This window comes from Pyrgilauda ruficollis, unplaced genomic scaffold, assembly GCF_017590135.1.
Source record: "Pyrgilauda ruficollis isolate IOZ18807 unplaced genomic scaffold, ASM1759013v1 scaffold6, whole genome shotgun sequence".
Taxonomy (NCBI): Eukaryota; Metazoa; Chordata; class Aves; order Passeriformes; family Passeridae; genus Pyrgilauda; species Pyrgilauda ruficollis.
Window position 1 is genome coordinate 749,031 of NW_024527710.1, and position 67,797 is coordinate 816,827.

General features: G+C 39.0%; 4 protein-coding genes across 9 annotated transcripts; 2 read left to right on the top strand and 2 right to left on the bottom strand.

The window, feature by feature from the left end:
- Nucleotides 1-18,489: 18,489 nt before the first annotated feature.
- Nucleotides 18,490-26,232, bottom strand: RTCA (RNA 3'-terminal phosphate cyclase). Its single transcript, XM_041483138.1, has 11 exons — nucleotides 26,046-26,232; nucleotides 25,849-25,949; nucleotides 24,827-24,970; nucleotides 23,963-24,086; nucleotides 23,405-23,463; nucleotides 22,745-22,886; nucleotides 21,490-21,614; nucleotides 21,298-21,356; nucleotides 20,622-20,716; nucleotides 19,423-19,527; nucleotides 18,490-19,064 (listed from the first exon to the last, which is right to left on the bottom strand). The coding sequence occupies exons 1-11, from the start codon at nucleotides 26,088-26,090 to the stop codon at nucleotides 18,960-18,962; spliced, it is 1,104 nt and encodes a 367-aa protein (XP_041339072.1). The 5' UTR covers nucleotides 26,091-26,232; the 3' UTR covers nucleotides 18,490-18,959.
- A 908-nt stretch (nucleotides 26,233-27,140) lies between these two features.
- DBT (dihydrolipoamide branched chain transacylase E2) lies at nucleotides 27,141-38,646 on the top strand. Of its 3 annotated transcripts, none has more exons than XM_041483347.1 (11): nucleotides 27,141-27,235; nucleotides 31,255-31,378; nucleotides 31,551-31,626; nucleotides 32,518-32,699; nucleotides 33,006-33,133; nucleotides 33,865-34,108; nucleotides 34,863-35,029; nucleotides 35,658-35,735; nucleotides 36,762-36,953; nucleotides 37,101-37,172; nucleotides 38,011-38,646. In XM_041483347.1, exons 1-11 carry the CDS (start codon nucleotides 27,185-27,187, stop codon nucleotides 38,176-38,178), a joined length of 1,482 nt encoding a protein of 493 aa, XP_041339281.1. In that variant the 5' UTR covers nucleotides 27,141-27,184; the 3' UTR covers nucleotides 38,179-38,646. The 3 variants fall into 3 exon arrangements, with proteins under 3 accessions (XP_041339281.1, XP_041339282.1, XP_041339283.1); XM_041483349.1 differs by lacking the exon at nucleotides 27,141-27,235 and adding an exon at nucleotides 30,271-30,290; XM_041483348.1 differs by lacking the exon at nucleotides 35,658-35,735.
- A 2,174-nt stretch (nucleotides 38,647-40,820) lies between these two features.
- On the top strand, nucleotides 40,821-50,417 carry LRRC39 (leucine rich repeat containing 39). 4 transcript variants are annotated; one of them, XR_005956454.1, is made up of 10 exons: nucleotides 40,827-40,953; nucleotides 43,004-43,251; nucleotides 44,115-44,220; nucleotides 45,425-45,581; nucleotides 46,168-46,304; nucleotides 47,093-47,238; nucleotides 47,616-47,768; nucleotides 48,796-48,935; nucleotides 49,949-50,069; nucleotides 50,296-50,417. XR_005956454.1 is itself a non-coding variant. In XM_041483375.1 (9 exons), the coding sequence occupies exons 2-9, from the start codon at nucleotides 43,127-43,129 to the stop codon at nucleotides 50,002-50,004; spliced, it is 1,020 nt and encodes a 339-aa protein (XP_041339309.1). In that variant the 5' UTR covers nucleotides 40,821-40,953; nucleotides 43,016-43,126; the 3' UTR covers nucleotides 50,005-50,172. The 4 variants fall into 4 exon arrangements, 3 of the variants coding, with proteins under 3 accessions (XP_041339309.1, XP_041339310.1, XP_041339308.1); XM_041483375.1 differs by lacking the exon at nucleotides 50,296-50,417 and having other exon boundaries at nucleotides 40,821-40,953; nucleotides 43,016-43,251; nucleotides 49,949-50,172; XM_041483376.1 differs by lacking the exon at nucleotides 50,296-50,417 and having other exon boundaries at nucleotides 40,821-40,953; nucleotides 43,065-43,251; nucleotides 49,949-50,172.
- On the bottom strand, nucleotides 50,078-55,766 carry TRMT13 (tRNA methyltransferase 13 homolog). The gene is made up of 11 exons (XM_041483373.1): nucleotides 55,521-55,766; nucleotides 55,145-55,191; nucleotides 55,000-55,066; nucleotides 54,127-54,189; nucleotides 53,935-54,004; nucleotides 53,408-53,514; nucleotides 52,947-53,114; nucleotides 52,583-52,655; nucleotides 51,851-51,925; nucleotides 50,803-51,217; nucleotides 50,078-50,483 (listed from the first exon to the last, which is right to left on the bottom strand). The coding sequence occupies exons 1-11, from the start codon at nucleotides 55,668-55,670 to the stop codon at nucleotides 50,288-50,290; spliced, it is 1,431 nt and encodes a 476-aa protein (XP_041339307.1). The 5' UTR covers nucleotides 55,671-55,766; the 3' UTR covers nucleotides 50,078-50,287.
- Between the last annotated feature and the right edge of the window lie 12,031 nt (nucleotides 55,767-67,797).

The window sequence follows — 67,797 nt, forward strand, 5'->3', positions numbered from 1 at the left end:
GAGAATGCTGAAGGAGGAGTTCTGACTGATGTTTTCCAAATTGTGAAAGCAGTTGATGGCAAACAACAGATGCAAAACTGTTTGCTAAAACATGCAATTCCAGAACAACAGGATATTCAAACTAAGGATAAAGTGTTTTAGCAAAAAAAAAAAAAAAAAAAAGAACAGTGCTTTTTCACAGGGTGAATGTTAATCTACTGGAAGCTGCTGCAGAAGGTCAGGGGAATAACAGTATCAATTGGTTCAAAAGCAGAATGGAAAAAATAATGGGCTAAAGGTCCATAAAAAAACCAAAAGGGAGTAGACAGAAATGTACTGTATAACATCCCTTGTTGAATGGCCATTGATGCTGAGCAGTCCTCAGGATACATACCAGAGAAAGTGGCCAGTGTATGACATCCTGAAATAGTGTCTTTCACTGCTCTAGACATCCTGGGGTTGGTGGGGTACTGGTAAGACCCACCAAGGTATGCCTTGCCTTCTTACTCCTGCTCTGAGCAGCCTTGGGCCAGACCTTGCAGAAAGGGCATAAAAGTTCCTGTGCTGTTTTTCCCCCTACTGTGGACTGAGAAGATGGAAGATGGGTGGGAGAGAAATAAGAGCCATCTTGCAACAGTGCTTTGTGCTTGAGTAGTCGTTACTGGAAATTCCTCCACAAGTTTCCAGTACTCTTCCAGCTGGTGGTTTTGTCAGTATTTCTGATACAGATACAGATGTTAATTTCCTCGTGGCTTGTCTGCCCTCTCAGGACCTCCATTAAGGTGTGAAGTGACTTAAGTCAGTAGTAATTGCCCCTTGATTTCAACAGGGCCAGCTTTCTCCCCAGAAATGTTAAGTGAATAGAAAGAATTTCTAGTGTCCCTTTTAGGAGAGAGTGCTCTTGTGTTGGCAGTGAGCTTCCTAGCAGTGAAATCAAAAAGTCTTGCCAGGGGATTTCCTGCCCTACTGTCTGATTCTCGGTATTTTCCAGGGAACTTAAATGATATCAGTACAAGCTTGTCCTATGAAGGTTTAAAGTTCACAGTCAAATAACTTCTCTTTTTATTTAAAACTACAGAAGGAATATTGCTTCTCCTTACACAGTTTCTCATCTCTCATCAAGCAACTTGCAGAGCCTCTGCCTTGGCAAAAAGTTGTGAACAGGAGCTCCAGCCCAGCAAGTGGTTTCAGAGCTGCCTGAAGGTCTAGGTAAGAATCTGTGCCAGAGGGCCTGTCTTTATGATCAAAAAAGTGGTCTGTAAAGCAAAGAGCTGACAGGTCCTCTCAGGTTTTCTCTATAAAGTCACTTCACACATTATAGATTTGCATTTTCCCCTGTCTGATCTTTGCTCAAGCATAGCTTTGTCTTTTCCTCTTCAGGAGTTTAGCCCAAAAATACCACTGGGCAATGCTCATATGAGTCAGGATTTTAATAGGTGATTGCAAATTCTCACTCCCTGAAGTCAGTTCAGGATGTGTTCTTTCATGAAAAGCTCAAATAGGAAAAGATACATATTTTAAATATCTCCAAGAATGCTTTCAAATAATTTTTTTAGGTATACTGAAGGGGACAGTTAATATATTCCATGAGAGAGGTGCTGTTATCTCTTGGAGATAACACTGGTGACCTTGCATTTGAAGAAGCAGGCTCCTCCTGTTTTCAGGGACTAGCAGGGCCTGATCAGGATATTTAAGGCCAAATGATGATCTGGTGTCTCTGAATGGGGCAGGCCATTCAGCTCCATGGACTTGCTGCTGTGCTGGACCACATAACTTCTTTAAGCAGAGTGTGTTCCCCTATGAGGGATCTGATCTGGAAATTCCTCACAGAGAGTTTGCAATTGTTATCAGTGGTGCCCTGCCTGTGATATATACGTGGCCTACTTCCTAATCCAATTTTTCTGTCCTTTTACACCATTCTACCCAAATGATGATTGCATGCTGTGATCAAGTAATCTCTTATTTCTTTGGTAAACTAAAGACATAGGGCTGTTGGAAGCCTACATTTAACAGGCCTTTTCTACAGCAGTAAATAATCCTTGTATTTTCTTCTAAATCCCCTCCAGCACTACACGTACCTTTTAACACGAGGCAAAAAAAAAACTTTGTCAAACCAACCAGTCTGAATTTTATCTAGACCATGCAACTTAGCAATCAAAACCTGACAGAGTTTTTGACACTGTACTCAGTTTGAAGGCCACTTCACATTTAAGGAAGTGAGAGGAGTGGTTATATCAGGGAAACTCCCTCTCTTGTTCCATTGTTGTGAAGCTCAACAGCCTTTAAGCCTCACAATCTGTTGGGATCCACATACTGTATATCCTGCCACAAAAGTGGTGCAAGTTATGTTACCAGAAATATGGAAATTCTTGTGAAAAGAGTAATGTGCTTTGCTGTTAGCTCCAGGCATCTTAGTGGTGTTTTGTTCCAAGCACCTGGGTACCTGCCAGGTACAAAAGCAGGGGATCTCCTGCCTGTCCCTCTGTCCTTCTCATCTGAGGAGTCCTTCTGGTGCTGCTGAAGTACACAGAGTGGCCAAACATGTGACTGTGAGATACAGGGCTGGGAAATTCCCCTTGTTTACGAGGTCCTTGGTTCCTCTCACTGGTTCTGCTATGTTTAAGGCTCATTGCAAATGAAACAAGAGAAACAGTTTTTTGGCAGGTTGAAAATTTACCCTTTGGGGGCACCTATTACTTTTTGCAATGCAAAGAAATTGGAACATTTAAATCTGAATATTTATTTTTTCAAAATAAAAAAATAAATTTTATAAATAGATGTGATAGGGGGGTCTGGGACTTGGTACTTATGTGACTTGAAAGAGCACAACAATTACCTTTTTTTTTAAATTGCAGTAATAAATACTATATCCATGTGTTAAAAGAGACAGGAGCATATGAGGAATGTAAGAAAGCAAGATCATTTTACTGTAATCCTCTTTGCTGTGCATAACTGTAAAAGCTAAAATGTTCTGTCCTAATGCTGCTGTTTTTTTCTCTTAAATATTTTTCCTTTCCTTTTGAATGAGAGGCAGATATGGAACATCTGCTCTCAGCAGCCGAAAGAAATGGTGGCATATGATGTTCCAACACAGATGTCATGTCTTGAACACTCCCACATATTTCCAACTGTTATATTTCATGTTGTTCTTTCGTATTTATTGGAGATTTCCAGAGATGGAAAATATCAGTTTTACAGTGATGTAACTTTGAGACACTGTTACCAGTTGAGCCACAGAGCCTCTTTGCTAGTCAAACCTGGTGGATTAAACTAGCTTTTTACATTCTCAAGCACTTGGTGTACAGGGCAGAAAACAGCACTTGACCCTTTGGCACCACTGCTAACATGCAGCTGAATAGACTTCAGAGCATAGGGCTGTAATATTTACTTGACTTTCAATGTGCTCAAACAACAAAATATTACCACCAATGGTGCATTCATTTGCTTGTTTCAATATCAGGAATGCATATAAAATAGAGTCAAAACACAACTGCACTCAGTTTTTTTAAATGACATTGAAAAACATATCTACTATTTTTTTTTTGTTTATTTCCTGTTCAACTAAAATTGAATATTTTGTCTCTTCATTTATATCCAGGCATCAAAACAGTTGAATGAAGCAAGACAGCATGATTCTTCACTGTTGAATAATCATTCAGGCACTCATATCTGAAAACCATGCAGAAATAAATATTTTAGTGAGCTAATTTAGGTTTTGTAGATAAACTCTGGGAAAAAGGAAAGAAAATTTCCTTCTTACAAACAAAATGAAGTTCCAGCACCACGTTGTTGTTGAGGCTTTTGTTCTAGTTCATAATCACAATGGTCTTGGTGCTGATAACAGAGCAGGGATGGAGCAGATAGCAAGATTTTGTTTGTATTGATTAAAGATCATTTATTTTGGGAAATTGTGACAATGTTGGCGTAAGTCACTTTTCCCAAGTTGTCTGAGGGGAAGTAAAAAGCAAGAACATGGCAGAATCAGGCTCTGCTTGCTTTGTCTGACAGCCAAAAAAGTGGTATATCAGTAGAAGCAGATAAAGAAATTAAAAGAATGCAGGAGAATGTATTTCCACATCTAAAGATAATTTCCTAGGCTAAAATTCTGTGTTCAAAACACAAATGTACTGAAATATTTTATTTATTTTATTGCTTATATAAACTTTTTGTCAGAACTTAATTCTTCCCTCTCTTGTTTTCTGTTTAGTAGTGTCTGTGATAGCAAGCAGTTGAAGATCACACTTTACCTGTAGACTGTATGTGTGATTATTTCTGTTTTCCTTCCTGTTTCTAGCTCACTGTGAATTCAGTAAAATGAGAAGCTATAAATCTCCAATTTTCCCTTCCTCAAACATGAAAATCTACTTTATGAAAGCTGTTGTGCTTTTTAATTAGCAGAGTCCTCTTGCTGTAAAAATGAGAGACAGGTGAGTAGATGTGAGTTATGATCAAGGCACTGTTCAGCCTTGGGCTTGATTTAATAGGGAAGAGCAGATAAATTCTGTGTGAGATGACTGCTGAATCACCCACAAGGTTTCTGCAGTCTTTTATGGATGCATGTGCATAATTTTTGAATGAGACCAAATTAAGAAGGTAGCAAGATAATTGTAGGAAGACTCAGTGAAAGGGAAATTATGTTCATGATGATGCAGAGTATGAGAATGACCAAGCTATGTCAAGCTGAGGTTTTTAACCAGCAGCAGGTAAAACTGAATTCCTAAAAATGCTGTAAAATCAACAAGCATGGTAATATGCTCTCTAAATGCACTTCCAGCCTCCAGCTCTTTTGAAGCTCAGGAGTTTCCTGAGTCAGAGTTTTCCTCACTGCCTTTAGTAACTTGCAAGGGGGTTGTTTTCTGTTCATTTTGTCACTTGAAGTTATGTAAATCCATAGCATGCACAACATCCTTGTTTTCAAGAGAAGAAGCACTGCTTTGCTGAGTTTGAGATCTTATGGTAGTATGTTTGTGAGCTTTTGAAATTTCTGCCTTACACTGTTTTGGTTTGTGTTCTTTTCAAAATGGAAGAAAGTGGGAGAAGGTTTGAGCCATCTTTCAACACTGAGCTATCTAGATTTCTAGATAATGTCTGGGACACAAGAGAATGTAGTGTGAAGGACTCTGCACAGCATTGCCACAAGCTGTCAACAGCAGGAGAGAGGGATTTGGCAGTGATCCCACAACCTAGCTGGAGAGCTGAATGTTCAAGACCTATTAAGAGGTAATTCTGCATACAATTTATATTGCCAGTTACTGTATTTAACATGGTACAGGTGAGTAATCAATTACTTTCATACTTGATGAACTCTCACTTAGATGTTTAATATTCAAATACAGTGAAGTAGGGGATGGCTGTGACAGTTATGTTCAGGACTAGCAGGAACAAGACCAGCCACCACACCTGCTCTCGTTCTTTGCAAACAAAATGAAAGCCTTTCCCATCTTTTCCACAAAAGCCCTGGGAAAAATTTTGAGGTTGGTTACTGGGATTATAGGAGAGACTACTGTTTTTTGGTATGTAGAAATCTGGACCAGAGAGTATTAATGAATGGCTGATGCATTGCTAAATGTCCTGTTCTTATTTTAATAAGAGTAATAATAAAACATGGTAAAGACTATAAAACAGGTAAGAGAGAAATATTTGGAATCCTACTGAATTGATAGAACATTTTTAAAAACTTCTAGAATTTTGTAAAAGAGTGTTTACATAGGTATTGTTTCCACTGTTAATGACAAAAATTTAATTTCAAGGTAGCATTTTGTATGATTTATCAAAATGAGTATGTGAAACAATAGGCCAATAGCATGAAGCAGATGAAACAAGAGATTCTTTTGTTGGAGCCTCTGAAGAGTGTGTAATCAGAGCTCAAGTCTATGACACTTGAAAAGAAAAACTGTCAGTTCTGAACCACCAGATTAACATCCTTGCCTGTACTTAAAAGATGAATACCTCTTTTCAGTTATCTTTCCTGCAGCTGAACTGTCAAGAACAGACATCTTCAAAGCATGTTTTTTGAGTGTCTTAAAAGAGCCATCCTTGGGATGGAAAGAGACAGAAGTCTGCAGTCTAAAGGAATGTAGTGCAGTGCACCTTCTAGGTCACCCTGAGATTATGGCCCAAACACAAATTGTACAAATAAGTGTTTTAAATTTCATTTAATATGCTTGGACAAACTAATTCTTGATAATTTGAATTTTTGGAATTCAAGAGGTCACAAATAGACTGAGCTAAAGCATGGCTTTTTCAAAAATATACTGATGGCAGGTTTAAGAGGCAAAGTATGAGAAATGTTGTGGTAAATGCAGTCTTACTTTTCCATGCCATTTAATCTGTTTTGCAATTTGAAGTTTTTAAGGTGCAGATATGTCAAAGTATTGATGCTAGGTAAAAAAAAAAAATGCATCTTAGAAGGAAGAAGTGTGTTTCTGGACTGATTGAAGCCTTTCAATATCCCTCCAGTCATCAGAGATTAGAGAACACAGAGCCAGTCCCTTCTCAGAGGTGAACAGTACAAAGACAAGGGGATATGGCCAAAACACGTGACAAGGGAAGTTCCAGTTGTACATGAGCAACAAATGCATGGTGGGGATGGTTCAGCATCCAGAACAGGACCTCAGCACCTGTAGGACCTCTGCCTTGGGGGTTTTTGCAATTCAGCTGGAAAAGACCATGATCAGTCTAATCTAACTGTGAAGTTTGCCATGCTTTCAGTGAAGCACTGCACTTGATGATCTCCTGTAATCATCCCTGCCTAAATTTTTCTGTAACTATGAATGGCAGAGGCTTCCATGACATATCATTGTTTTTTTGATAAGGAGCAATATAATTCCTATACAAGATCAGGTGAAAGATATTGAAACAGACACTGACCTTTGGCAATAAGCAGAAACCAAAGTTTCACAGGAGGATGTAAGAAGCACCCCTGAAGCCAGATTTAGAACCAGCTGCTTCTACAGTATTAAGGTGGTTGGTGGTTTTTTTTCCCCTACCTGATATATATTGCCTAAATGCAGGCAATAAGATAAAACTCAGTCTATCTTCCAAATCATGGCATAGTCATAAGTCTAAAAGTCCAGTCATTTCATTACTCCTTTTTAAGTGCTCTCCCAATTACTTCCTGTGGAAAAGAGTTGCACAGTTTAATAAGACACTTTGTGAAGTGTATTTCCTTTGATAGGTTTAAAATACTTCTCCTTTTTGTCCTCTTGTTTCTGAATAATCTGTCACACTCTAAAACCTCTAGTGTAGTGTCACCATTCATAAGCACATATCAGTGTGATACTTTCTATTCCAAAGGAATCTTCATCATTTACTTACCTTAAAGGATCTATAATGTTTCTTGGATTAGTCTGCATCTCATTCATTGCATTGCAATATTTTTGGGATATTGTTGCCTCTAAGCTGACGTAGCCTGGCTGATATCCATAGTTTCCAATCCCAATCACCCATAGTAAGCCAAAAAGAGAGTCTGCTCCTTGCAGAAAACTAATTTCTCATCCAGCCCTCCCTTTTTTCTTTTGGGTCAGTTTTGATTGGATCAGATCCTGAATTGAAATTGCTATATCATCTTGCATTTATTTAGGCTGGTGCAGCCAAGGCAGAGGTGGTGACCATCAGGATGAAGACAGAGCCATCTCTTCTGCTCTTGCATCAGTTTAAAGTGTCTTTGACCAGTTACTCCTGGTAGCTGACTTTTTTTTTTTAACCACAGAAGCACACTCAGCAGAAACCTTTACTGCACCTAGAACACTGATTTTTAATTGCCTACTTATTATTAACTTCATCTAAATGGTCATTGTTCAACATGTCAGCAAAAATTTCCTGTGGAAAGGAAGTGGAAAGCAGTTGGCTGCTCTCTGGAAGTCTTTGATATTTATAAAGCCTGACCTGGATTTTCCAACTAAGTTGACTGAAAAATATTTTCCATTTCCAAAGAGGAGTTTCAGTGTATTTGATAACCACATTTAGGACTTCCTTTAGAGTATCCTTGATTGAAAAGCATATGCAAATAAATCTGTATCCCCAGAAAGAGTTTAAGATTGCCTTAACCTTCTTTTAAGTGCAAAGACCTGTACTAAAGATTAATGAGACCATCAGAGATCACACAGGATACAGAATTCAGCCCCTACAAAGGAAGATGTGATGGTGGACTGTATCTCTCCTACAATTGCCCTGCAGTGCTTTGCAGCCATATCCCTTTCCAGCTTGTTGCAAATGGCATTTAGGATCAGCCATCCATAAATCACCAATATCATCAAAAGCCCATGAAAACAGATTTGCTCACCATGAAAAGTTCTAAGAAGCCTTGCTGTAAGACAGGGTCAGAATGTTCTGGTTTTAATAAATAAGCATTGAGTAAAAGAGAAGTTTTCACTTCTTGTTCAGTATTAGTTACAGAAAACACCTTTTCTTGCCCCTTTCCTGTTTGAATTCTCACTTGTACATTTGCTCTGGATTGCAGTTGTGTGACCACTTTGGTCACATCCCATAAACTCCAGTGCTTCCCTGGGTTATTGGTGTAACACCTCTTCAGTGGCTTCCCCCTCATCAACTGTATCAGCCAAGAGCCCAGCTGGGTGAAACAACAGGACACCAGCACAAAGCCAGGGCTTGTGAAGCACCCATTTTGGTGGTCCAGTGTCCACTGCCCCTGCAGGAAGCCTGCAGTCTGGAACCAGGACCTCTTGCTAAGGAACCCAGGGAGCAGATACAGTGCTGTAGATGAATGGATGCTCTGAGTTGCTTTCAGCAGTTTTGCTGCACAAGTGATACATATTGGTATGTCAGCATCTTCCCAGCATTGTTTTGAAACATCAAGTTGGTTAAGAAAACATTTTGTTCCTGTTGTCTTGTATTATCACTCACTTGCTCAACAACAAAAAAATGCCAAAACCCCCAAAACTTTATGTCAAAATCCATGAGTTGAGCACATAAATCTGCAAATAGTTGCTGTTTGTCTTCCTACTCTCTTGTCATAAAGAAATTGCTTAGGAAATAACTTTCCATGATAGTCTAGAATCAGCTGCTTTACACACATATCTGTGTAATATCAAAATTCATGTCAACCAACAGCAGGGCCTTTTTAGAGCAGCATAACTACAGTGTGATCTGTCAGCCATCATTGCAGCTATTTCGTCCCCTGACCTAAATTTGGGTGTTCGTCACCACCACAAACACTACTACTATTTGCTTCTAAGATTAAAGGGAGAAATAATGTCTTTATCTGCCTGCAGTTGTAAAGCTGTGCCATAGTAGGTTTTACTCTGTTTATTACTTCTGCTGAGGCAGAAGAGTGCCCTTTCTCATATGGGGATAATTTTAGTGCAGGCTAGATAAAGCATATATAGAAGTAAAATGCTGGGAAAGAGACTATTCTGAAATTTGAACACATTTTCTTTAATCTCTTATTTCTGGACTTTTTGTGAATATTGTGTATCTTGGTTTAACTGAAGGTCAGTCTTGCATTTCTGTGAGAAAAATCAGTCTTGTTCTTTTCCTGGATGAAGCTGGGAAACCTCAGGAATCTCATGCAAGTAATTTAGTGAAATTTCCATCCCAGCTTTCCAGCAGTTTAGATGCAGTCTTAGTCATACTCTGAAGAATATTCTGCCACTTAAACAAGGAGTACTAAAAGAAAAACACCCTTCTTCCAAAGATGTCTGTAGTCTACGGGCCAATAACTCTTTTTGCTAAGGACTGAAAGGTAATTGCAAGCCCTCACAAATGTCCGTGTATACATTGGGGATCCATTTTTGCTAGAATGGTGTTTGACTGACTTTACTTTTTAGCTTCCTTGAGCCAGAACTCTCAGATAATTCATGCTGCCTACACATTAAATCTCACTTTGTCTAAGTTGGGTGAGCCAAGAACTTGCCAGGAGGAGTGACTCAGACATGGGGATAGCCTGGTTCCCATGAAAGTCTATCCCTCTAGGCTCTGTGGGTGCAGCTGGCTCCAGGAACCGGACCATAAACATAGGCTCAGCTACAGCACTATATGCACGAGCTTAATTTGCCTCAGTTTCATGTGGTTTAACTAACAAATTGTTTGATGCAGAAAACCCCAACCCAGCTCTGTAGGAGGATGTCTCTCTTCTATTTATGCAGAAAAACCGTGAATCCCATAATCCAGTATTCCTTCTATTTCATAAGATGTCATGAACTGCCATTTCTGCAGCTGTCTCTGCAGGCAGAGGCTGGTGCTGCATTTACGGGAACTGAGCCTCTGCTCATTTACGCTGTAGGAGGGGCTTCCACAGATGTCCTTGAATGTTTTCTGCCTCTCCAATTGTGGTTCTCAGGAAGTAAAGTGGTTTTACAAGGACCAAGGTTAACTGGAGCCAGACTGTGCTTCTAATTCTGTAGTTTAACAATACTTTAATATTGTAATGCCTGTCTAAGTAGATGTGAATGTGAGAGGAAGGGGGAAAAGGGAAATGAGAGAACTGGAAAGCTGGAGAGAAGGTGAGAAATGCACATAAAACAGGAAAGAAATGTACTTGAAAGCAGAACATGAAAAATAAAAATAGAAGCAGAAAGGGAAATTAAAAAAAAAAGAAGCAAAAAAGACAATTTTTAAAAAAAACGTGATTCTATTTGTCTTAAGTACTTGGCTCAGCTGCAACTGAGTCTGCAAGATGGAGACACTGATAGACTGCAGTGCAGGAAATGGGCATTGCTCACTTCTTCACAGGCTCACATGCTGCAACAGATGAATGAATGAATGAAAGAAAGAGAAGCTTAGATAAATAGGGTAATTTAAACCTGCTAGCTGTCAGAAATTTTGTAATATGTCATGAGATCCTATGGAAAATCGTGCACATTTTGCTGAGATTTTCTTACTTTCTTCTGCTGAATTTTGTCCTTATTTCTCTTACCCATACTACACATCCAGGGAAGTAGTGGATCTCAGAAACAGCATGCTTATGATTTACTGGAAACTTGAATTTCATGCACTCACATATGGGAGAAGAAGCTTCAAGTAAAAATTGTTAGATTGTGGTGGCTGGCTCTGACACAAATTCCTGGACAGTGGCAGCCTCGGTTTGTGCTCCCAGGCTCGCTGTGCAGCCTGTGAGTAGTGGAGCAGGGAACCATCCAAACTCTTGGTGGTTGCTACTGAGCCTAAGGGTTATGTGGGCAAGTTCAAACCTCAGTTCACCCTGCAGGATGGTCATTCCTTTCATTTGTGATCTTGTATTGAGGGGGACTAACAGCCTTTTGAGCAGAACGTCACAGCAGTCATTTAACAGTCAGAACAAGAGGTGGTAGGGTTTCCTTCTTTTCACAATATGTGTATTGAAGCATCTGCCAGGGAGTGAAACACCCATGTGTTAACTTCTTCCTCTGCCAGAATGGATTTAACTACCCTCCCCTCCAAACTGCAGCAATCACTAGCTGTCCAATTGCTGTGGGACAGAGCCTCTCCTTTTATCGTGCATGATAACCAGGATAACTGGGGTCTCATATGGGAGAAAGTTTCATTGGCTCTCTTTCAGGATCATTAAATAATCATTGGATAAAACACCTACTTTCTGTCTAAATACGGGCTTGGATTTGACTCTTGACTGAATGGCAAAGCATTTGAATTGTGCTTATTTTACAGAGCACATATTAAATAATAAACAGGATACAGGAATCTGGCTTGCAGTCAGAGGACATAAATCTTGTCCTGGAGGTCACCGTCCTATGAGACGGAAGCAAACAAATCTATCTAAAAGCACAGTTTAAAAACTTTTTTTGCTGACTGACCAAACTATGTTCAAAGGAAGTTAGTTCACCATCACATTGACCTTTTCTTCTGTGAAGATGGCTATCACTGATTCTGTTACATTAATTTCTCACTGCAAGCACTAAGGGTTAATATAGAAAGTATTTTAGTTTAGTATATGGCATTTGTACTATCTTAACCCACTCTAAATAGTCTATTTCATTTTTACTAATTAAAGCTGTCTTCATCTGTGCAGGTTTTACAACTGATAAAAAAAAAGGCAAGAAAACTTAAATATATCCTCAATTTCAGAGGAGCTGAGCACACTGCAACGATTGTAAACTTCAGTGGGAATACAAAGAGCCACTTCTGGAATCAAGGCTTCATAGAGGTATGTAAATATTCTCAACTTTACCTGGCAGCAGGCTCTGTGCTATTGAAAGGGCCTGTCCTTTTGAAGGCTCTGTCCTATTGAAGGGAAACTTCTAAACAATTTAACTTTTTCTCCAGAAGTCCATCAAGTTTGAAAATATTTTTCCAATATAATTAATGTAATTCCAATGTAGTTAATTAGGTGAAAGAAATCAGCACATTTAAATGTTTCCATGTGATGGCTGCATATATATTTTCCTTTCCCTTCAACAAAATCAGCAGCTTAGACTGATTTTTTTTTGTAGCTGTTTTTTGAAATAATTCCATTTTATAACTGAAAAAGAGATAAAGAAAAAAAACCAAAGCAGAATTAAGAGATATTTTCAAATTCTTTTGAGGGCAGAGTCTTCTACATTTTGGAATGGAAAGAGGAAAAATAAACCCAGCAGAGGTAATAATAAGAATGTTTCAGCTGAGAACTCAACAGTGTGTAGCAAGATCACTGGTAAAACTGAGGAGCTGAAGTTCAAAGCCCAGAGCTGTGATGTGGGGAATATGTGGGGATAAAAAGATGAAAAGTTTGAATAGCTAGAAGGCCCAAGATTTGCTGGTCTTTACGAAATGTTATTAATTTTTAAGTCCTGTTTTGAGTTCATACAGTTCAGCTTAGCTTACAGAATCTTTCTTTATAGTTTTACATCTGTTAATTTTATTATGAAAATGAACTCTCCCACATAGCAGAGAATGCTAGCAATCCTGTTCTGATAAGAGATATTTATACAGCACCACCAAATCACTTTAACATAAGGGGGCCATGTGCTTATCCTCATTTCTGATGACGAGTCCACTGTAGCTATCTAAGATTTGTCAGCGCTTGTTGATATTCCCTGCTCAGTCAGGGTCAGTGCTTTCCAGTGTTACTTCAGAGCAACAACTTTGACTTACTTGGATATTCTGTGAATTTAATTGCTGTGAATTGAGACTCTTTCTATGTGCTTGCAGCTTAGAATAGAGAGGTGCTGATAGAGGGCCTAACTTTTAACCCATCTTTGATCAGGGGGAAAAGGAAAACCTAAGGAGTGTTGAGAAACAGAGCAGGGGAAGAAAAGACTAACTTTTGTAAAAAGCAATATAATTGGTAAATTTTCATGGCTGAAAGGTATATTGAGTGAGCATAAAACATTTGCTGTAAAGTATTTCTTAGCAAGCCATTTCAGCAAAGTAGAATTCAAAATCATAGTTGTGTTTGGAGAATCTGGGGAGATGATGGTAGAAGAAAAGTTATGGAAATTATGTTTATACTCACTTCTTACTCTTCCTTCCTTTCTTTCCAAATGATATAATTTAATAATCATTTTAATTTATGTCTATTGCCCAAGTTCCATCTTCAGTTTAAAAAATGTAAATTCCCAGTTATGGTTTCATCATATTAAAAGCAAATATTTGCTATTATATTACAATGAAGCCTTGACTGCTGTTTCTAAAACACAGTATAATGGAATTTGTCTTAGTCTGCATTACAGACATTTTCTGTAAGGCCCATTCTGTTAAAAAGTGAATGCTTTATTCATCAGTTTTTTTAATGGAATGCAATACCAATATAAGAAAGAAGTAACAGAAGCCTGACTTTGTGCTGATGCTACAAACATTAATAACTGAGAAAACATATGATCTACTAGAGCATTTCTGGATTACAAGAGTTGGATAAACTTCAAGTCAGCTGGCGTTGTATAAACTAGAAGAGTGCAATGCATGTAAAATTCTGTTTATAGAGTGGTTTCCATATGAAAAAAAATAATTAAACCCTGTCACAAATTGTCTTTTTATATAGGAATCATTTATCTGATAATGAAAGTCTAAAGTAGCTTGAAAAATATCTCTGGAAGGAGAGAAAGAAAACTAACATTAGCTATTTTCTGAGCTAATATTTGTTCTTTTAATGGATCTTTGAAAACTTGTATGGTGTGACATAAAATGTCTAAAATTCAATCCTAAAAAAGTTTCATGTGAAGAAAAAAGGTTCTGTTATTATCTGAAAGTGTGAGTTTCAAATAAGAGTTCCTTGTTCTAGTGAATGTCCTATCATTATGGGATCCCAAATTTTTTGGATATGGAAAGCATTGCACAGAAAGCCTCCTGGGCAGAGGACAGACAATTGGGTGGGACAAAAATTCAAAGTTGCACAGCTTGCACTGGGACATTCTCCAAATGCGCACTCCACAAGGGCTTTTAGCTTTTAAGTGCACTTATCAGTAGGCTTCCTAAGCCTTGAACTTTGGTCTTCAAGGCAACAGAAAATCTGGGATTAAAAGAAAAAATCTGGTTCTGCCCAAGTTTATGCAGTACTGCGTTCTCACTTGTTTTACCTGCCTTTACTGACCTTTCTGCAGTCAAATATTAGGGAAGCACTTTTCAGCTGACCTATTTTACTTGATTACTAGATACTGATATTACTTCCCATTCTCTCCAATCACCAACAGATTTGATGTCTGTGTTTGCAGTCACTTCTTTTGAATTCAAGATGTAGCTCTAATTCTAACATTTCTTAATTGTTCACATTCTAAATAATTTGTGTTGGCAATTTTTCCCTATATACACCTTTGTTTTGTGTAGTGTTTTATTTATCCTCTGGCTGATTTCAGCATTGTCACTTATAGATAACCTGTGCTAGAATATTTTAGAGAATTCTTCCACACTATGTTTGGATAATGATTAGTTGCCAGATAGGGATTTCAGAATCAATGGATGAGGTGGGAAGAGATCACAGGTGGGCTCTGGTCAAAACTGCTGCACAATGCAGGGTGAGCCCTAAGCTCAAGCTGGGTCAGTCAGGGCTCTGGCCAGCCTGAGCATCTCTCATTTCTGTTTCTTACCCTCTGCCACACACCATGGGCCTGACTCCATCTCCTCCCTCACCCTTGTGCAGGCACTGGCCATTTGCTGGTAGGTCCGAGCCCATTCCCTCCCCAGGCTGAGCGAGTCCCCTTCCCTCAGCCCCTCCTCACAGAGCTCCAGCTCCAGACCAACTTCACCACTGGTGTTCTCTTTGGATGAAGGGGCCCAAAACTGGATGCAGTGGTCTCAACATGGGCTAGAAAATGGTGAACATGCCACAACATTTCAGTGACCAGAACAAAACACCCGGGCTCAAAAGAGGAACAGTCACCAGATGATCTAAGGGCATGAAATGAGAAAAGGTTCAAAAATATCTTTTTTGGGAGGAACAGAGTTCCATCAGGACCAGAGTGCAGTATTTCCTGGAGAAAGTTTTGTAACTGGCTGCATATAATGCCCGTATTATTTGTCTTGCAACTCCCAGTCCCCACATACCTGAGTGAAGTGCCTCTGATCATTGCATTCATCCAAACACAATTGTCTTTCATGCAAGTACACCAGAGACACAGAGTTGGAGAGGATTTATCCCATTTCCTTGGTACATAGAACTTCTGAGTCATTGCCACTACTTGTTTGAGCAGTACTAAATGTAAGCATCTTAGTTGTATCTGTACACCCACACTGAAGTTTTTATATAAGATTCAAATGTGCCTGATTAACATAAGAAAACCCAGTGCATATTTGTGGAGCAGGTGCAAGCAATGTCTCATCTCTTCCTGAACAAAAGGTTAATACATTCTCTCTAAGTGACTTAATCCAACCTTATAGTTAAAAAATTTGTGATTGTAAATGGATAAAAATGGAAGTTAAAAAGCTTCCAGTAATGCCCTGTAAATATCAGTTAATATTCAAAGAGGACAGGGTGCTTAAATAAAGAAAAAAATTACACTACTAACTACCAACAACGAATTTGCACACACTGCATTAAGAATTATTTATGCTGTAAAATTTAAGCTTAAATACATACAGCATGTGCAATGTAGGAGTGTGAACTAACAAGGTCTCCAGCTCGTGTTTTGACTTGTAGTTTTAAAATCAAGTGAATTGAAAGTAAATGTAAGCCTGGAGGATTTAAGTTTTGTGGTACAGAACCCCATTGAAAAGGGAAGGTAGAAAGCTGGTAGAATATGAATGATAGCAGTAATCCCAAATTCATTTAATGGTTTTTATCATTCCAGTTAAAATTTGATCAAGTATATATGTAATGAAGAGTAATTATGATATGTAGAAAAAGAAGAGGAATTACAATAAACATTTCCTGATAAGAGGTTACCATGAGGTGACAGGATGTGAATTGGGCCTGGGTAACAAAATTCTGTGTGTGTAGCAGGTGCAGGGGGTAACAATTTTTTGGGGAATTTAATCCCATTAAGGAGTAAAACCTGTTGTGGATGACTCCCATCTAAAGCTTTTCTGATCCCGAGGAGAAAAAGTTTGCATGTAAATCCTTGTCAAATCAGCTCCAGCCTCCTCCAGTGCAGGAAGCCCAGCAGGGATGGCAGCAGGGGACAGCCTTCACAATGACAAGGCGAGCAAGGAAGGGGCAGCTCTGCAGCCTCCCCCCAGCCCACTGCTGGCCCTGAGGTCGGGTCACAAGGAGCGAGGGCTGGGTGCCTGACCAGGCCTGCCAGGAAACCAGCAAGGACTGCCAGTTAGTAATGACAGCTGCTCTGTGGAACAGACTTTCATATTTAGCTTTCATATTTTCCAGATTCTGTACTGCATTAGTGTATAACTCTAAACTTCATATGAAGTGTCAGCAAGTTCTCTTCACAGTTTAGTCAGACAAAACAATCCTTTTCCAGCCCGAGAACCAAGGACAGTGTTGGAGCTTCAGACACAAAAAGTGCAAACCACAGCGAATTGAGGAGAGCCATCTGGGGGGATGGGACTGCAAAACCTGGAGCTGTAATTGGACAATTAACCCCAGTATGTAAATGGACCAAAACTCATAAAGGTGCGAGAGCTTGTGACCTGGCATCCATCTTGGGTGGAGCCTATTGTACTGCCCAAGGTGTATCCTTTGAAAGCCTTTTTAAAAAACACCTACTTTATTCCTTTAGCTCTGTCTAGCCTCTGTTCTAGGTATCCTTTCAAGGCATCACTGGTGACCTGGATTTGTTAATATTTGTTAAATGTATTGGCTGAAAAAGCATTTACATGTTTTTCTATGTCTGGAAGACAAAAATTGCACTTCAATTTTTCAATGAGATTTTTTTTGTTCAACTGAATTTTGGTTTATTTAGTGATTTTTAAAAAATATTTTTTAAAAATATTTTTTAAAACTTTCATTGGTAACAAAGTCTGTACATTCAAATACCAAGTCAAGCATATTAACCTTTTGAATAATGAAAACAGGTAAAGATCCATTCAAATGTGGTTTTAAGATCTTGTTTTCTTAAGCACAGACAGAAATTTCCTTGGGATTTTCTTTCAAGGTTTTTTTTTTTTTTTAAATACATTCAGAATTCTTTAAAAAAGGAAAAACAGATAATCATTACCAGCACGGCTGAGTAACTGAGAGAGGTGTTCCTCAAAGGATGTAGAGTCTGTGATCCAAAATTACTTCAGTGTGTTACTATTGCCCCCTTCAGACTACTCCCAGTACTAGAGAAAAATAATTAGTTGGAAATTAATAGCATTTCTTTGCACTACAGGGAAAACCCTAAGAAGACAGAATACTGTTAAGTGGATAGCTGGTGAACTTTTTTGGATATTAGCGAAGGCTTTTCCTGGTATTAGAAATGTACAGTAATGCATTAAGTAATTATCTTAATTAGTACAGCAAACAATACCTCAAGTTGCATCTTTAGCAGTTAGATTCAATAGTCACAACTGAGGGAAAAAAAAAATCTTAGAACAATGGCTGCAGGATGGGCTGAGAAACTTGGAAATCAATTCCAGCTTCCAGAGTGCATTTATACAGTTTTGGTTAAGTGATTCCAACTCCTTGATTGGGGTCTTCATATGCAAAACCAATGGTGCCCTACTTCTCCTTTCTTCCTTCTACTTTAGAGAAAGTTTTTGTAGCATGATCAACACCAGCCTGGTAGAAGCTCTTCTTTACTTAATGCCCAGATAGGGGACAACACCCCTGGGTTTTATATGCCTACACAAACTGTGTGTATTTACAGTGCTCCATGTCCATACACATAGGTACTGTGTCTATATGTGTGTTCAACAGCACCCTACTGTCAGCTGAAATTAAGTACTCCCCTCAAAAAGAACACCACCTCAGTGAAAATGTAGCCTCAGTTAGCATGCTAAGTGACAAGGACAACTGTAGCTAGAAAATAAAATCAAATCATGGAGTTAATACTTGGTGTCTGGGATGTAATATGGTACATTGATTTAGCTTGCCTGAGCATCTATTATACAATAGATGAAAAAAGAAGATTTAAAAGATTATCTTATGCATTTAGTCTTCTTTTTGCAAGAGGAAAAATAAACTATGCTGCTGGAAAGTTATTTTGTATCCACCTTTCCCAAGCATAACCTGCTGACATAAAAGCAAATATAAATACCAGCCTGTTATAGGGTGATACTGCTTTATTATTTAGCAAATAGCTACGGAAGAACAGCAATACAGATTTGATGGCGCATTTCATTCCATGTACCTCATAACATGAAGGTTTCCAGAGAACAAAACTTACAGTTTTTAAAAGTGAAAGAAATACTGAACTAAAATAGTTATTTTCTATTTAGGTAAAGTTCAAAGCCTCTAACTGAAGCTCTTGCATACATATAGTATATGCTATTTGCTGTCCTGTTGCTACTCATTTTGCTGCTAATAGTAAAAAAAACAAAGTAAAGTTTTCATTTTTCACATGACAGATTTTCACCATACCAAGGAAAAGACTGACATCAACCTTCAAGTTAAATCACTCTGATGTGACAGAAGGCTCCTCCTCTTCAGGCAGATCATACATCCAATGAAGTGTAGTGCAATACATCACTGAGGTATGTTGAGTGTTGCTTTTGGCAGCTTGCTGCCTTTTCTTTCTTTAACACTGTAAATTTGAGTTTATCATCCCCATTCCTTGGCACTCAATGATGTAGGTATCATTACCAGGGTCTTCCTCTTCTGATTTTGTCACAGTAAATTTGGCCTAGAAGAGGATTAGAAATACAACACTAATTAAGTTATCACATACAGCAGTTTAAATATTGAGTATCAGATGTCCAATAATTGATTTGCCACGTGTTTATGCTATTACAGCTTTGACAGATTTAATTTAAAAACCCATTTAAATAAATGTGGTAAAAGTATCTAATTATTCTAAAAGCCTTTAACTCTAGAGTATGCTCACTTTCTACAGGAAAACTCCCAGGTAAATACCATAGCAATTGTTTTATCAATGCTTGTCCTCCATGATCAAGTTCAGCTCACATTGCCTGATGAACTGTACATTGCCAAGTTACTGGAAGAAAATTGACAGGTGAAACTTCCTGAATGTTTGGACTCACCTTTGTTAGCTGCTCTGCAAAGTGTATAGCTGTTTGAGTATGAAGTGTAATTGGTCCACTTTTCACTCTAGACACTCCCTTTGCTAATGCCATAAAAATGATCAGCTGAAAGGGATGGAAAGGTAATTATTAAATAATTTTTCAGACTCTAGGAATTTATTGATTAAAAAACCCAACTAAAACATGTAAAATGTCTGTTAATATAAAAATTTAGTCTTCCAAGTTTCACAAAAGTTCATGAAGCTGACTTTGAAGAGTGATCCATGGCTCTAGAAATTCGGAGATTGCTACTGTAATGCCTATTACAGAAGGGCTACTTTTCCACAGTGGAGTTTGCCCCTGAATTCCTATTACTGAATTCCTGGCCCTTAATTCCTATTACTACATTTAACTTGGCTCTCCCCCACTGTATTACCCCAAAATTCCCCAAAGTCACATCAGACTCCAGATTAGTAGTTTACCCACATGGAGAGAAACTCAGGAGGAGGTACTTTAATTCAAACACTTCCTGATCACATATTTAGCAGACAGACATCTAAAAACCTTTGATTTGACTTAAAAACATCACCATAACAAGAATACTGCAAGGTGCGATTAACTCTGTGCAGCTCCCACACACAGTGACTCTGGCTGTGGCTTGTTCCCATCAATGGTACTTGCATGCTTTGAAAACGGTAGGCTGAGTCCAAAACCCACATACTTACTATACTACATAATATTAATGTGTGCCAAGGTGTTTCCAGCTAAGAGTTAGCATCATCCTAGCTAAACTAGCCCAAGATTCTTATCAGGCTAAGATAAGGCAGTGGAGAGCCTTCATTATCAAATTAAATTAGGGGAACAAGATAATTGGGAGCATGTCCTAGATATTCTCTAGTGCCTTCCCTTAGTATCAACCTATATATGTAAGGAGGGAGCTATTATCACTGCACTACATGGAATGCCAAATAGAAGCAAATTCCTGCCTCTTTCTTCCATATTTACTGAGGGTTAGAGAAAGGGTTGGTGCAATGCTAAAAGCATTTGTGTTTCCTAAAAACTGTATGTAATTTGCTAATTCTAGTGATGTTGTGACTACAAATCTCTGAGACTACTAACTAACATCTTGTTCCTTCCCTATTCAGATGAATATTGTTTACAAGTAGTGCATGCATGTTCTTGCTACTTCAACTTCATGTAAACACATGTAGGAACCTTACTTGGTCTTGCAGAGAATCATCCACAGTTCCACCATGTTTAAGATTCTGAAGCAGCATCTCAGCTGCTTCAATGCCAACCTTGTCAGCATTCTTTCCTAAGAGAGAAATCAGAAAGCTGAAAATTACTATTTAAAGTTTTAAAAGTAAAAAAAAAGAAAACCTAGAAAGCAACCCAAGAAATTGTCAACTTTTTAGATCTTCTTTTCTTTAAACCTAATGCTCTTGCCTCAAATGTCTGCTTATAAAAACCCTTCCCATCTTATGCTCATATATAGTTCATACTTCCTAAGCAGTGGAAAGAAAGTAGCTTCATTTAGTCAGAAAAACATTTGATTCAAATAATTTAAAACCAAGATCACTTCCATTCATTTTAATCTAGATTCACTCTTGAGCAAAAACTTCAAATGTAAAACACAAAGTCTATGCTCCTAAAGTTCAGAAATATTTCCAGTGATTCTCCATTCTGGTACAAGGTAAAGTTAACAGTTCTGTAATTTTTGTAAATTTCCATTTACTGTGTTTTAAATCTGCTAATTTCTGTTGTCCTTTATTTCTAAAAGCATGTATTTAAAAATTAAACATTCAGGGCATCAGATCTTTATACAGATGATACTTCAGATTCCTATTTGTTATTGGTATATTAAATTAAGTCTCAAAAAATTCATGGAATTCTTACCTCTCTTGCCAAGTGATGACCCAGCTAACAAACAACCCGTTGAGGTCTCTGCAACAATACTAAGCAGAAAACCAAAAATAATTAAAATCAAAATCCCTCATATTACAGTTTATTTATCAGATATGTAATCAAGATCCAGCTAATTAACCAAAAAGATTAGAAGTAACAATAGAAAGCTTGGACTCATCTTACATTATTCCACTTCCAGTCCCAACAGCTTGATCATCAGGTTCTCTGACAGGCTGAATGTTAATGTACAGGTCTCTGATTTCTCTTCTGATGCATCTCACTGCTGCTGCTGACATGTCTTTTGCCAGCTAAGACAAGACATAAACCCAGTAATTAAACTATGTAATATAGCAATACTTTTTCCTCATAAATTCAATTATTACAGTTAATCTCCGAATTAACCCTTTATTAATTAGAAAAACAAAGGATTGTTATAAACCCCTACAAGCAAGAACTGAATGTGATTTTTTTCTGAAAGTTTTTCTACAAAATTAAGGTAACATTAAATCCTGTACAAATGACAGCTTTAGAAATGTATGTAGAAATATCAATATCAACATCAATTCAAGAACTTTTCTTCATTCATAGAGAAAGAAATTTTATTTTAGTCTTCTTGAAAAACTTTGGATTCTAAAAATAACCGACCCCAAAACCAAGTGCAAAAACCCCACCCCACAATTATTATGTACAGAATAGTCTCTGTAAGAGAGAATACACAGATTAACAATTTTACATTACAAGCAAATGGGGACATATGGAGCTTATCCCATTCCTGTGATGTAATCACAGCTATATTCACATATTTGGAGATTTTAAGACCAAAACCAGCAGTCCACAGTTTTTCAAAAATTAACTCAGCTTCTCCTCTTCCTTCCTCTACTAATTCCTAGCCTATATGTGAGAAGGAACCTCAAGGAGATCCCAGCACTGAGGACAGGAAGAATAGAAAGGAGGAGATATAAAGGAGCAAATTTTTCTCCTTTTATTTTTGGCTAAACCTACCCTTAACTTGTTCTAATACCCCTAGCAATAGTTGAAAAACTTGTTGCAGACTGGCCTCCACCTATTACAGTGCTCATAAATTTATGAACAAGGGTCCTAATTTCAGATTTAAAATAATGCACAAGAATATGAAGAATATATAAATCAGATATAATGTATCCCTCAATATATGCCAAAGACTTTTGAATAGTCTGTGAAGGATGAGGATACAGTTCTCATTTCCTGTTTTAGCTTTACACTGCTGTGTAATTAATGAATTTTAGGTATGTCCAATATAATATTCCACAGCCTCAATAATTAAAACCATTTAATAAGGTTGCTTAGCTTGTGTAAGACTGCAAAAGACAGGAGAGTAGAGGAATGTTGAGCAGATTGCATGCAATTTTATGTAGCTTTTATAAAGTTGGATGCTACCAGAGCCATGATGAGCACTTACTTTGATAGGCAGCGCTCCAGCAACAAATGCCCTTCCATAAATCTTTGTCACTGTGCCACGTTCTGTTAAGTTTATTGGGCTCAGCTCTTTGACTGGAGACATCTGGACCACAACTTCACCACCTCCTTGAGGATAGTAGCCCCTATATAGAATCAATAATTGGACATAATTAAATGCAATGATCACAAGGAAACCAAGAAAAGGGCCAGGAGGCTCTTCATATATTTTACTATGTATTTTTATGTTCCCTGTTATTGTACATACAAATTTTCCTGATGTGTGCTTTAGAAACCCTTATAATAGAATTAGGCTCTTTAACAGTAATCTTCTGTAATTCACATTTTATTAACTTGCTAACACCAACCTAACTGGCTCCTTGGAAAAAGCTCAGTAATGCACTGCCTGTTCAGCATGTGCTCTCCTCAGGGGAGCCAACAGGAAACATTACACAGCAGCTGTAGCCTCAGCAATGAAAAGAAAAGACAGCCAACAACCCTATCCCATTCATCATATGTGACAGTACACACAGGGGCAGCTAATGCAGATTAGTTCATGTATTATAAATTCACCCCTCAGTTTGATTGAGAGCCCCTTGTGTGTGCCTCTGCTCACACATGGGTTCAGTAAGGCCCAGCTCTGCTGCATGGCTCCACAACTCACCTCCTTTTTATGTCACACTTAAACGTGAAATTGAACTTTTCGACTATTGGCTTGAAAACCTGAAAAATAAACATATAAAAACACAGAGTGCATTTATTTTGCACTGATAATTTCCCACTATGTTAGGCAGTTTAAAAAAAAAAAAAAAAAAAAAAAAGCTCAACACAAAAATTTCAGTTGCATTATTAAAAAAAAAAAGATAGCCAGTCTCATTCATATAGCTTATTTGACATTCCTCATACTTCATTCTCAATGTCACTTTGTGTAAAAGGATTTTGTTACAGAAAAAAAGAAGAGTAATTCACAGCACTTCTAGAAAAAAAGAATACATTTTAAGTGAAATTTTCTGTAGTAATTAAAACCAAAGAGACTATTTGCCGTTTCAGGAAATTCCATGAAACACCGGTTGCTCTCTACATCCAGTACACTAACAGTGTTATATTCCATGCCTAATTCCATAATCACAAATAGACTCGCAGTAAGAGCAACAGAGGAGCAGCAGTTACATTGCACACACGTTCAGGGAAGAGGCACCAAGGCAAAGGAACTTCTCCCTACCATGACTGTGTAGTCTATCTGAGGAGCCATCTCCGCATTAGTCCCACCTTTTAAATGAAGCTCTGATGGGGAAGCAGCAAACAGCACACAGGGCATTGCTACCTGCATCAGCAGACACACACTCCTAAAAGCAATTGTAAGATACTCAAATGTTCATACATTCATAATCCATAGAATTCCATAGAATCATTGTATATCAAAGAACATTTTACTAGAACATTTACTTTTGTATTTTATTTTTAAAATTATCTATAAACTTATTAGTCTTAAAAGATATCACTTTAAAACTTCATGTCCTTAGCAAGCCTAAATATGAAAGTTTTCGTTTCACAATAATTGCATTTTTAATAGATCCATTTGAAATAAAGTTATGTATCTTCCTTACTATAGTGATGAAAACTGTGGGTTTAGGTAGCCGAAAAGGTTTAGGCAGCAGTAACATTTTAATACATGAATATGTTCCCATTTCCAAAAGAGCAATATGACATACTGTGCTACTATGAGCATAAGTAAAATGTCAAAATTTACTTTATTATATGGGGTTTATTTCAGACCTCATGGATGTGAGATACTTATCTAATTTAATGCATTTCGTCCGGTATGTAACACACTAATGTGAGGAAATTACACCTGAAGTTTTAAAGACATGGGCAGCTGTTTTTTTCATGACATGAACGAAGCATTCAGCTTTTATATCAGTCATACTTTTAAACTTCACATGTACTTCATGCATATCCTGCCTATACTACATGTTCTTTGGTCACATATCCTGGGTCACTACCAAAGTATAAATGTTCTTTCCTCTCCCACCCCCCTCAGTGTGATAATTTTAAAGTTATCAGAAGCTGGTGTACAAAGACATACCCTGCTGTTTTTGTATCTGCTACGTGGGTTCCACCTTTGATCTTCCCTGGAGTGAAGGTTATTTCTGTTGAGCCAATTTCTCCACCATTCAGCTTCCCATCACACAAATCTCGAATGATCTCCAATCCAGACAGATGCTGAGGTCTTAGAGAGACAATACACTTTAAAGACACATACAAGTAGACTACATGCTTATGTTACATTAAAAGAACCACTGAACACCGACTAAAAAACTACAGCTGCAAATTTTGGATCAGACAAGGACCAGAAATTCACTCTGGTTGCTACAGTATTTGAGATCACAGGAGTCAAAGGAGTAGCATTCAGGCCATACTGGGATATGCAGGATTCTGGTATCTTTTCCACTAGAATGGGCCCAAGACAGATAGACGAGATGCAAGAGCAGCCACTTGTCCTAATGTGATAAATGCTTGGACAGAAATGCAGTGGGATAACGATGGCAACACTGGCTGAGCCAGAACCGGTTGCAGTGCTACAACAGAATTAAGAGGTTTACTATGTACTTGCCTTGCACTTGTTTCCATTTGTTAGGGTAATCTATATAGGAAATACACCAACTGTTTGTAACACTGGAAATACGCTAACTGTATCAGCACTAGGATATGCACTAACTGTTCTTAGCACTGTACGCTCGGTAAGCTATGCCAGTTAGATCAGTGTGTTCCCTGTTTCAAAGCGTGTTCCTCTCAGCACCTGTGGAACCATTTCCGAGGCAGCGGCCGGGCCGCGCGCTCACCTGCCCTGCGTGCGGCCCGGGGCGGGACCCGCGCTGAGGGCACCGGCAAGAGAACCGAGCCCGCTTCACGCCGCAGCGTTCCCCCTCACTCCTTGAGAGCCACAGACGGGATTTTCTAGCAAAAAGGCTCTTTTAAAGCAATGGAAAAGCAAACGTTTCAGACGAGAGCAGCCGAGGCCTTGCGTGGCCGTGCCCCAGCCCGGAAGGGCCCCACACGCCGTAAGTGACCGGCTGAGCGCCGCGGGACTGCCCGGGAGGGTCTCACCTGAGGCCGGGCTGGCTCCGCCCGGCGCGGATCCGGCGCACCCGCAGCGGCAGCCCCAGCAGGCAGCTCAGCGCCGTGGACACCCGCAGGATCTGCCCGCCCTGCACGGAGAAACGGCGCTCGTCAGGCGCTACGGCACTTCCCTCCCACCGTACCGCTGCCCGGTGCCAGGTAAGCCGCGGCCCGCTGGCGCTCACCCCCTCCATGATCCCGCCGTCTATCTCCACCCTATCCCCGTCCATGGCTGGGGATGAGCGGTGTCTCTCGCAGAGGCCACGCCGATGGGATCCCGGCGGGGCCCTAAACACGGCGAGCCCTCGGCGAAGCAGCCCCGGGGCCAGGAGCGCTTGACGGCGGCGGCGCGCCCGGGATGCTGCGGTACCGGTGCTGGGGGCGGGCGGCGGTGCCGGGCAGGCGCAGAGCGGAGGCGCCTCCCTGCCCGCCCGCCGGGGGTTGGTCGGGGCGGCTCCGCCGCGGGGAGGAGCAGCCGGCGGGCTCGGCGCTCAAGCAGGGGCCTGGAGTAGTTCCATTGTCCCCGCTGTACTGACCGCGCTCCGCAGGAGGCAATGCCTTTCCCCTGTCCCGAGGGCCGGAGCGGTGACAACCGAGAGAGAGCAGAGCCATGAGTGCAGCGCTGCCGCCGGAGGAGAGCGGCCGGACTGCTGCCCTCCTCGTTAAGAGCTACTTTTCCTCAGAATCACAGAATGAATTAGGTCGTAAAAGACCTCTGAGGTTGTCAAGTCCACCCTATAAGCGAATACCACCATGTCAGCCAGACCATGGCACTAAGTACCACGTCCAGTCTCTTCCTTAAACTCCTCTAGGGTCAGTATCTCCACCACCTTCCTGGACAGCCCGTTCCAATGTCTAATCACCCTTTCTGTGAAGAGATTCTTCCTAATGTTCAACGTAAACCTCCCCTGGCCCATCTTAAGACTATGCCCTGTCGCTCGTCACCTGGGAGAAGAGGTCGACCCCCAGCCGGCTACAATCACCCTTCGCGCAGAACCACAGACACGGGCGTGTTGCTCTGGCAGGGGCGCTCGGGACTCTATTACACGTGTATGGGGAATTGGCCGGGCTCTTCGCTCTGCCCTTCCCGCTACTGCGGCCCGGTGAAGCCGCATGCCGTGCACCGCCACCCGCGGCTGTGGCCCGGGAGCCCCGCACAGGGAATGCTCTCGCGGTCCCTCCCGTGGGCGTGGGCGGGCCCCGAGCACCGCCCGCGCCCCTCCCGGCCCGCAGCCCCCGCCCGCTCCTGGTTGGCTGTGGCGGCGCGGCCGCCGCCGGTTGGCTGTGCCGGGGGTGTGTGCGGGGCCGTTCTGCCCGGGGTAAGATGGCGGCCGTGACCGCGCTGAGGAGCAGCTGCCGAGCCGCGGGGCGCCTGGTAAGGGGAGCGGGGACCCCGCGGGCGGCGGCGCTCCCGGCCGGCCGGGCGGGCGGGAGAGATAGCTCGTGGCATCCCCGAGCGCTGCTCCTGCCGTCCGGCGGGCGCACCGCGCCTCTGCAAACGCGGCGCGCTCGCGGAGCTGTCGCCTCGGCGGTGTTCGGGGCCGGGCAGCGCCTCAGCTCCCTCCCCGCTGTGCACTCCCCGTGCTCCGCGCAGCTGACCGAGACCCCGGCAGGGCCTGGGACCGCCCGCCCCGCGCTGCACAGGGACCCCCAGAGCTGGCCCCCTCTCCCCCGCGCTGCCCTTGCCCATGCTCCCTGTGAAAGAAACGCGTGCCTTTCTGTAATAAGACAGTGACATCCTCCTCTTCTGTTATTTCTAAGTCGTCCCATTACTGCTTTGCCTGTGCCTTGCTCTGCCATCACCGTTTCTCCTCCCACGCACCAGCTCCCTTTGCATACCGCATCTGCACGGAGACGGTGTGGATACACGGACAAAAAAGGGAAACATTTCTTTGAATCTCAGGAGCCTTGATACTTGAAAAGTAGTTGAGATACCTTGCCATAAGAAGTGAATCTACTCGGTTGCCTTTTTGAGATACTTACAATTTTGTGAACATACGCTTAGTTCGTGTATTCTTCTGTCTTCTTGTATTATAGTCTTCTTGCTATTGTGAAGAGTGTTGGTTTCCAATTGTGTCATCCCTATTTTGTGGGATGTCAGAGAAGAAATAATTTTTGAAATTTAGAAACAAAATTAAGGATCAGTTCCAGTTTCTAGTATGTTTTTTCTCTTTATAGTTCATATTGTAATTTTAAAGCATAATCATGAGGAATTTTTAAGTGATACTTTTGTAACCTGGTTTTCAGCCAGTAACTTATAAGTATTCATAAATAATTTTACTAATTAGGAGCATTGAAAATAGCACTTTCTTTTAAGTTGTGTTTCTAACCTTCTACTCTTAAATCCAGAGGGAGATTCTGATAAGATGAAAATGCTCATCTTATCTATGTACATGCTGAACTATAGAATTGGCTGGTTTATAGTGTGTGTTTCCCGCAGGCACATTTTGAATCTGAGCCAGGAGGGCTTTGTGTGAAGTGGTAGGGAAATGGACACTGGGATGTGTGCCAGGTATTTGGATGAGGGTGACGTTGGATTAAAACACATTAACCAGGGATGTTGCTTTAGTATATAGGTAAATATATACTTGGAAATACAGAATATATATGCAAAACACAACTAATGTGAGGAGATGTTCATTAAAATGACTCAGTGGGACAGAAGTCGAGAGAGTTCAGCAGGACAATATCCTTTAATGCAAAGTCATTGCCTGTGAGCATGAATTGTTCAATTGCACTTGGAAATTTAGTGTTACTCCATCAGGTAATCAGTTCTCTGCAGGCTGCTTGAAAATATTTTGGTCCGAGGCCAGCATACATTTTCAGGATCAGTGGTAGTTTGACAACCGGAGTTGGCTTGTTTTTAAGGAAACAACCAAAGCTGAACCTGAGGGGCAGGGCAGTTCTCCTGAGTGCACTCAGCTGCCCCTTGGCTGGGGTCAGACACGGCTGTCAGCCAGGCTGGTGTGGCCTCAGTCCCAGAGGGGCACTCGAGTGGGCCCTCGGGTCCTTTTTGCCAGAGTCACTCTGCACATGCCAGACTTGCTCAGGAAAGGTGTTCCCTTGCTGTGGCAGTATTGCCTTTAAGTTGCTGTGTAGTGTAGTAGTAGCCACATTAACAAGCTTAGTACCAGCAGTTATCTTTGGGGTTAACTGATAGATTTTTCCAGACATCAAAATATGTAGATGGGTATGCTATGGATATTAGAGCTAATTTTGTCTTTTGTGTGCCATTTTTATTTCCTTGTTTGGCATTACACCAGTATTATGGTGATTAAATGCTGAAATTGTAAGCACAGTCTCTTTGTTTAATGGATTTTAATTTTTTCCTTGTTAGTAAGGAGCGCTGCTCTATGAAGAGATTGTGTCCTGTATTATTACTTTAACATACTAGCACAGCAGCTTTTTGGTAGAGAATGTGCAAAACTGAAAAACAGAAAGATTTCATTTTTAAAAATGCAGTAGTTTTGAATTATTCCTGCAGATATAATATGAAACATGGTACTCTTCAATAACAACACCAGTCTCTTTTTTTGGCAGTGACATTACTAATTCACTACCTGCATTGGTAACCAAAGGTTAAAAATCACATGGAAATCATTGTGAAACTTCACATTTAGAAATAGTTCAGAGATTTGATGTGCTCCTTGTGATCATCTTCACAGGTAAATACTGAATGTTTTTCATTTAGGGTCATGTAAAGAGAAAAGAGAGTTTTTGCAAGTTTGTGACAAAAAGATTTAGTTAAACAATTTTTTCGGTAACATTTTTATGTAAACATGTAACCTTCAAGTGGGAAGTAACCCAGAATTAAAAACAGAAGAAAAATAGGATTGTGAAGATGTATATTGTATACCAATTTTTTAATTTAATGTGAACTTTAAATGTATTCCTAAAGCATGATTTTTTCATAGCTTGAAATTGCCATGTTACCTGATTGTTGAATATGGAAAGTTGTTTGGAGGACTAATGAAAAGATTTTCTATTTGCTTGTTATAGGAATTAGAAAAATACTAATTCTAGATCAGTAGGTACCATCTCAGTGGCAGGCAACTGAAAGGTAACTCAAAGGATATAACTTTGTTGTGTCCATCATAGTAGACTGTGTTGTCTAAATGTTTGTTCCTTAAAGAAAGGGGATATTAAATATAACTTGCAGTGCTGGGTTAAATAATACAGCATATGAGTACATTGTCAGTTCAGAATTGTATGGCCTGCTTAATAATGTACTTTTTAAACAGTGAAAAGTGATAGCAAATAGTTGGACAGTTTGGGGTGTGGGGAGGGAAACAAGAAGTTTCATATGCTCTGTAATTACTGAAAGGATTTTTTAAACAAGAAGTTAAAATTAACTTTCCCATGCAGGTGTGCTGTTTTCTGGCTCCTCTAAGAAGATAATTTCTAAATTTTACAGTTTTGAGCTACTTGAGGTACATTGTAGCACCTGATTTTTTTTTCATATCTCTAAATTAGTTAGAGATAGTATCTACAGAGAAATTGTTATTTTTATAAATTTTACAGCACTCTTAAGACAACATAACACTAGAATTACATGAAATTTAATAAATTTTACTGGATAAGAATGTGTCTGAACTAACTTGTGTTGAGATTAATAAAATACCTGTTTATGTCAATGCAAGCACTACCAACTTTGCTTATGATCACAATCATGACTGATTACAAGAGGCTTTAAAGCATAAAGTTTTGTCTGAAGAATCTTTCAGAAAATTCTGTAAACCCTTTAAAGTTGATTTCTGGATAGATATTATTGTAACCATAAAAGAAAACCATCTCATGGCCACTTCTTATCTGCAAATATCATTGAAGCTGATTTGAGATAATGTTTACTTGAAGATGATTGCGTCCTATATAGGAACAAAAATGAAAGGGCAACTCTTTGGGCCCTCTGGTGTGAATTTCCTTTCTGATCCTTTCTGATCAACCTCTGATGGGACAAAGATGCTGGTTTTCTGTGCAGTCTAGGGAAACCTTCCAGCATTCATCCTGGACAGGAGTATTTCAGATGTCTGATGTGGTTGATAGTGTGTGTGTGCTTTTTGTGTGCCTGTCCTGATTAAGCTAATTCCTGAGAGAAACAATGGCAATGAATCACTCACCAAATCCTGTCATGATTTTTGTTAACTGGTTATGTCACTGTGGCTTTGATCTCCCCATGTGTTGCATTAGTGAATGAAATAGAATAAAAACTGGCAGAGCTTTTGCTGATGTAAAGGGGGTTACTGTATGCTCAAGAATGTATTCAGTGTAATTGTGTTCCCTAAGAACTTCTGTCTTATACAGACTAGAATGAAACTATTTTAGTATGGCTGTTAGATGGGGAATACTGAACGAGCTCTACCTCCATTGTATTAACCCTTGAGATTTTCTCCCCAGGTTTGCATTCATCGCGTTAGATCGTGCAGCAGCATTCGCTTTATAAAATCAAAATATGTGTGCGTGTTTGACAAATCTGCCCTCAAGTTTAGTCATCAACAGCGATTATTCAGAACATCTGCTGGTAATCTTTTTCATAATAAAATAATTTCTTTTATTTTACTATTTTATGAGTGTTATGTTAGAGGTTTGCATATGGCTGGTATGTAGACTGTTTCTGATGCATTCAGATTTTTCTGTCTGGTAGCTTGTATTTAATATTAAACATGCTGTATTTTCTTATTCTCTGTTTCAAGTTTCATGTGGTCAGATTGTCCAGTTTAAGCTTTCTGACATTGGAGAAGGAATTACAGAGGTGACTGTAAAAGAATGGTAAGCTCTGCTTTCCTGGAAATACACTAAGAGATCAGCAGGTAGTTTAGCAGCTTTAGCTCTATGATCAATGAGTTATTTGAGGATATTTTTTGGGTTACTAGTGAAGTTTTTCAGGTTTCATTTTGCACATTTTAAAACCTTGTGCATACTGAGCTTTTTATTTTTTTTGTTTTCAGTCTCATATATTTGTGAGTGGAAAAATTGGAAGGAATGGGATGCACCTGTATATAGGCTTTTCCTTCAGTGATTGATTTTTTTTTTGTGTTCAGGTGGCCTGTCTTTTGTTATGTTTACTTAGCTTTAGAAACAAATGGCTCGTGTAAAGAATACACATAATTTTATCCTGTACCCCTCCTCTATTGCTTTTAGTAAAAGATTTAACTTCTAAATTGTTTGTAAAAAGCCAGGAATGAATGGATTAAACAAAATCAAAGTGAACAGTAAAGGAATGCAGTGTTGAAAGGCCTTGTTCTTTGCACAAATACCTCTTACTGCATGGAAGACAGTGTTCCCTACTATCCATTTCCTTTCTGAAACTGATCGTATATTGACAAGGTGAAACCAACAACTTCCTTGCATTCAGATTAAACTGGGCTCATTCTTATTTTTAGATGCTTTATAATCTGACAGGAAAACTCTGCTTTACTAAAGTAACTGTAATATGTGTGTAATGATATTCATAATAATTTTGTCGTTTCACCCAACAAAGAGTTCTGTATCAGTCAGACAAGATGCATGTAGCAAATATATCCAGTATGTAGAATTTGTTTTCTCATCTGGAATGCACTTCCATGTTGTGGGATATATATTACTGAACCTACCAAAGGAATACACAGAACGGGTTTTTACACTGACTGTGTTTCCCAGTAGCCTGTGTCTTTCCCCCAGGTACATAAAGGAAGGTGACAGTGTGTCTCAGTTCGACAGCATCTGTGAGGTGCAGAGTGATAAAGCCTCTGTTACTATCACCAGTCGTTATGATGGCATCATCAGAAAGCTCCACTACAGCATAGATGATATTGCTTTTGTTGGAAAACCACTAGTGGACATTGAAATTGATGCTTCAAAAGGTATTGTAAGCTATTTTTTTTCTCATGCATATTTTATGTTTGCTGTCATAAAACAATCAGCTTACTTTTTCCTCCTGAAAATCTTCAAAGATTATTTTCCCTTTATAAAGTCAAGAAATTTGAGTAGAGAAAGTTTAAAATTGCCTAGACATTTCCTCATGAATATTTAGCTTTAGCAAGCTGTGTTCCCATCCACATTAACTCAAAGTAAATCTTAAAAGCTTCAACTGTCACAGAATGGTTGAGGTTGGAATTTAACAAATGCTTATAATGTAGTCAAGTTAATTTTTTTCTTTTTGTTTGCAGGTGTTGCCTCAGAAGAAGATGTTGTTGAAACACCTCCTATGTCTCATGAAGAGCACACTCACCAGGAGATAAAAGGTCACAAAACATTAGCAACCCCTGCAGTTCGTCGCCTGGCCATGGAGAACAATGTAGGTTTGCTGAATAGGGTCCTGCTGCATTTTACCCAGCTTTTCTATGGGAGTTTGGCTGACTAGAAGAGCACTGATCTAGAGGAAACACTTGTTTTCAAATACATTTTACATGTGTGAGAACTGCTGTAGAAATGAAGAGGGTTGTGCTTTCTGATGATTATGGTGGATTGAAAAAGAATTACTGGGCTTATAAGACAGTTAGGAGGCTTTAGGCTGAAGACTGAGAAAACCTTTCTAGAATAAAAATAAGAAACTGTCAGGGGAGATTGCTGAGAATCTCTACAGAGAAAGCAGGAGGGAAAAATAAAAAAACCCACCTTGTTTTGCTTTTCATATTTGTATTAGAGCAGAGGATATACTAGGTGGTGTTTTACATGCCTTTTTTCCCTGTGAATATTCCATTGGTTTTGAAAGCTCATGATGCATTTTTAGGAGAGAATTAAATGACAAATAGCTTTTCTCAAATTAATATTTCACTATTGGTCGTGTGAAGTAATTAGGAGGTTAATAGTATTCATAATTTCTCCTTGAAGAATGCAGTCAAATACCTAGTGGAACTTTTGGATGATTTGAACTATGTTGAATACCTAATAAATTATAGAAAGGAACAGAAAACTGCAAATATGTTGTATCAGAAGTGGGAATAATTTTTAACCGTAGCTCACAATATGTGATATTTTTATGTTGCTGTAAAACTAAAGAATCACTGCTTGATATGTACTTTTCAGATTAAATTGAGTGAAGTTGTTGGCACAGGAAAGGATAACAGAATCCTTAAAGAAGATATACTCAACTACTTGGCCAAACAAACAGGAGCTATTTTGCCTCCATCACCGAAGGCTGAAATTGTCCCACCTCAGCGGAAAGCAGAGGCTGTGCCAGCTGCTCCAAAGGACAAAGCACGCAAAATCCCTCTTCCTGTTTCCAGACCCATTGCATTTGCAGGAAAAGATAAAACTGAACCTGTAACAGGTAAATCATGAAATTAAAGTCTTGAGACCATGGTCACAGTAGACTGCCAGTACCTGTTGCTCTGTGAGTAGCTGATTCCTTTGATGGGAGTGTGTTTCATGTGGTTGTTATGCAACTGAGCATTTAGGAAAACATTCTCTGTAAGAAGCATCTCTGCTGAAATTATTTTATTAAATATTTATTCATGTTTTGGTTGGATGGAGTTGGGCTGCAAATTGTACTTGCTCATTCTTTAAGTGTGTGTTGAAACAGGTAGGAATCCTAAACATGGATTTGTCATGGTAGAAATCATTATGCAATTAGTGATAAAGTGCAGTGAATTTAAGTGATTAACAGTGTTTAGTAAAAGCATACTGCACTATTATGTGAGTAGCATTCACAACTGTTCTGGAGAATAGTGCCATAAAAGACACTAAGGTAACAAAAAATCACATTAAAAGGGGAAGATTAAAATATTTTGCTTGCCTTTCAAGCAGTGTTTATTTGGAGAGGCTGGAAAGAATAATGCAGATTATCATATTGTGATTTCCAATTTATACATACATAGGAGAGAGATGCAGTAATATAATCTGAAGTATTACAGTCATCAAAATTGAGTTCTATGAACTGAGCAACTCAGTAAGTGCTCTTTATGCTTTGGCTTTGGTTTGGTTTTTGTAAGTTGTGTAATTTGGTTAATGGAAACAGATGAAATTTCACCATAACTTCACAGAAGCCCATTTTTTGGTTAAAGAAGACAGTGAATATTTTCCAGGTTTTCAGAAGGCCATGGTAAAGACTATGAGTGCAGCCCTGAAGATCCCCCACTTTGGTTATTCTGATGAGATTGATTTGACTCAACTTGTTCAGCTGCGAGAGGAGCTCAAACCTCTAGCTGAAATCCGTGGAGTTAAACTTTCCTTTATGCCTTTCTTCATAAAGGTGAGGCCTGCTGCAGAGCTCTGTATGGAGTATTTACACAGGTTTTGCCAAAATCTGTTCAATGATTGTAAGTTTGGAGCACCTCTCTTATCATCTGAGTTATGGCAGATCATAGGAAAACTGGTTTTTTTGTCTATTGAGCCACTTACCAATTTACAGGTGGAATTGCAGGTAGAGTTACGTAGTGTCATTGAAATTTTTAAAAATATTAATGGGAAAGGATAAGAGTGCCTTCAGCATAATTTAATATGGAGGTAAGCATCACCAGGTGTTTGAATCACACAAAACAAGTTTTTGAAATTGTCAGTATTTTTTGAGGTCATATGAAATGCATCATTGTTCTTGTTGGTGTTATTATAATCTTTGTATTGCTAAGGAATCCCTTAGGTCACTGACTTGTCCCTTCTGTTGTTCAGAAAAGCAAGCAGTTGCACTCATGTGCAGTGAATGTACAGATTAGTCTGGTAATGCTATTGCACTCAGAGTGCTACCTAAACACTTATAATTAACAATATAATTAATATTGTTATTAATCTAATTTTTTTTCCTACCATTACTTCTTTTCCATGGAGCTTTCTGCTCATAAAATATAAAAATCTATTTTATTTTCTTTCATTGTATTTAACAGGCAGCCTCTCTGGGATTGCTGCAGTATCCCATTCTTAATGCTTCTTTGGATGAGAACTGTCAAAATGTCACATATAAGGTTTGTAAACTGTGGTTAAATGTTGTGAGCAGAAAGTGAAAAGTATTGTCTAACAGGGGCCTTTCAGAATGTCTGAGCTAATTACAAGAACCAAAATTATGATGTTGTGCAGGGAAATAATTTGTGTGTTCAGATTTTGAGATCTATATTTGATTTATTGTTGGCCTTATTTCACTAGTTTGTTAGGTAAGAGCAACTTTGTTATTCAGACTTGCCTCAAAAATGCATATTAATACATTAATTTCCTATTTTTCACTTGAATATGGGCCAAGCTTTTAAAATGAGAACATTTCAAATATAATACAACAATTTTTGGGTTTTTTTGTGCACAGTAGTTCAACTGTTCCAACACTCAACCCTTATATATTAAAGTACAGTCTTGGTAAAAGTTGTGTAGTTTTATACAAGCTGCTGGATTGATACTTCTGGGAAGGAAGTATCTATTTTCTTAGGTGATGTGTACTTGCACCTTGCAGTACAAACTTTTTTTGTGCTGTTTTATAAATATCTCTCAGCATCCTTATATTCCTTCCAATAAATGAAAAGAGAGTGAGCTAAGGTCATCTGTAATGGAAATGGAACATGGAGTCTCCCTTTGTTGCAGAGAAACTCCATAGCTCATGATTGAAAAGTTTGTGGTGTTTTTAGATGACTATGCACACACCAAATTTCTTTTTTTTCTTCTTTTTAATTTTAGTGTTGTCTTTGAAATATGCTATTTATGTTTTGTTACACATATGATCATCCTAAAGTGCAATGTTTTCATTGTGAAGTTGATTCCAGGACTTTGTATTCTCTGAAGGTGGAATTGTCAACATCAATTTAGAGTTTGCAGGTGTGAGGCTAATTTAAAAACAATTATATCCTTTCTCTCCACAAAGTTGTATGCAGTAGTTGCTTACTAAATACAGCATTTTCCAAGTAAAAAAGATAAATAAGGAAAATGTGATTGAAGTGGCTTTTTACCTAAAATACCTTTTATGTTGACAGCTCATATTAATGTCTGGTTAATGGCACTTGCTGCAGGCTTCACACAACATTGGAGTTGCAATGGACACAGAGCAAGGTTTAATTGTCCCAAATGTGAAAAACGTTCAAGTCTGCAGTGTGTTTGACGTTGCTGTGGAATTAAATCGCCTCCAGTCCTTGGGCTCTGCAGGCCAGCTGGGAACAAGTGACCTCACTGGGGGAACGTTCACCCTTTCAAATATTGGCACAGTAAGTACAGGGAAAATGAGAGCTGCTTCTGAAATGCAACTTTATTGAAGTTTAATATTCAAAGAATAAAATCTGTAGCAATTAATTCAAGAGACAATCTGCGTTAAAAAAGTTGTTAAATAATATTCCCCCCTTTTTCTTTTCTAGATTGGTGGCACTTATGCCAAACCAGTGATACTACCTCCTGAAGTAGCTATTGGAGCACTTGGAAAGATACAGGTATATTAACTTTATCTCAGTATGCGAGTGTTAGCTAAGGTCATCTTAATGAAAATGGAACATGGAGTCTTTGTTGCAGAGAAAATGCATAGCTCATAACTGAAAAGTTTGTGGTCTTTTAAAATGACTATGCACACACCAAATGTTTAATTGGATGTCTCTTACACCAAAGGTTCATATTTATTTTCCAGAATCCTGATATATTTCTCTCACATCTGTGTTTAGCCTTCGGATTAGTAAGAAACAATATAAATACAGTTCTGCAAGTTTTGCAACATGGCAATAGCAATTTTGCTATCAGCAGGGAGAAAACTTGAGAAGTATTCTGAAAAAGAAGTTCAATTTCATAAGCCAGGTAGCTGTCTCCATACAGAATTTTGGATGTGAAGGCAGTTTTATATTTTCTGAATCTCAGGCTTGAATTCTTTAATATAGACATTGGAGCTCAGTGCTGGAAATGAAATTAGTATTAACTGAAATTATTTCTATGTTCCTCCTCTGAGCATTTTTTAAGAGGTGCTTTAAGGAAACTGCACTTTTAAGGAAAGTGCAATAAACTATTCAGGAAGAAGCTCTGGAAACTCTTACTACTTCAGTATTTCCATGATGGTGGAAAAAGGCTATGACTGTTTATTATGCAGGCTTGCAATATATTCTAATCCACACCACAAAAAGTAGTGGAAAGGTCTTGGTTTTTAGCATGGTGCTACTGCTGTCTGTCTAATTCAGCAAAATGTTTTAATTTAGATCAACAAATCAGCAAGAACAAAAAAGGCAGATTTGCTAATGAAAATATTACATTTAATAGTTCTGGTTTTGTCCCTCCTCTGATTTTTAGGTTCTTCCTCGGTTTAATAGCAAAGGTGAAGTAATTAAAGCACAAATAATGAATGTGAGTTGGTCAGCTGATCATCGCATCATTGACGGAGCTACAATGGCCCGGTTTTCTAACTTGTGGAAATCTTACTTGGAGAACCCTGCTTCGATGCTGCTGGACCTTAAATAAAGGAAACCACGGCTAGAATATGCCTTTAAACTCTGTGGATTAGACTGAATAGTTATACAAGTTATCTGCTAACATGTGCCCTTGGCTACGTGCATTATATAATAATGTTATGTGGTTTAAAGTTCTCAACAGCTGATATCAGTCTCAATTAGTTGTTGCTTCTTTCATGTTGTATTGCTGTAATTTCATCTACAGCAGACTGTCAAACTGAGTAGGTCACAGCTTCTGAATATGGTGGTGGAATGTCTTTATTTTGCCTTTTATAATGAAAATGATTGTCAGGCTGGTGTGACTGAGTGCCACTGCTCTACACGTGCAGTATTTATAATCTGAAGGGAAATTTTGGAGGGAAATACTCATAGTTATTCTATTTTGGACACATAAATTTATTTTAACAAATAATATCTGAATTCCTATAAGGGATTATGCAAAAATCATGTACAAATAAAATGCCTTTAATGCTTCTGCTGTAAGATGTCCAGAGAGCTTTTTGTTGTTTAACTGAGTAAACCTCTTAAGTCTCTTGCTAGTCCACTTTTTCTGGCAATTACTTGCACAGGTACTCTTTATCAAACTGTAAATGAAGAGGCCATATTTATTCAAATGCTTACTGACAACACTGATTGATAACTATCAAGGCCTTAATACTCTCTAGAATATCCTATATTTTTAAAGGCTGAAAGTAATTTCAGCCCTTAATGCTTTCTAGTTATTTTTGATTCTTATAGAAAGCATCTGTCTGTTAAAATGAAATGAGAAAGAAAAAATAAAAAAAGGATCTTGTTTTATTATTCTATCATTAGGTAAGCCTGACAGTAAGCTGATAATGATCTTGCATTCTGTTGTTGATATTCAGATACTAGAATCTGATAGATTAATCAGATTCAACAAAAAATGGATATTAAAAAATACTGTGAGATAAGGACTTCTTAAACTCAGACATGAGGCACATAATGAATAGGTTCAAGTTAATGACTTTAGAGCAGAAAACTTATGTGGCTTTAAGGTAAAATAAACAGATCATGAAGATTGCACTGCTGATTTAATGGGAGATATGAAGAAAACTGTTGGATATAAATACCTTCTAAACACATAAGTTTCACACAGACATGAGAAAAGACAGTTACATAGCCTTAAAAATGAATCTGTAACGCACAAAATGGACATTTTCTCCTTTTTTTAGATATATCAAAAACAGGAGCATTCTTCAAAATGGTAGACCAAAGGTGTCTATTGCATTTAGCTGTGAAGATGTGAGACAGGCTACCAGAGGTAGAATCCCTGCTATCCATGATGCTGAGACTGAATTAGAGAAAAGCTGGTACCGTATGGAGTGTGGCGCATCCATGTAAGGTGCTATTAACATTTCTATTGTGGTATAAGGGTCTTTTATATAAAGGTTATTTCTTGCCAAGTTTGACTGTTATATCATGCTTATCATCTATTTCATTTTTATCAGATTTATTTATTCCTAATAAAAAATGTAAAGCCACAAAAAGTTGTTTTTATTTGTGAATTTTATGCAGGCAATCCTGTATGGGTGACTCAAACTCTCTTCTTGCCTTAAAGAACATACTGTACTCAAGGCTACCAGAAGAATACAGCCTAATGTCTACTTTCCTACAAGTATATTCTTGTGGTAAGGGCTTAGTCTAAAGGCTTAGGATATTTTTTAATCTGATGATCATTGAGAAAATAAATTGAGGAAATAGAAGTGTATGAAAGAAAGCAATAAAATTAATTTGAAATACTTAAGACAGAATAATTTTACTTACACAAGGAGAAGATTGAAAGCTAAAGTACTTAGTGTCTTTTTAAGTAGGTAATGGTATTAATGTATTCAGTTGGATGTGGACTGGAGAGGGTTGTTTTTGGTTTTTTTTTGTTTTTTTTTTTTGTTATAAAATTCTGTGTGGTAGAATTAAAACCAAATTAATGATACTTTTAAAATTTTATCTTCACATTTTATACTCCAGCTCAATTGGTTAGAACTATCCAGTTTTATGGCTTCTGCCTCAAATAGTAACCTTGTAGTTATTGTTGTCTCTCTTCCCATTTGATTGAAGTAAAAGATTCTGACAGACTTGTTCTCCTTTTATCTTCTCCAAGGGCTATTTGAAGAAATAGAATGTTAAATATTTTTCATTATTGGAACCATGAAAAGGGGTGAGTAATAACCCCTCTGCACATCCTGGTAAAGATTACTTTTCTGCCTGGACTTTGAAAATTTGAAGTAAAATTCTTCAGCAAGAGAATTCTTCAGCATTGGCAAAAGTAATGAGTAAAATACTTAGTGATGTAATACCTTTTCTTGTATGTTTAGTGAATGTTGCTGTTTAATAGCACTTTGAAGCTCAGTTACCTTGCAGAGAAACATTACTAAAGAAAGCAATAATTTTTAATTCAATACTGGCCTTTTTTATTTCTAATTGTAATTTTTAATTCAAAACAGACTTATTGTGCAGCATAACAATATTCCTTTGTTCTTTGTTCACAATTTTTGTTAATAGAGTCCAGTTTAGGGGAGCCCAATCACACTCAGCAAAATGGGAAGACTTCAACAGTGGCAAATGTTTGGGGGGGTTGCAAAATGCCTCATGTGATGCCTTCTATTCTCAGCATAGGTTAAAATTAGAACTAGACTGACATTGCATTGGAGTCTGAGTGAGAGTTTTAAATGGCTTTGGTAATGCAGACAAGATTCATAATTTATCTCCACTCTTGTCCAGAAAGCAGTGAGTCACAGAAAATCCTTGAAAACACTGAATAATTAAGGTGAGTTGTTGTTAAACTCTTTCTGATGCTTGGATGTGAAGTTGTTGGGAGATCTGATTACTTGGGAGTGAATTTGTAGTTGTTTTACAGCCACTTCTGTGAATTCACTTCTGAATTGTTGGCTGTGATGGCAAGATTTTTATGGTTTTTATTTTCTTGACAAATAGTGAGATCTAAGGACAAGACCTTTTTGATGGAATCCTGTTATATAAAGAAATCCTGAAAATAGTAATATACTTAGGTCCTTTGATATTTCATACTTCTAAGGCAGTATCTGTTGAATGATATGCAAAAGAGAGTTGCTCAGATTAAGCTTTACTAGAATAAGTATTAGTTTGACTGTATAGTATGATACTGGGTTTGGTAGTACAACTATTAACAAATGTCTCTTTTCTGCACAATTTATATAAAAAGATTTCTAGTTTTCTACCTAAAAGGGCTTGTAGTTCAAAAAATGTCTTTAAACAACAAGAAATTATAGATTAGCTAATCACTTGATCTCAATAGAAATTTGGTCTTGAAAAAATTCAGGCAATTTGAATTGAACCTCTGACTGGAGCAAAAAACCTCATGCATACATAGCATTACTGTTGCATGTTGAGATGGAGACTGGGAAGGGTAGTTACTCTGACCACTGAAAGAGAAGCTAATCCTTCAAACTAGTAAATGTGATCACATTTATGTGGGGGAGGGAAAAAGTATACAGTCTTCTCTTTACAGGAAAAAATCCAATCCCCCTGTAGGAGCCCAAAGGCCAGACTGCACTGCCACACTGGGGTTGCCATTTGTGTCACTTGTCAAATCCTGCCATTTTTCCTTAACAAACATAAGAATCATAAATATTAGTGTATTAGACCAGATTCTTCTTTATTCAAGCTTTATAATTTGATTTTATGCTGTCTTTACAACAGGAAGCAATCCTGACATTTTACATTTGATTTGCCTACACATTTTAACTTAATTTCAGACTTTACAAATAAGTATGTTAGCAAAAGATATAGTAAACATAAAATAGAATGATTGCCAGTTTGAACACAAAAATAGTCCACTAAGCAATTGTGGCTTATCCAGGCCACACAAAATTATAACAAATATGAAAGAAAAGATTGGTTCTAAAAGACAGACCTGCAGCAGTTATTGTAGGGAAATATATGTATGAAAAAACATGAAATTCCTCTTTTGTTTTTACCTACCTGCTTGTTTGGAAGAAAGTTATTCTTACTTTTTTTAGTTTAAGGCACATATAGGACATTTTTCTTACTTGCCACTACAAGTATCAGAAAAAAGGTAGAAAGGGAGCATTCAGATCATCAGTGTTCAGAGCACACTGCTGCTGGTATGAAGTTTAGCCCTGCAAACTTACCTGAATATCGGTATCTTGGCTCCAGTAATGGCAATAAGAATGGTTTTTAGAGGGATGCAGTGATTAGGATGAGTGAGTATCCTATTTTGCTGCTCTTCAGGACAATATGTATTAATTGTCATACAAAGGATACATAGTTTCAAAACTTTAGACTGAGTTTCATTTTAAATGTGAATTCTGACACTCAGGGATACACAAACTTTCAAAGAGAAATCAGAAGGATTTAAATGCATTTTCCTAAAAGTAATGCATTGCTAACTGTAACGTGCATTGTAATGAGTTAAGCTATGAAGAAAATGAATGCAAATAAACTATACTAAGTAATTTCCAGGAACAGTTCAGTTTCTGTAAAGTGCAAAACTCCTTCAGTGACAAGTATCTATATCAGGTAGGTGTCAGAATGCAGCTATCAGAACTGAACTGCCTTAGGTTGCAGGTGGCAGTTTAATGTCTTCCTGGGATGGGAATGAATGCTCAAATCTGCATTTAATAATTATGGCCACAGCCTACCATTGAAGGAACTGAGAGAAGCAGTTGTTGAGTGAATAAGAATGCAGAGATTGCAAAAATACCTTTTCTTATTATAATAGAATGTAACTAGGTGCAATTATCTTGTTGTATAAAGAGAAAGCAGTTGATAAAATGCTGTCAGTTCATTACATTCACTCATTTGATAACATAATGAAGTGGGCATTGCAGTATTTTATTTTTCACGTCACTGTCCCCATCTGGGAACCCATACCTGAAATGGTGCATTGAGCCTGAAATTCAGTCAGATTCCTGCAAGCAAATCTGAACATGTAAAGGATCATGGCTGAAACTGCAGTTTGCTTGGGAACATTCTCTGCTGTGAAGACACTCTGGGAAGTGAGAATACACAAGATAAATGAAGAATTACGGAGAGAAAAGGAATTCAGGCAGAGGTCTGCAGGAAGGTAGGTAAATTGTAACTCTTTAAGTATGTGAAAAGCTAGACCATATGTTGCATTGCAGAAGACTGTAATTGGTTTCTTCAAACTCATGCAGACACTAATTCCTTAGTTGTTACTCCAGCAGGAATCCCAGTGATTAGAATTTATCTAGTATCTGTGATAAAAATATTAGTATATAGATAAAATCCCCTCAACTCAGATACTAAAATCCTCTGCTCTGTAAATATTCTAACCAGTGAAGATTTGTTATGCTTTCTTCTCCTTTGAGGTATTAACAAGGTTGCTTGGTCTTCTGTCTGGCTCGCAATTAAATGAAATTTTAAGAGATTTAGGATACTATTTTTGGTACTCCTAATTTATCAGATGTGTTTGAAGTGGAACAACAAATTCAAAAGTTACTCATGGAGAATACAAGCAGAAAGACAGAGAACGACCTTGTCATAACTCTTGTTTAGGTACCCTTTGGAAATCAAGCTAAAAGAAGCTGATTGACCTATTTTCTTGCACTTATATGTGGTGGACTGGAAGGCTTTCATTTTAGGAGTCTACTTCAAAATGTGCTTTAGAACTTAATTCCACATGACTTTATATTCTGTGGCCCTGCTGCAACATGTTGAAAGTGAATTATGTCCTCCTTCTGAATGTAAATTTAAAGAACTGTAAAATAGAATTCCTATAAATTACCTCAGCCAAACATTAAGGGCTTTTCTTCTCTCCAACTGATAGTATATTAACATCCAGATAAAATGGATAAAATGTTATTTGACAATAATTGGACAATAATTATTTTTCCAGAAAATAGATAGGATAGCAATTATTGACTGTATTCATTGTGGCACCACTGACAGATCTTTTTTCCCTTGTAGGCTACTGCTTGTCTGGGAGGAGAGAGCTGCTTTAGCAAAGCTTAAAGAAAAAGTTATTAATGAAGGTGGAAGAGCAATTTTAAGGATAGAGGAAGAAGAATGGAAGGTAGGGTTGATAGGAATGAATGCTGCTTTTGTTGAATGACTGATGCATTAGAGAACTACTATTTACAACTTTACACTTACAGTGCTACTATTTGTGTTCTGTTAACTGTTCACTGTGCTTTGCTAACGGTGAATTGGGACACACTGTTGTGAGTATAAAAGCAAGCTGAGTGGTTTTTAGGCCTGAATATTAAGCATTACTCTGCAAAATCAAAGCCCAAAAGACTTTTCTGCATTAGAAACTATTTTCACTGCAAAGTATGATTTTCATTAGGTAAATTCTCATTTAACATTCACACTAACCAGAACTACTGAAATGTATCAAGATGAAAACCCTCTGTGCTTGGGTGCATGAAGATATCTCTTACTGTTTATTTTCTCTTTCTAAGAGTGAAAATGAACCAGTAGATTCCCAGAACACTCCTACTGTTGTTTCTCATGTGCAGAGCTAATCTGCTGTTACTGCTGGCAGAGTGAAGGCTGTCAGTGCTCTGAGCCATGCAGAAATGCACTGACCAGCTCCTAGAAGGTGATGAGAATTAGTTTGTGTTGAGGCCAGTGAGAACACAACAGCCAGACCCAGTCTTCTGTGCAAAAGTCTATTCAGAGCAGTTTCATCTTCAGTTATATTGAATTAAAAAAAAAAAAAAAAAAAAGAAGAAATAAAAACAAGCCTGAAACTTGTCAATGACAGTAGTGCAGGTATCTAAATCCTGGGAGCCAAAAGAGGGAAGGTTCAATGTGTGATCAGCATGACAACCCACACTGGTGTTCACTTCAGGATCATGGAATATGCTGAGTTCATTGAGCTGAACTCCTGGCTTTGCACAGCACCATCTCCAAGAGTCACCCCATGTGCCTGAGAGCATTGTCCAAACACTTCTTGCACTCTGTCAGGCTTGGTGCTGTGACCACTGCCCTGGAGAGCCTGTTCCAGTGCCCAACCAGCACCTGGGGGAAGAACCCTTTCCTAATATATTGATGTAAACCTTTTCCTAATATGTATGATATTAAAATCATACATATTTTAATTATGCTTACTATTTCTAGCATATTTGAGTAAACAGTTATCAGGATTCATTTTGTAACCTACATGTTGCAGTATAGCTTAAGAAAAAGGACAGACTGTTAGTGTTTCAAATAAAACTTCTGCCTCAGCCTGTATTCTAAATTAAATTTCTTCTGGTTTGTGTTTCTTGTTGCAGACATTACCTTCATGCTTACTGAAATTAATCCATCTCCAGGAATGGCAGCTTCACAGAACTAGTTTACAGAAAATTCCTCAGTTTATTGGAAGATTTCACAGCCTTGTTGTTCTGGATCTATCCCGGAACTCAATTGAAAGTGTACCTAAAGAAATTGGTGAGCTGTGCTTTTTTTATTTTAAGCTGCTTTCCTAAGAAAATTGGTCTCACACAAATGTACCATTTTTGTGCCCTCTGCCTGTCTAATAAACCTGTCTGTTGGGGAGTAAGAAAACAGATTATTTAAATCTGACAATGAGATAGAGATCTCCAAACCATAAATTCCATATAAACTAAAAATGGGGCTGGATGGAAGAGACATATCTCTATGAAAGCTCCCCATGACAAAAAAAAAAGACCTGTTTGCACAGCAGGGACTAGACATCAGAATGCAGCTAGCAAAGTGATACTGAAAAACAGACTTCATGTTCTGAGTCCACAGCAGAAGTATCCTAGTCACAGTTTTTGGTTTTGGCTTTTTTCTTGAAGCACTCAACTAGATTGCAGAACTAGATTGCAGTCCTGTACTAAAGAGTCCTGAGGTGCTGCTATTTGCAGTTCAATAATTTTTTTGTTTGCTTGTTTTGTTTTGTGAGAACACATTTTTTCATTTTTATAAGAGTAAAAGGATAAGGCAAAACAAATAGAATATTTGTGCTTCAAATAGAATAAACATGAACATTTCTCATTTGTACTCTCTGCAGGCCAGCTGACCAGCCTCCAAGAGCTGCTTCTCAGTTACAACAGAATAAAATCTGTTCCTAAGGAAATAAGTAACTGCATCAGTCTGGAAAGATTGGAACTGGCTGTCAACAGAAATATCTGTGATCTTCCTCCTCAGGTTTTGACAGACTGTTTGGTTTTGTTTGATGCATATTGTAAATTTATCCAAAGCCAATTGTCGTTACGTGTTGCATTTCTGTTATCAGATTTGCTGTGATGCTGTGATTTCACAGTACTTCACACTGATGTGAACAACCTTTCAACTGGTCAAACTGAAGCCACAGGAGAAGCACATACATACACCTGAGTAGCTGAAGGAGCCAGTCTTTATTTTGGCCAGATAAATGACTTGGCAGTGCATGGAGGGCAGTGACACACTCCATATCAATTTGTTTAGGCTGGATATCATCACTGATTTACCCCACTAAGAATCTGATGCCTTAGCACAGAGAAGTTCGCTTTTATGGTTGAGAGTACAAATTCATACCACATGAATGGCAGCTGCCACATGGCAGCTGTAAGCATCTTTACCAGAACAGCTAGATCTGAAAAAGGGTTGTGTGATTTATACAACTGCCTGTGCAGAGGTGAAAAATTGTTGTTCTCAAATGTTGAAAACAATTATGAGAGAATGAAAACAACTACTCACTTATTGTAGTCAATTGTAGTCAGCAGTTATGGCACTCACTACTGGGTGGAAGGTAAAGTTCTGCTGCCTTATCAGCTCCCAACCTATCTACCTTCCAGGCAAAACTGTTATTGTCAGGTACTATCAGCTATTGGAACTCAAAACCATTCTGTTTACTGGCTCCAAAATGTGCTGTAATGTTTCTCAGCATTACTAGATTACTGCTGTACTGCTGCAGCAGCTACACAAAGTTACATTAAATCTCCCCTTCTTTTCAGCTCAGTGATTTAAAGAAGCTGTCACACATAGATCTGTGCATGAATCAGTTTACTGCCATCCCTTCAGCTCTCCTCAACATGCCAAATCTCGAATGGTTAGATATGGGGGGAAACAAACTCCAGGAGCTTCCTGACACAATTGACAGGTAAATACAGCTCAAAGCTCATCTTAGTCTCAATTCCACTGCATTGAAATTCTAATTAATAAACACTACTTCAAACAATAATTTTTATGTTAACCTCACTCCAAAGTCAAGATTTTTATCAGCCCTAATGTTATGTTTTGGATAAACTGGAATAATCCATTCAATTAACAATAAATTCAGTATCAACTATAAGGTTAAATATTTATTGCCAATCACATTTTTGAACAGAGATTAGGTAATTATCTTGGATATGGGGTTTCCTTTGAGACTTGTTGCATTATGAGTCCTTTATGTGGCTGAAAAATTAATTTTATAGTAATGACTGAGAGGATTAATTCTATGAAGGTTGATTTATTGCACAAATACCTTTTTTTCAGAATGGAAAACCTCCACACTTTATGGCTCCAAAGGAATGAAATAAACTCTTTGCCAGAAACCATTGGTAATATGAAAAATCTTAGTACTCTTGTTCTTAGCAACAACAAACTTAAGGATATTCCAGCTTGTATGAAGGACATGACAAATCTGAGGTAAGAAAAAACACCAGTAATATAAATGAAAATAACCAGAAAATACTTTTTTAAGCCCCCTTGAGTTGTAGATCATAGAGTGATACTAAGGGAGAGGAAAAGGCATTGTCACAGTTGTACAGGTGGATACAATAAATCAGCATAATTACACAGATCCACAACAATTAAGGATCTGGTGAAGTAAGCTTTGTGTAGTGAAGTACTTAGTTAAAGAAGTAAATTATGATAGCTACAGTCTCCCATGAAAACTACAATACATTTTCTCACTTCATAGCCCTCCCACTATAATTACCCTTTGATATCACTTTCTAAAGGCAAGAGCTTACAGAAAAATGTGGCAGGCATTAAAATGACAAAAAGTAGAACCAAAGAATTCAAGCATTCAGAACTAAACAAAATTTATTAGGTTTAAGGACATGGATGAAACTGTCATGTACTTGGTATGAAAAATAAAAAATAATGTAAATTCTTAATTGGTAGAATTTGAACTACTCAACTGCTCCTTAGTGTACTGTGATAGAAACTTCTCTGTTGTTAGCATTTTCATTTGGGTTATTGGATGCTAGCTGTTTTAGAGAAAGAACGCTAGGCTGCATAAACCATGTCTAACCCAAGAAGACAATTCTTGTTCTCAGCTCTTTTGGAAGAACCTCCTTAACTAAATATATGCAATTATAGGCCTGAGGGTGGAACAAGAATAAAGAGAGAAAGGCTCCTGCCTTGCAAAGCTGGGAGCAGCCACTTGCACTGTTCTCATTTACTCACCTGTTTGTGAAAGCTCAATACATCTGACAGTGGGGTCAGAAACTGAAGACAGAACGATGAAGACCACAATGTTTTTTCCCACCACAATCAGTTACTGTTATAAAGCATCTTCTTAGCTTACTTAATAGAGTTTAGTGAGTTTACTTAATAGAATTTCCTTCTGCTTAAAACATTTTTTGAGAAATCTTAATTCATTTTCAAAAGAATTATTTTCTCTGGACAAAACTTACTACAGGATTAACCTTTTCTGGTGAATTCCTAGATTTGTCAACTTCAGAGACAACCCACTGGAGCTAGAGGTAACACTCCCTCCATGTGAGAACACAGACGAGGAGGAGCAACAGGAAATGTTTGGCATTGACTTCATGCACATGTATATCCAGGAATCACTGAAGAAAACAGGTATGGCTTTTTTATTAATTCTGATCTCTCCACAATATAGTCAGGAAGAAAGGGATAAACTAGATAAATAGAATCTAGGATATGTATAAAAATGAAACATGAATAACCTTTTTAATAAATGAGTAATGTTTTCCAAAAAATCTGTAAACAGGCTTTTACTGAGGACAGTGGCACTTTTAACAGGAGTTGGCACAGTCGGTCTCCAACAAACAGCACAGATTCTGGTAGGAACATCCTGGAACACTGAGCACTGTAAGAAATGTGCCTGAGTTACCAACACCATGGATAAAGAGAAGCTGATGACTGTCTTTTGTATTTGCAATTTAATTGGTTTACATAGTGAAGGTCTTCTAGCACCCTTTAATTCATGAAGCTCAACTTTTCCTATTTTTGGATGTTGTCCAGGTAGTACTTCCAGAGGAAGATTAAGGGAGAAATGTGTATGTTCCCAAGATACGTCTTTTAGCAATGAACTATCAACACCTGATAAACAGATGTTTCTCACAAATTGCTTTCCCTGACACAAAATACAGTCACTTAAACAAAAACCCCCAGTTTCATCCCTCTTCTAAAACATGACAAAAATTTGCTGTTCATTGTCTCTGGAGTAACAGCTTTAATGTTGCAGTAAGAGACCCAAATAAGCACTTTGGAACAGATGTTCAGTTGGCAGCTGTTACTTGCAGCGAGCACTTCACTGCAGATATAAAATGATCTTCATTCTGTGTTTTGTGAAGGTTTAAAAAAATGAATGTAATGCTCTTGTTTTAGAACACTAAGCCAGCTTTTTTCTTATCAATAGTTCATGAATGAATTATCAAATTAGCAAAGATATACAAGACGACACTTCAGACTTAAGTTTTTTTTTTTCTGAATAGGTTCTCTAGCAGCACAGGCTGATCAAAGTACTTAGGCCTACTTAAATATTTTAAGAGGAAATACAAAGCTGTTCTGAACTTCAAAGGGAGAATAAAGCATGTCAACTTATCTTATTTTAACCTATTGTCTTTCAGGAAATGTGGAAAGTTGTACTTCTGGTTCTCCTCCTGTCATGAATCCTAATGAATAAAGAATGTAACTGTGAATGGAAGAAAATATCAAGTACACTTCTTCGCAGGAAAGAGGCTACAACAGGTTTCAAATATTCTTAGGGATTTTATTTTTCCATTGATGAGAATTGGTTTGCATATTTGTAATTCCCAGTGAAACTGGAAAATATAAGACCTTTTCTTGGGTACAGGAAAGATGGTAAAAGGTTTTTTTTGTAAGAAATGAAGTCGTTTTAAAAAAAAACCCAGATGAGTTTTATAGGGTTTGTTTCTTTTCCCTATCAATTCCAAATCTATCTCCTGTCATATAGTTGGCTCTGGTATCAAAGAAGGATTTGGGACAGCTGTCAACAGGACATTCTCCAAGGACACAGCAGACTCTGTATAATACTGCAGTGCAGCCTTGTATCCGTGCTGTTGTAAATACTCAATGCGCCCGTGATCAATCAGCCGTTTGCAGAGGCAGCCGATCTCCTTCCGCTCCTCAACACTCAGTACCCTGGTTCCAGATAAAGGAAGGAATGAACAGCTGTCAGAAAATAGTTCTGGTAATTAACATTAGTAGTTAAGCTTAGAAAAACTACTGAAATAATTTTAAGTTCATTTCGGTCAGGTAAGCGTGACTGTTGAAATATTTTGAAATGTACGTCCATGAAAATAGTATTTTTAAAGTTTACTAATAAGTAAACTTTACTGTAAGTTTACTAATTAAATGTTTCTGCAAAATTAGTCCTTTTGAGGGCCCAAAACAATTTAATGTGCCACTATACATAGCTTTTCTGCTGGAGTCCATTTGCTAGGAAAAAAAATGTACATACCCTTGTAAAGTATCAGAACCACTTGCTGTCTTGCTGAGCGTGTGCTCGTGTTCTTCTGTGTCAATAGTATGATCTTCACTGACTTCACTTGTAGAAGCTTTGCTTGTGGTTTCTTGCATGCCACAAGTGGCCCAACTACTCATTCTCTGAAAATAATGGAATTCTACTGGTCCCAGTCCTACTGATTTAAAGAACTCTCTGCCTACATAATGTGTCCAGTCACACTTGTGATGGCAACAGAGAGCAATAACAATTCCAGCTACAGGCTTATGGTCTTCTGTGGTGCTTTCATTACCAGCAGATTTGTGAGGAGCCACCTCTGTCTGAGCAGCCCTGCAGCGTTTTGGTGCAGGCTCTTCATCTTCTCCACCACAGCAAGTGGTGTAACTTTCAAGCAAGCATCTCAAAGCAAGATCTGGGAATGAACAAATACATGTCCCCCAACAAAAAATATCCATAAACACCATGCCATTATTTATACAGGCTGCATCATAGTTGGGAATGTGCTTCCCACAAAGAAAAATAAAATTACACATCACAAACTAAGCCAAAAAGCAAGTTCAATGGTAACTAAAAATTAAAAACATGCTTTGAAAACATGTCGTAATATGTCGTAATCTACCTAGTAGCCATATAACATTAGAAAAACTGTGTTAGTTTAAAGTTATCAGAAGAGAAACACAACCTTATTTGGGTCTGGGATACATATTCAGACAGCCAATAAAATTTTAGAAACAAAATTGTTTCAAAGAAGAGGCAACTGTGCTAAAAAAGTACTCTCAAATACATGGCTCACGCCACCACACACTGTGCTCTGTTCTAATCTATTAAAGCCAAGAAGGACTTCACTTCTGCCTAAAGCATCCTTACATCTATTATCCTTTTACTATTCCACTGGAGTCAAGAGATATACTTACAATATAATTACTGTGTTCACCAAAAAATGGTTAGAGGGCAAGAACAGCTTAAAAGGACAATTTGGAATTTGTATTTAGAGTGTAAGGTTTATATCCTGACTTTCTGCAGTTCACACATCTGTAATTCATACCTGTTGCAGCACCACACAAATGCTTCCCAATTCCTACCACTGGTAGTTTTTTCTTCTCCAAAACAGGTACCTTATCTGGAGGGAAAAAATAAAAACAACCAACAAACCCCCATCCAATCCACAACTACCCCAGCACCTCTGTTTTTTCTGAATAATATAATTTCAGCACACTTAGAAATAAATATTTGCCACTACTAAAAATACATTGATTTGCACATTTTGTTAAGACAAATCAAAAGAATAGGATGCAGTGGCTGGGAAGCACATTTAACCGTTTCAGCCTTTCTACACTGCCTTTGAAATGTAAATATGACATTAATGCATCTCCTGCTGACAGGTGCTCCCACAAATTCTGCAGCATTGATGGTGCATCACTTGCTTAATTCTACATATAAAATAATGCAAACATGTTTAATTCTGCAAGTGCTAAAAAACCTTAAAAATGTATTTGTTTTGGTGCTTTCTCACCTATAATGTCCTATGAGTGTATAAAAAGTAGAAAACTTTAAAAGTCCATTTAAAATACATGTATATGTGTACTTATGTATATTCACACATGGCTGTGTGTCTATATGTGTATACATACAGCATCAACATGTCCAAACAACCACTGAGAATAATCTTCAGAACCAAGTACATGTAAGCATGTTACACACAAACTGCAGGAACCCCAATTCAAAATTTAAAAATAAGCCTCTACTTCAGAATGACACAGGCCAAGAAGGAACTTACTTAAACATAAGTGCTGAATGTCCACTTGAAGCCTCTCAAATGCAGAATCTCTCCTTTTGTGTTTTCCATCCACCTATTGGATGGAAACAGAACAAGAGATGGCATAGGGCTGGCCACTAATAACTATAATTTTGCTCCAGGTATTAATGCCAGACATTTTTCTTGTCAAGTCAACATCTGTGAATTTCCAACATTAAACATCAAGATTTTTTCCTAATAAATTTGCTATTGGTGAAGTATGGAATATAAAACTTGTAAAATTTAAATGTACTGAGAAAAAAGTACTGAGAAAAAAGAAATACTAACAACTTCAATGGCAATGGTTTAAAAATGATACTTTACTAATGCAACAATATCCTCTTACCTTGAATCTTGTGGTTGCCCTTTCCACAAGCAAAAACTGAACATTTTCAACATTCTCTAAGGCAGTATCAATCCAATGAGACAGCTTTCCTCGCCCAGCTCCAAACTCAACAAAACACCTTCCTGGACCAAGTAAATGCAATTTTTCCATGTTACCTAAAATAGAAGCCTACAAACATCAAAAGATTATTTGTGAACCAAGAAAATATATATCCTGTGTTTTGTAATGCCTTATAGAAAAATTATTCCTTCACCAAACTGCAGAAGACTTTTTTAAGCCTTCCTTTCAGTGAGGGATTAAGGAAAAGAGGATGTGTATACAGAGGAAAGGGATTATACCTTCTGTTTTATCATATTTCCTCTGTGGGAAGCAACTGGAATTATGCACCCAGTCTCTCAAATTTACAGCAGCACAACTCCATGTCCAAACTCCTCTATAGTTATTAGTAAATCAGACCAAACCTGTTGTTTCAGGTGTTTGAAAGCAGATTCCCCATTCTTTGGGTCACTTAAGGCTTCTTGTAAAGCCTGGTGGGACAGTATTTGTTCCTTAAGATGAAGTTCCAGGCCTGGAAGCAAATGCAAAACTTTTAGGTATAGGTTTTGAATTTCCAAGTTTGTAACACACATTATTACAATTGTGACATGAGCTCAGTTTGTAGCACTAACAAAACAGTCTGATGGGAGCGTAAAGCTATCTTCATATGTTTATAACAGAGCTGTACTGTTATCTGTAGTGGTATCTGAGTGAGAAAAAAAAAAAAAACAAAAGGAAGGGAGCACAGGATTGGAGTTTTATCATTCTTTCAGTCTAGTTTACTTTTTGGAGTAAAATTTAGCTATTGGAGGTCTGCCTGATAATTATTTCAGATGTGTTTTATGGCACCTCTCTCATATTTTTACAGGTATCTAACAACAAAAATAACAATTGAATATTTAATCAATTCAATTTAAAACATCTTATTTTTAGTATTTAGTATTAAGCTCACCATTACTTGCTTTTTTCAACCTGGTAATTAAATTCTGCAGCTCTTCAATACATAGAGAAGATAGAGGAACCTTTTTAAGGGAAAAAAGTGACACCAATAAATATGAGACCTTTGAGATTTTCTGTATATTTGTAGTCATAAATTGCAACATGTAATGTAAGGACTGAACCTAAAACCAAATAATGTACTCACTTGTTTTTCTGATATTTCTGCTACATCTTTTAAACCAGCATTAATATCTTGAACAAAGTAGACCTTAAAAAAAAAAAAAAAAAAGAAAAGAAATTTGATTCAGTTAATTACCAGGAAGCAAATAGCTAAATTCTTCAGTGTTCTTATGGTAAGGTAGGTAGCAATAGGAATCTACTGCAAAGTAAGATTTTCCAAGTAATTTTCCTTCCTATAGTCTGATCCTGAATCCCAGCCAGAAATGACTCTTCTGACACAGTTTTACAAGACTGAACATGCTCATAAGAGTTAAGCAGTCAGGGCTTACTAGACAGATTCCAGAGACCATTTTCAGGTTTCCCAGGGAATACTAAAGGTGCAATTCTAATAAGGCAGAAAGGCAGGCAATAAAGATGCCATCCTCTGCTTTCTTGAAAGAGCTGTTTAAACACATGTCCTGTTGCTTCCCTCAGCAGCTGTCAGCCAAGCTTTCCCTGGCTCACTGCCAGCCTGGCTGCAGTGGACAGCTGGCTGGGATACCCAGAGCTTCTCTGCAGGTTTTGCTTTGCCAGGAGAACCTCTCACCCAGCCTCTGAAATGAATGGCGTTGTGAGAGCCTCTTCCCTGCGTGCGTTTCTGAGAAAAATGAATTCAATATTTTTATTTGTAACCAAGAGCTGAAAAAGTGTACCAAATTACAATGAGACGGGGCAGAGAATATGAGGGGACTGGAATGTGAGTTGCATTTCAGCAAGTGCTTATAGAGCTTCCATCCTGCCTTGCTAGACCTGCTGCCGTGCAGCTCACAGCTGCTGTCAGCACAGAGAATTCTCTGCAGGACTACAATGTTCAAGGTCTTAAATCCGAGAGGATGTGCTGAAATAACACTGCACTTACAGGCTTTGGCTTCTCTCTTGAGTTGCATTTTTTTAAATGCTTTTGTAGTTGGTCTTCATATACAGTGCTAAAAGCCAAATGGAGAGAAAAGTAAGTATCGTGCGAATACTGACAAAGAGCGGGAAAAGCATTTACATATACTCACTGTTTCGGATCAAGAGGACACGGAATTCTTTTTCTGTCATTTTGTTCCTAGTTAGAAAAGTTTTAGAAAACACTTCAGCATGCATTCAGCGTTTTGTTTTAAAGAAACTGTTGAGGGACATCAGCTTCATAAAACATCTATTCAGAATAAGTGAGTTAACCAGAACGGAGAAACGGAGACGAGCACTTAATACTTGACTGTATCCTAACAGGATAAACCCCTAATGCAGGGTGGGGGCTGCTGCTGGGCTGAAGCGAGTGCCGGCACACGGAGGCTCAAGGGAAGGGGCAGGCTCTGCCTCTCCCACCCGTGCCACGAGAGCGGGGCCGCCCCGAGCCCGCCCGCCCGCCCTCCCGGCCCGAGAGGGTCCCTGCACCTCCTCGTGCCCGTGCTCCCCGCAGAAGCGCCTGCCGGGCGCCGGGATCATCCTGCAGAAGCGCCTCTTCCTCAGCACGAAGTGAGCGCAGCGCCCCGGCTCCGGCTCGGGCGCCGCCATCGCCGCTCCCGGCGGCCCCCGCGCCGCCATGTTGGGCCCCTCCCCGCGGGCGGGAGCAAGATGGCGGCGGAGCGGATCTTCGACCGGGCGGTGTCGGTGCGAGTGCGGGGCTGCGGCTGCGAGGAGCGGTGAGTGCGGGCCGGCTGTGCGGGAGCCTCTCTGCGCTCCTCAGAGGGGCTGCGAGCCACAGGCGCTTCCCTCCTGCCTGCTCTCAGCGCCGCGGGGCCGCGCTCTACGGTGCTGCGGGCACCGTCCGGGTGAGGGAGGGACCGGTCTGGCGAGGCTCGGGGCAGCCGGCGAGGGCCGGGCGGTTGCCGTGGGCGCCTCGCCAAGGGAGTGAAGCCGGCGGGGCGCCGGCAGCGGAGCGAACTCGCAGTGGCTCGGCGGAAGCGCCGCTGTGCCCGGGGCTGAGGCGACCCGAGGGCCGGGCGGGCCGGGCCCGCGCGGTGCTTGGCGTCTCCCGGGCCTCGGCGCTGCCCGCCGGCCCTCCCGCCTCTCCCCCGCCGCAGCGCGGCCTCCTGAGGCGCGGCTCCTCCTCAGCCCCCCGCGGCCCCGGGACCCGCGGGTTTGGGCCGCCTGTGCGAGGGTGCGCACCGTAATGGTGCCTGGGAAAGCCCAGACATGCCCTGTGTGAAGCGTCTCTGCAAAATGGGATGAATTTCGGCACTATGGGTCCTGCCTGGGTTAGACAGTGTGAGGAAGCACGGAAAGGCTGATGTGTGTGCGTGCGTTGTAACGTCAGTGACTTAGTACTCGATGAGAAATCATTGAAGACAAGGTAGCATCGTGTAAATTATTATCAGGAGTTTGAGCACTCGTTAATAAATTTAATCAGGCTTTTACAAAAGTTGTAGTTTCTGGACAAAGTTTCAAAGCTTCTGCCTTGCTGTTTAAAGTCTGGTGGATAACAAGTAAGCAGCAAAAAAAAACAGCTCTGACTGAGGAGCTGCAGTAACTGAAACTTCTATTTTAAGTGTAGTCATTGGTGGGAACTTTCTTAATGTTTCTGTCTAAATTTTTATTTTTGAGATGTCATTGATTCCTTTAATGCAGCTGTGAACACATGTTATTTGGAAATGTTTTCTTTATTTATTACTGAGTTTCATCTTTTTGTACACAGGAGATTAAATGTTCGAGTGAATATTGAACTACTGTCAATTTCTAATCCTGTTCATAAAAAGGTTTGTAAATTAATAATATTTCTGTCATTCATTAGATATTATCTGAATTTCATTTTATGGAAGTATAAGTAGAAAAAGGAAAAGCAAAGTGGGATTTTAGTGTTCGCGGTTTGACCTGACTTTATTTTTTATACAATTTTTTTGAGTAACTTGGTTGGTTTGGTGTTGTGTTTTTCCACCCTTTCCCCCCAGCCTTTTTTAGCCCTCTATTTTAGTTTGGCTGTTTATGGGTCTTAGCAAGCTTGCATATTAAAAGTATTTGGAGATGCTCAAGGTTCTAAATTTGGAGTAAAAATAATCTTTCTCAGGGAAAATCACAATGAGAGCACTACTGGAGACTTTGTCATCTCTTCCGTTGTACGTCTGGTTTGTCACCAAAGTGTTCATCCTTCCATCATGACGTTAACGTTGGTTATGGTGGTGTTGGGTAAAGATTTGTTTGTATAGGAATGCAGCAGTTTTTGGTCAGATTCTGCTGCTGGTGGCAGTGATAATGGATAATGGTGCTTCTTCTGAGCAGAAGCAGTTCAGTTAGAAGTGTGTGCTGAGCTGCAGCCTGTGTCAGGAGGAGCCTGGAAACCGGAGATGCAGTTGAGTCCATCAGGGAGTGATCGGTCTAGAGGAGAACTTCCGGTGCCTAATCAGCTAATGGGACATCAGACCCAGCTGGCTTGGGGTGGCATTAATTTTAACTGTCTGTGTGTGTAAACCCCTGAGTTTGTTTTTGCATCTTCAGCTGAGAGTTTTGTTGGTGTTACTGGTACCTGAATTCCTGAAAAAAGTTTCAGTTATGTGTCTGTACTGTGCTGTGTCACACTTCACTATGTCGGAACAGCTGACACGTTTCTACTTTCCTTTTGTACCTCTGCTAGGGAATATCCTTGCCACAGGGGCGAGCCTTGTTCCAGGGAGCAGCTGCCTGAGCCTAATGTACTGCACAACCCCATCCCTGGAATTCAAGGCTTAATGCTTATGGAGAGGGCAGGTTTTCCAAAACACTGTGCAGGCCTCCAGTGAACAAATGAGTGTCTGTTTCAAAGCTAAGCAGCATAACCCTGCAGTTTGCCATGTGGGATTCCTGGATTCAGCTGTATCCAATCTGCTGAGCTCTTTATTCCAGTATATAAAAGCAGCTGGTGATTTCATAAACTTCAGGAGCAGTGTGCTCTGAAAGGCTTCCAGTTATAGGAGTGATGTATTAGTAAACCATGACAGTGGACTGCTAGTGCTAGACTTATTTCATGAGGAAAAAAAGAGCAAATAGCTTTTTGTCTGAAAAATGATGGATACACACTGAATTTTCAAAACCTTTGCTGCTCAAAGTTTCAGGTTTTGACTTGGTTTGTTTTTGTGAAAGAGTTTGCCTTGTTTTCACAGTATAATATTTGAAGCTGTGTTTAATGGTAATGTTTTACACATTCTGAATCAGTTGCCACAATATTGTATTTTTGACTAAACAATGAAAGCATTCAATACTGTTTGCAATGCTGGTTTAAAATATTCACAGTATTTTAATCTTATTTAAATGCACATCTTTTCAGGACTTAGCTGTTCGATTGACTGATGATACTGATCCTTTTTTCCTTTATAACCTTGTCATATCAGAGGAAGATTTTCAAAGGTAAGTGAAATTACAGCATTTTCTCTGTTAAACATTTCTGAATGGCCAAAAAGAGAAAGGCAACATTTTTATCTTAGAGTGTTAGAGTTCAGGTTTTGGCAGTTTTCACTTGTGGGGTTTTGTCAGTGTTCTGTCAGTATTGTTCTCTGACCAGCTGGTGAAACAGCCAGGCTCAGGAGGGCGCCCAGCTCAGGTTACACAGAGGAATACTGCTGGTGTCTTCTGTTTGTCCTAACTGCTGCTTACAGACTATTGTGTGTGTGTGAACTAGTTCAGGAAATGATTACGAGAACAAAGTCTGTTTGCATGGACATGGTTTTACAGACCTGTGCCTGTATCTTAGGGGTTTCTTGCACAAATGTACTGCTGGGTCTCATTTACTTGCTCAGAATTTGAGCAAATCATCAAATTTGGATTCCAGCATGAACAGATGAACAGTTCAGTTTTCTGCTTTCTTTAGGTATTTATTTATTTCGGTTTTTGCTTTGTTTTGTTGTGGTTTTTTGGTGTGGTTTTTGTTGTTTGTTTGGAGTTTTGGCGGGGGGAGTGGCTTTGGTGGTGTTGTTAAAAAGGGAGGTGTGATCAGTGTGTGGATCAAAAGGCAAAAGCAAAGTAGTGTTTGCAGGAGAGATGTGCAGGAGTGTTTTGTTGCGCAGGGGCACAGCTTTGTGTGCACGCTGCGGGATGTTTGTCTGAGTTTGCTGTGTCTGTGGAGAAGGGGGGCAGAGGTGGGCGAGTGGGGGATCGAGGCAATGGCTGAGGCTCCCCTCCTTGTCCTGTGCTTGTTCCCTGTGCCTGTCCCATCACTGCTCCACGCTGTGCTCTGAGGGTGATGCCTACTTGAAGGAACACGTTTGTTCACCACAGCAGCTTCTGGTTTTTAATTAGTGCAGCCCATTTGCAAGAGCTCTTGTGGTCAGAAGTATCCTCTGGAGATTATTATCCAAGACGTGCTCTAGGATGACCCTGCTCAAGCAGGGAGGTTGGACCAGCTGACCCACTGTGGTCCCTCCCAGCCTGACCACTTCCATGGTTTTGTGATATGTGGACACACTTCTGGTTGAAAATAGCATGCTAGTAAACTTTAATGATCAGAACTGGTTCTTTCTACTAGAGTAAACCAAATATTTTATAGGAAATAAATTATATTTCTCTATATTGGTAACATTTTTTTTCCTGTCTGTTCACATAGTTTGAAATCCCAGCAAGGTCTCTTGGTGGACTTCTCTACTTTCCCGCAAAAATTTATAGATCTGCTTCAGCAATGCATTCAGGAACAGAACAAGGATATCCCAAGGTAGGTCTCAAGTGTGTGCCATGTTACTCTGTGTGTACCTGTTGAGTTCTTGAAATGCTTGTCAGTCACTCAGACTGAGAAGAGTCAGTAGAAAAGGATAATCTGACCTGCCCTGACCTGAGTATGTTGGTGGATGTGGCAAAACCTGAGTCTTTGGAGGAGAATTCTTTCTTGAGCAAAATCTGGAAAGCCTTTTACTGCACATATAAAAATATATTTTATTGGGAAATAGATTAGGATCTACAGGTAGTTTCAGGAAAAAAATGCTAAACATTTGATTATCTTGGTTTTTCCCTAGGTTTTTGCTGCAGTTAGTTTCTTCAGCGCCTGCTCTAGATCACACACCTGTCTCTTTAAATGTAGTGGAGACCAACCCTTTCAAACACCTTACCCATCTCTCTCTAAAATTCCTGCCAGGAACTGATGCAGAAATAAAGAAGTTTTTAGCCAACTGTTTGAAATGCCTTAAGGTAAAATGAAATTTATTGTAACTGCAGCTAAGCCTCAATGCTGTATGTACTTAAGCATTTTTTCATTCTGAGTAATTCAGGAGTATGTGCCAAGTTGTATGCTCTGGTTCATTTTTCCTTTTAGCCCAAATATGTAATTGCATGCAGCTACTTGGGTGCATGCTGTAAAATCTGAGTTGTTACCATCCCCCTGGCAATGAAGATGCATTCTGTGTCCTCAGGCAGGCAGTGCCATTTGAAGTGGCAGGAAGGGAGGAGTGCAGCTGCTGCATGCTCTGGCTGCTGCACTCCCCTGCTCACAGCCTGTGCTGATGGCCACAGCAGCTGCAGGACATGCTGGAACCTTCACTCTCTCTTCTGCACTTGGCTGCAGGAAAGTACAGGCTGCTGCTAATTGTGAGGCTTGGTGGGCTTCAAAGGACTAACAGCTATAAAAAGCCAATTAAAATTGAAATGTTGATGCAGTTTGGTAGCATGCTAGGTTTGATTTTGTGAGAAATTAAAGGTCTCATAGTTTGACTGCTGTCTGTTTCAGTTTCGTAGCCTGAGATTTGTCTCTCCTATTGTGCTGTTATATTTCTAGGCACCTAATAAGCCATTTTAATAACCTGGATTTACAGTATTTCAGTTGATCTCTTGTTTAGGTAACTCCTTTGTAAACATATCTTGTAAATAAGATACTATTTCCTTGTAGAAATTTGGTAAGAATTTAATTTGGAGTTTTTACACTGTGGGCTAATACCTTTTCTTTTGAATTTACTAATTATATCTTATTCAGTATGACACTTACTTAACAGGGTGATCTTTTCACAAATACAGTGAGTAAATGGGTGCTCAGGCAGGCTGTGCTGATTAAATGGGAGCTAAATGCTACGTGTATTTTGGGAGCTAAGGATTTGACTTGATGTCAATTTGTGCATAGGAGGATAAAATGATGTTGGAAGAAAAGCTTAAAAGAACTGAAGAGGATCTTACCAGGCAACTGAGCTACACTCAACAGGTAACATAAAATTTTAATTTTTGTGTATTGCTTTGTGTAAAAGTTTGTGTAAACTTTTTTGATTTATGGCAAATGTCCCTTTTTGTGGGCTGGTTGGTTAGCCACTGCCTAGCCAAGGTAACTGACTTGAGACTGAGTGAAGAGAGTAGTCTAGTGTAGCTTTTCTAGAGAGTGCATAAAGCCAGCAGCTGAAGAATTAAATTGAGCTCTTGCAGTACTCAAGCAGAATTTTACTTTATTTTGTGCGGAGGTCTGTGTGTGTACACACAAATTGAATACTAAATATATGGTCATGTGCAGATAAAAGATAAACATATTTCATATATTCCATGAATCGCTGGAAATTGCTTTATTTGGAAAAAATTTGAAACTGGTAAATAAATCGGAAGTCTTGGACTTGAATTACTCCATTTTGGTTTTTGCAGTCAGCATAGTAATTCTGTATTTCAAGAGAATGATTTGGGTCAAATTCTGCAGTTATCAAGGTGACTTTTTTGACCATAATGAAACCATAATTCCATTAAAACTGTTAAGAATTATTTTTGAAATTGAATATTTGTTTGCCTCATGTCTGCAGCTTCAGTTTGAGTTACTGGAATGTGTCTGCTGAATTGGAATGCAGAATTACAAATCAAAAAAAGGGAAAGATCCACTGAAGAACTTTATTTCTTTTTTTGCCCTAATAGACTGCTCTGTGTTACAAGGGCAGAGAGCATCAGCAGGCTGTTTTTCACTCTTGAATAGTGGTTGGAAAAAAATGCAATTACAAATTAAGTTTATTTTTATCCACAGCATTAGAACAGTGCTCTTCAGCTTCTCAGTGTGTTACTTTTCCTGGTTACAAAATTAACATATTTCAGCATCTGGTGCTGAAATTCATACTTGTTTTTAATAATTCCATGTCCTTTTAGTAAGTAACAGTAAAGAGTCAGTATTGGCTTACATTTTTAAATTCTGTGTGCTTTGTCAAACTTAAACAGAGCTTGTCAGAGAAGAGCCGGGAGCTTGACAAACTGAAAAATGAATGGACATCCTACACTACAGCTCTGAGCAACAAACACTCACAGGAGCTGACAAGTGAGAAGGAAAGAGCTCTTCAGGTACAGTGGTTGGAAAGAACGAACAAGATTCTTGTATGGAAATAGTCAGAGTCAAATAACTGCTTCATTTCTTTGCTTCTCACAGGCACAAACTCAGTACCAACAACAGCATGAACAACAGAAAAAGGAATTGGAAAACTTGCATCAGAAGAGTATTCAGCAGTTGCAGAACAGGCTCTCAGAACTCGAGGTCATCAATAAAGACCTAACAGAGAGGAGATACAAAGGAGACTCCACAGTCAGAGAACTGAAAGCAAAGCTTTCTGGATTAGAAGATGTATGGCTTCCCAATATCCAAAATTAAGCTTACTACTGCTAGGGCATTAACAGTGCCTGCCTGGGCACGCCATAGGAAATACAGCATATCCAGTTCAATTTCCTTTTTATTCCATATTATGCTTACTATTTAGATATGTCTGGTTAAATTACTGTTACAGGTTTTCTTGAAGAATAAAATTCAATTCCTTCTGAACATTTAGGAATGTCAAAGAGCAAAGCAGGAGGTGCTGTCCCTGCGTCGGGAGAACACAACTCTGGATGCTGAATGTCATGAAAAAGAGAAACTCATTAATCAGCTGCAGACACGAGTTGCTGTCTTGGAACAAGAGATCAAAGACAAAGATCAGCTCGTCATCAGAACAAAAGAAGTCTTAGATGCGACACAGGAGCAAAAGGTTTCTTCATTAATTTTTTTTAACCTTCCTAATTGTGGTTTCCATAGAATAAAGTATACTAGGTTCAGATTTAATCCTGTGGTACTGGAGTAATAGTTTATGGTATTTTTGGTAGGAAAAAAAAAGAGGTTAATCCAGATCCTATAAAACTGGACTGAAAAACACTGTCTGGTTTCCTTGTAAGGATAGTACTGAAAGAATTATGAATGTTCTACTTGAAATCATAAACGATGTGTATCACAGCCTTACTGTATTTTGTAACATTCTTTTCAAGGTGATACTGGAAGAGAGTACAGAGGAAAAACAAAGGCATGTTGAAAAGCTAGAGACAACAATTAAGTCGCTGTCAGCTGAACTCCTTAAGGTTTGTTTGAACACGGCACTTCCCTTGTCAACATCTCCCTTATTCTTAGGTGTTTATTTTTTTAATATGTGGCTTGGGGTTTTTTTAATAGGCAAATGAAATTATCAAGAAGCTACAAGGAGATTTGAAAACTCTAATGAGTAAATTAAAATTGAAAAATACAGTAACAATTCAGCAAGAAAAACTATTGGCAGAAAAAGAAGAGAAACTTCAAAAAGAGCAGAGGGAATCACAGGAGATGGGACAATCCCTTCGAATGAAAGAGCAGGAGGTATTGATGGGTTAACCTTGTGTGCTGGAAATGCTGTTGTATGGACTTTGTTGGGTTTTGTGGGGTTGAACTTAGTTAAAGAAATAAGGTCTTAAATCTTTCCGTGCAATAGAATATACTCTTTTGCTTATTAACATATTTATTTAAATGTGTCATCAACTTTCAGATTTTTAATGTTAACCTGATTTGTAAAAGCCATCCATTTATATGGAAGGCAACCAAAATTGTTTGAAGAGAACAAAGCAATGTAGTGGATGACTGAGCACCCTTTAGAGGGCACATTCATGTGTAAGTTGGGGAAGGGAATAAGAACAAGGCCGGAGTGAACCTTTTTCTTCCATTCCATTAAACAGGACATTCCCCTGTTTAGAGACCTTGAACTATTTAATCATAGAAAAATAAAGGTCAAAAAGATTCTGGCTGTCACCTTGTCAAAATCCTAGCTGAAAGTAGAACTTCCTTTAAAAGAATTACTACGTTGCTTTTGTGACAAACCGAGTTCAAACTTCTTTAATTTTAGATTAACTTCATAAATGCTTTTTTTTGTTGTTGTTGTTTGTAGCTAGTAGTATAACACTCCTGATAGTGTTACAATTATTATGGGAATTACAGGTTTGCAAGCTACAAGAGCAGCTAGAAAGTACAATACAAAAACTCGAAGAAAGTAAGCAGTTACTGCAAACCAATGAAAATGGTAGGTTTGTACAGCTTGATTTCTCTCCCTGTAAAAATGACCCGGTGATCGTATTACTGCTGAAATTGATAGAAGCAGTTTTTGGGGTTTTTGTGAAGAGCTGCCATTATTGTCATGTGTGGAAATCAAGCCTCTGGCTGTGTGGGCATGCAAGAGCCAAGAGCAGCACATAGGGAAGCCTTCCCGTGGGGCTGTGGGGTGCGTGCTCAGAGGCCTGGAGCGGGGAGGAAGCTTCAACAAGTGGCTCTCTGTGGTACTGGGGAGGAAAAACACCCAGTGAGCTGTTGCTTCTTGTGAGAAAGGGCTACTGGCCATTTCAAACAGCTTGTAAGAGGGAGCAAATGGACGTGAGCTTTTTCTCCCTCTTTGCAGTTATCACGTGGCTGAACAGACAGCTGAGTGAAGTTCAGATGGCAAAGAAGCTGGACAGTCCTGCCAGTGCCCATGCTGCTGGGAGGGCTGCTGCTTCACCTCTCAGCATGGTAAGGTAGAGCTGTAAGTAACAGGCTGGTGAGGTGGGCATCACTTGCTAAAAAGCAGGGCCTTCAAAGGGGAAAGATAAAGTGCTTTCATCTTCTTCTGGCCTTACAGTTTTGGGTGGGTGTGGTTTGGGTTTGTTTGTTTGTTTTTCAACAATATAAAACTCCGTTGGGTGCTTCTTGATGCCCTGAGCCTCGTAGGTGAGAATCTTATAAGCTCTTGTTTACATAAAATACACAAAGCAATAACAGAATTAGTTTGGAAAAGATGAAGTGCAGAGTGAAGGCAAAAAAGGCTTTTTTGTGTTGAGAGGTTTACTTGCTAATTCTCTTTGTAAAGGTTAAAACCCAAAGTGAACTCTTTCAATACTCTAATGATTTTTAGAAACAGGACAGTCAGGTGCTAAGGAACACTGCCTGCAGTCATTGTTGAATAGTGTAACTTGCTGCTTCTCACCCTGTGTTGTACAGATCTCTGCTGCCACAGCAACAACAGGGATTGATGAGCTGCTTGTTCACAGTGGAAGGGCTGTTCATACAAAGAGGTCTCTGCATTTGTAGCTGGATACATTAATTGCTTTAATCAAAGACAGGGTCTGTAGCTTATTAGTAGCTGAGAGTGCTCACCTCATCTGACTTTTTTAAAGTTAGGTTTTCCTTAAGTGTGCGAATCTTGGAAAAATTATGTTTTCTTCCCATCAGGACAACTCACATAAGCTGGCTTTGTAATGGCAGTTAGTTTGTTAATTTTGGAATTTATAATCTTTACAGTTACTTGTAAAATTATGTTTCTTATTTATGGATGAGTTTTTCTATTTGTTTTACAGCCTGACCGACCATCCTTTCATAGCTCAGGAATGAGTCATCCCATTTCTCCTCTCTATGCCTTCCAGAACTTTCTGGAACCGATACACAGCAAAAATGGAAATTCCCAATGTCCAGTATCAAAGGCAGGCACTTTGACTTTTTTTCTTTGCTTAAGAATGTATGAAATAGTATAAAATTTTATTTGTTGTATAAAATTTTATTTAAATTGTATAAAGTGTCAAAGCACAACATTTTGACTATTTCTCAAAGTGTGTATTTACTGTATTTACTCTTAGGCTCTCTGCCTTGAGCATTATGACTTATTCATAGCTAATGCTTGTCTTTAGGCTGTTTCTCACAGGCTTTGCTGCACAGCAGGGCCAGTGAGGTGTAGAAACAGGAATCTCTGGAAATTTGGCTCTGTGAATGTCCTTGGGGAGGGGACTCGCAGACCTGGAGTAACTCTTAACCTGCAGCTCTTTGTCTCTGCAGGTTCAGTTGAACTCCCAGCTTTTGAAACCCAGTCGGTGTTTGGATGCTCACACAGTGCCTGCAGCTGGCCACGCAGCAAACAAGGAGAAGTGAGTGTCAGCTACTGCAATTTAGTATTTTTATTATTTCACTTTATACAGCCCTTTGTCAGCTTGGTGTGTTTGGAATTGACTAAAGGTTCCAGTATTGGCCTGCTTCTGTGATCTGCCTTTCTTCATTACCATGCTAACCAATTTTGTGTTGGTTTGTTGAAACCAAAGGAAGAGCTGTGCTTGCAGGAGTGGGCCCCAAGGAACACCAGTTCAGTGTTGCTCCTGCTGACAGATCTAAGCCATCAGGTGCTGGGGCACTGAAAAAAATTAGTTCTAGGCTGTTCTTAACTTATTCAGTGATGGTTTAACTTTACATGGTAAAGGTCATGAAATGCAGTAGTTGCACTTCTAGTGAAGGTTTTCCTGACCAAGTCTGTAGCTGTCCTCGCTATGATGCACTGATGACAAACTGCATTTGCTTTAAATTTTAATTTGCCTTTCTGTTTCTAGTGGTGACCAGCTGGGGCTGGAATCAAAGTATTTCAAGAAAAAAGATGACAGCATTCCTTTACGAGGGCTTAGTCAAAACACACTGAACTCGGGTAAGTACGAAACAGAAGGTGTTATCTGAAATGCCCTTGAAGGGCAGTGACAGCTGTGCTTTAATGCAGTGTCCTGTGCTGTTCTGCAGAGTACCTGAGACCATACTTGCCAGCCAAAGCACAGCCACAGCCAAAAGCTGCTGGAACACCAGCCTCGGCCTATTTTCCTGGATCATAGACAGGGTTCTTACAGTAAGAGTCCTCTTTTAGCCATTGGGGGGATTTTTGAATGTCCTGCAGTAGTGTGTTAGTGAAGTATCAGTGTGAACTGACAATTTTATGAGCCAGTTTTCTTTGAGGAAGGGATCTTGACTGACTTGGATGATGCTTCAGGGTGCTTGAGCCTAAGGAGAAGATAAAGCCTTAAGGAGCTGTAGTGGGAACAACACTGACATCACCAGGGCTGTGCAGAATTTTCTCAGCATATTATTCACCCTGTAAATCCTCCTAAAAACTCACCAAAGTGCTCTGACTTCTTTAAAAAAAAACAGGTGAAATGTACATTCCCTGAGTGAGAAGAATTACCTGAATTTCTATTTGACTCCTTTCAGAGAACAGATGGAGTGAAGGGAAAGCACAGGAGAACTGTGCTATGCTGTCCATTTTAGACTGGTCAAGCTCACATGGGAGCATGATTGCCTCACTAACCCTCCCTTACAGTTTCGTTTTTAAAACTTGCTTCATTTTGGGACCAGCTTATTTGAATTGTATATAGACTTACAAATAATCTCATACTAAAAATGCTACATTATTTCACTGAAGGTAGAAAATCAAAACTTAAAATTCTCAGTCTTGGTTCCCCTAACAATTCTGTTAATCTCTCAGTATTACATTCCACAGGCCGCCAGGCATAAAATATTAAAAGGTGGAGTAGCTGAATAGTTAACTGTTGACAAGTATCAACATCTTAATTTTTATAAATCGTACTTTACAACTTTTAAGACTGCACAGAAATTTCAGCTACGTCTCTGTAGCTTGTTCTGCTGTCCGGGTTCAAATGCTAGCATAACCCCTGGGACTTGGTGTCCCCTGCAGAATGAGCATGCATGGACTTATGCCAGGCAAAGTATCCT

Bases quoted from the DNA above. Each gene is read 5' to 3' on its own strand.
- RTCA (XM_041483138.1), bottom strand. From the start codon at position 26,090: ATGGACGGGGATAGGGTGGAGATAGACGGCGGGATCATGGAGGGG. The intron at 23,464-23,962 runs GTAGGGAGAAGT...TTTATTTTTCAG, and splicing joins AGATAGACTACACAGTCATG to GTTTTCAAGCCAATAGTCGA. The intron at 19,528-20,621 runs GTAAGGTTCCTA...CATCCCTTTCAG, and splicing joins ATGATTCTCTGCAAGACCAA to CTGATCATTTTTATGGCATT.
- DBT (XM_041483347.1), top strand. From the start codon at position 27,185: ATGGCGGCCGTGACCGCGCTGAGGAGCAGCTGCCGAGCCGCGGGGCGC. The intron at 32,700-33,005 runs GTATTGTAAGCT...TTTTGTTTGCAG, and splicing joins TGAAATTGATGCTTCAAAAG to GTGTTGCCTCAGAAGAAGAT. The intron at 34,109-34,862 runs GTAAATCATGAA...AATATTTTCCAG, and splicing joins TAAAACTGAACCTGTAACAG to GTTTTCAGAAGGCCATGGTA.
- LRRC39 (XM_041483375.1), top strand. From the start codon at position 43,127: ATGGCTGAAACTGCAGTTTGCTTGGGAACATTCTCTGCTGTGAAGACA. The intron at 45,582-46,167 runs GTGAGCTGTGCT...TACTCTCTGCAG, and splicing joins AAGTGTACCTAAAGAAATTG to GCCAGCTGACCAGCCTCCAA. The intron at 48,936-49,948 runs GTATGGCTTTTT...ATTGTCTTTCAG, and splicing joins GGAATCACTGAAGAAAACAG to GAAATGTGGAAAGTTGTACT.
- TRMT13 (XM_041483373.1), bottom strand. From the start codon at position 55,670: ATGGCGGCGCGGGGGCCGCCGGGAGCGGCGATGGCGGCGCCCGAGCCG. The intron at 53,515-53,934 runs GTGAGCTTAATA...ATTTGCTTCCAG, and splicing joins GTTGAAAAAAGCAAGTAATG to GCCTGGAACTTCATCTTAAG. The intron at 52,656-52,946 runs GTAAGAGGATAT...TCCATCCAATAG, and splicing joins GGGCAACCACAAGATTCAAG to GTGGATGGAAAACACAAAAG.